Source organism: Pseudophryne corroboree, chromosome 1 (assembly GCF_028390025.1).
Source record: "Pseudophryne corroboree isolate aPseCor3 chromosome 1, aPseCor3.hap2, whole genome shotgun sequence".
In the NCBI taxonomy this organism is placed as follows: domain Eukaryota; kingdom Metazoa; phylum Chordata; class Amphibia; order Anura; family Myobatrachidae; genus Pseudophryne; species Pseudophryne corroboree.
Window position 1 is genome coordinate 178,787,626 of NC_086444.1, and position 72,089 is coordinate 178,859,714.

A 72,089-nucleotide genomic window follows, 5' to 3' on the forward strand; every position below is an offset into this window, starting at 1 on the left:
GTATAGTTTTTCTACAGAGCTACGGGAGCCCAGTAGGTCTGAAACTCTTTCTATGATGATGTGATTTGACCGCCTATGCATGGTCGCACTACTGTTGTGCTGACAATGCTCAGCTGGGACTGTTAGTAACACGCATTGTAGCTAGCAACGTGTCCAGGGCCCTAGAAAGCTGTGCTGAGCTCTGGCACTTTTCAGGGGCATTGCCTAATCACAGGAGGCAGGAGGCATGACCACGCCCCCTTAAGAAAGAAAAATAGAAAACAATATTTGCAGCGCTGTGAGCCTGGGAGCAGGTGGGGGTAAGGGGGGCAGCTGCATACAGCAACATGTGCTAAGTTGGCAAGATAGGGTTGCTGCAGCTACCGACAGGTATGGGGGGAGGGGCAGTGGTGGGTCCAGGCCCCTCCAACAGGCCCAGGTAATTAGCACCCGCCACCCCACCACAGTGGCCTATACTAAACATCACATTTTGTATGTGATACACCCTGCCACTTATCGGGTACATACTGCAATGTCAGTATGTACCTAGAATTGCCATTAGATCTTTCGATAAGAGCTGTCCTTTGCAATACAAGGACTTCCATGTTAATGACCTGAGAGTCCTTCTGCGCATGCGCCTGATGATGCGCTCGCTGCAGTTGACCCTTGAAAGGCTCCAAATGGATCCCTCGCAGGAAGAATGTGATAAGAAGCCCATAAGCTTCTATTAGGCAATGCCATCCACAGTAGGCCTTGCCTACCGGCTCCAAGCTCTGGTAAGTATTGATTTTGAAAGGGTGGTACCTATGGGAAATGCAGCCAAAACTCCTTAAATGGCACTTTAGTACATCACACCCTCAGTGCCTAAAAGTTGTCACATACCGTCTTCCTAGAGCCTCCTAAGTGCCCAAAAGGGGAGATGTATTATTAAGTAGTGTAAAAAGTGGAGAAGTGAGGCATTGGAGAAGTTGCCCATGAAACCAATTGACTTCCATTGAAGTTTTTTTGCAATTTAACTGGTGTTGTGCTGGTCTATATGTGAGAGCAGCATCACGATGTTCAGAGTCCCGACAAGGGAAGGTAAGTATTATACACATCTGCAGGTCGCATGTGATCTGACCATGCCAGTTAAGTTATTATTAAAGACTTTGGCTAGCCACATAGAGGAGGCTGGTGTACGTACAGTATATACATATCTGAATATTTGTTTCATCCATTCATATTATGAGCTAAAAAAGTAACCAGTGGCAGTGAAATAGCAATCTATGGGAGAAATGTATGAAAGCTTGGAGAGAGCTGAAGTGGAGAGATAAAGTACCAATCAATCAGCTTCTGTAATTTTTCAAACACAGCCTGTAAGATAACAGTAAGATAACAGTCAGTAGCTGATTGTTTAGTACTTTATCTTTCTCCACTTTATCGCTCTCCAAGTTTTGATAAATCCCCCCTATGAATCCAATTGTTTTTTATTAACTCTATTGCAGGTCTACATGTAGTAATGTACTCTACTGTCTACTGTATATGTCAATTATTATTCGGTGTTCTAAGAGTCCCAATGCAATTCAGCGTGATGTGCTGGTGAGCATTACACGATCTCCAGCTGTGCACATATTTTCCCATTATGGTAGACTCAACATACATCTATGGAGTGTCAGAATTGCCCTGAAAGTGTCCCTAAATTGTTGGCACTCTCAGCAGCCACCTAGATCAAATAGGAGTAGCGTTGACCCTGCTGTTAGATGAGCTTTGATGAACTACAAGGAAAACACAAAAAATAGTGCACCCTGCACTGTGGGTAGCACAATATCCTGCAGAAGCAGCGCACTGATGAGACCTAGCCTAGGGTAATCCTTTCTCTCCATTCCATTTTGTACATTGTACACAGGGGCATAGCCAGAACTTTGTGGGCCCCATAGCAACATTTTGAAAGGGCCCCCATCCCAATGCTTCTAGAGAGACACTTCTCTGCAGCAGTTAATTTTATGCCCTGTTATAGTGCCCTAGTTCATTTCCTGAACCATACAGTAGTAGAGCCTTATTTAATGTAATGGCCCATAGTAGTGCCCTAGTTTCTTTTATGAATTGTAGTAGTGCTGAAGTTCACCCAATGTCACATTTCAGAGCTGCCAGTACTCATTATGCTGCACAGTACCCCCAATTCACATCATGAATGCTCCCCGTTCATACTGTGCCTCATTACAGTGCCCCAGTTCATATTATATAACATTAAAATTCCCTCCATTTTATTTTATACCACACTACAATGAGCAGGTCCAGGGGAATACCTAGTTATATTGCAGGACCTAGGAAAAAGTTTGAAAGGACCCCTACCATAGTTACATAGTATCTAAAGGTTGAAAAAAGACAATTGTCCATCGAGTTCAACCTATTTGTGGTCTCCTATGAACGATTATTTTGTATAAAATTTTAACTGAAGTTGATGACTGCCGTTACGTTTTACCCCTCTTTTTTATAATAACCATAGTGCGTGACTATGCCCCGTATCCCTGGATATCCTTATCCATTAGGAATTTATCTAACCCATTCTTAAAGGTGTTGACTGAGTCGGCCATTACAACTCCCTCAGGCAGGGAATTCCAAACACGTATAGTCCTTACTGTAAAAAAGCCTTTACGCCATATTGTGCGGAATCTCCTCTCCTCTAACCTGAGCGAGTGTCCACGAGTTCTCTGTGTTGATCTAACCAAAAACAGGTCCTGCGCAAGATCTGTATATTGTCCCCTTATATTTGTAAATGTTGATCATGTCCCCTCTTAATCTCCTCTTTTCCAGTGTAAACATGCCTAGTCTTGCAAGCCTTTCCTCGTATTCCAGCGTCTCCATACCCTTAATTAGTTTGGGCGCCCGCCTCTGAACCTTTCCTAGCTCCAGGATATCCTTTATGTAGTAAGGTGCCCAGAATTGTACACAGTATTCAAGGTGTGGCCAGACAAGTGATTTATATAACGGGAGTATAATACTCTCGTCCCTAGCATCAATTCCCCATTTTATGCATGCTAATATCTTTTTAGCCTTCTTTGCTGCAGTCTTACTTTGGGTACTACTGCTTAGTTTGCTATTTATGAGGACACCTAAGTCCTTTTCCAGTACAGAATCCCCTAATTTTACCCCATTTAGTAGGTAGGTGTTATTTTTGTTCTTGTTACCACAGTGCATTACCTTACACTTGTCTGTATTGAAGCGCATTCTCCATTTCGCTGCCCAAGCTTCTAATTTAACTAAGTCGTTCTGAAGTGACTCAGCATCCCCCTCCGCATTTATAACTTTACACAATTTGGTATCATCTGCAAAAATTGACACCATGCTCTCTAGACCTTCTGTTAGGTCGTTAATGAAAATGTTGAACAATAGCGGTCCTAATACTGAGCCTTGCGGCACACCACTTAGCACTTTAGTCCAATTTGAAAAAGATCCATTAACCACAACGCGCTGCTCCCTATTATCTAACCAGTTTTTGACCCAAGTGCATATTGGCCCTCATTCCGAGTTGTTCGCTCGCTAGCTGCTTTTAGCAGCATTGCACACGCTAAGCCGCCGCCTACTGGGAGTGTATCTTAGCTTAGCAGAATTGCGAACGAAAGATTAGCATAATTGCGAATAGAAATTTCTTTGCAGTTTCTGAGTAGCTCGGGACTTACTCTGCCACTGCGATCAGTTCAGTCAGTTTCGTTCCTGGTTTGACGTCACAAACACACCCAGCGTTCGCACAGACACTCCCCCGTTTCTCTAGCCACTCCCGCGTTTTTCCCAGAAAGGGCAGCGTTTTTCCACACACACCCATAAAACGGCCAGTTTCCGCACAGAAACACCCACTTCCTGTCAATCACACTCCGATCACCAGAACGATGAAAAATCCTTGTTATGCCGTGAGTAAAATACCTAACTTTTGAGTAAAATAACTAAGCGCATGCGCTCTGAGAACCTTGCGCATGCGCAGTAAGCGACTAATCGCAATATAGCGAAACTCGGCAACGAGCGAACAACTCGGAATGAGGGCCATTGTGCTTCCTAGCCCTGTTTCTTGTAGCTTGTAGATAAGTCTCATGTGTGGTACAGTGTCGAATGCTTTGGCAAAATCTAAAAATATTACATCCACCTCTTTACCCTGATCTAGGTTTGCGCTTACTATTTCATAAAAGCCAAGTAAGTTGGTTTGACAGGATCTGTCCTTCATAAACCCATGTTGATTCCTTTTAATGACTTTATTGACTTCAAGGAACTTCTGAATACTATCTCTTAGAATACCTTCCAATACTTTCCCCACTATAGATGTAAGACTACTGGTCTATAATTACCTGGTTCAGCTTTACTTCCCTTTTTGAATATAGGCACTACTTCTGCTATACGCCAGTCTTTGGGAACCATACCTGATATTACTGAATCCTTAAAGATCAAAAATAGCGGTTTTACAAGTTCAGAGTGAAGCTCCATTAGAACCCTTGGGTGAATACCATCGGGACCTGGTGACTTATTAATTTTTAAATGTTTTAATCGGTCACAGACTACTTCCTTGCTTAAATAAGTACCTATCAGTGGGATATTCTCATTATTGAGATTATGTGTTAGTCCCTGAATTGGGTCCTCTCTAGTAAATACTGTTGAAAAAAACTCATTTAGTGTGTCCGCTATGTCATTATCATTTTTGCTTAAGACTCCCAACTTGTCTTTTAAAGGGCCTATACTCTCCTTCTTTAATCTCTTGCTATTAATGTATTTAAAGATTTTTTTTGGATTCGCTTTGCTTTCCTTTGCTACTAGTTTTTCAGTTTCTACTTTAGCCGCTCTTATTTCCTTTTTGCATATTTTGTTACATTCCTTATAGTGCTGAAATGACTCTGCTTCCCCGTCAGATTTGTATTTTTTAAATGCTCGCCTTATCTTGCCCATAAGTTCTTTTATCTTTTTGTTAAGCCACATCAGTTTATGATTTTTATTCCTTTTTTTGCTGCTCGTAGGAATAAATTTGAGTGTATTTTTAGCTAGCAGGAATTTTAGTACCTCCCATTTCTTCGTAGTATTTTTTCCTAAAAACAAACCTTCCCATTCAATATACCTGAAAAATACCCTCATCTTTTCAAAATTCACTTTGCTAAAGTTTAGAGTCCTAGTTGAGCCAGTATAGGGCTGTTTATGAAAACTGATATTGAATGTGACCATATTGTGGTCGCTCTTTCCTATGGGTTCCCCTACTATAATACCTGATACCAAATCCCCATTGTTTGTTAATACCAGGTCTAAGATTGCATTGTACCTAGTTGGTTCCTCAATTAGTTGAACTAAGTAGTTATCATTAAGTGTGTTTAAAAACATATTGCCCCTAGCAGTATCACATGAATCGTTTTTCCAGTTTATCTCTGGATAGTTAAAATCTCCCATCACTACTATGTCTCCTACTCCTGCTGCTCTTTCAATTTGCTTTAGTAACAATTCCTCATCAGATACGTTGATACCAGGCTTCCTATAGCATACACCCAATACTAACTTTTTTATTCCTTTTTCCCTGCATGCAATTTCTACCCATAATGTCTTGACAGTGTCTACAGTCCCCTCCTGAATATCTTCCCGTATATCAGGTTTTAAAAACAGCTTTACGTAAAGACACACCCCTCCACCCTTTTTATTTAGTCTGTCTCTCCTAAACAGTGTATAGCCCTCTAGATTGACTGTCCAATCATGAGATTCATCCCACCAAGTTTCAGTAATGCCTATAATATCATACTATTTGCTTGCTGCAAGTATTTCTAGTTCCCCCTTTTTGCCAGTAATGCTTCTAGCGTTTACATATATACAACTAGGATAAGTATTTTCCCTTGCGTTAGGGACATCTTTCACCTTATGTAGCAGTGATGACCTGTAATCGTCATTGGTTAGTGCTTTGGTAAAATCTCTTTTAGTACCCATGTTAGTAACCTTACCGCCTGCTCTTACCCTCCCCTTAACTTCTCCCCCATTTCGTTTACTACCGCCATCCCCACTATTCTCACTGCATGACCCGTAGTTTCTAGCTAAACCCTCCTCCCAGGCTCCTAGGCGGATTGGCCATAGGGTTTACAGGGAAGATTCCCGGAGGGCCGACTCACCCGTGGGGCCTGTTTTGTTTGAGGACATGTGGTCCTATTTATAGACATAATGAATAAGATGCAAAATAATTTTCATATATGAAAATTTCTTTGACCTGTGATTGCAGATGATCTAGTGTGTGCTCTGTCTGCCTGCTTGGCTGACATATAAGATTGAGTAAATAGTGATTGGGATACGCGGTTGGTGTAATAAGCAAGAAAATATATCTTTCTAAAGAATTACATAGTTTCCTAAATTCTAAAGGCGTATCATATAATGTGCTCATAATAAGTCTTAGGGGGAGGGTGCTGCTGCCATGGCCCATGGCTAGACCTTACACCTCTGGTGCTGCCCTAGTACAAATTTTTCCAGGGCCACTTTTTGTTCCCAATCCACCCCTGACCCCTACAGTATGTACCACCCAATGGCGAAAAACTTATATAACACATGTAACTATGATAGGGAAGGTGGGCCCCATAGCAGCTGCACTCCCTGCACCTGTGGTAGCTACGCACTTGATTGTACATGTTACCATGCAACAATGAAGAGGCAGCAACATATTTCATTTAGTATCTGCACCTCACAGTGATACTTACTAATAATTCATAAGCCACCAGTATTTAACATGACCTCTCCAGTGAGGTCCAGCACCTTTAACCCAGCAGGGATTCAGCAGAGCTTGGAAGGTGTCATGGTTTCTTCAGAAACGGGTAAGCTAAGCCGCTGTTTGCAAAATCTTGAACTGGTGGTGTCATAACCTGTTTTAGCGTTAGGCATGAGTGCTAAAGAGTTAGGATTCATTGCTAAATGGAGCCTTAGTGTGTCAGAAACATAGGACAAGCATGTCTGTGTAATCTAGACTGTTGGCTCATGGGAACCAGCTGTACATTATTTCTGTCATAAAGAGAGTGTTCTCTAAAATCTCATGTTACAGCGTTCAGCATATTAGAATAATATCAGAGAAAACTATTGTGTCTTCCACTAACAGACTTTTTTTCTAAAGCTAAAATAAAATAACTTCTGCAGTTTCCATGTGTTTACAAAGTAATGTCATTTTACCATGTTAAATGGACACTTCAGTACAATCATCCTTTAAGTAATCCATATATTTGTATCTTTATAATACAGGTTGAGTATCCCTTATCCAAAATGCTTGGGACCAGGGGTATTTTGGATATCGGATTTTTCCGTATTTTGGAATAATTGCATACCATAATGATATATCATGGCGATGGGACCTAAATCTAAGCACAGAATGCATTTGTGTTTCATATACACCTTATACACACAGCCTGAAGATAATTTTAGCCAATATTTTTTATAACTTTGTGCATTAAACAAAGTGTATCTACATTCACACAATTCATTTATGTTTCATATACACCTTATACACATAGCCTGAAGGTCATTTAATACAATATTTTTAATAACTGTGTGTATTAAACAAAGTTTGTGTACATTGAGCCATCAAAAAACAAAAGTTTCACTATCTCATTCTCACTCAAAAAGTCCGTATTTCGGAATATTCCGTATTTCAGATATTTGGATATGGGATACTCAACCTGTAGTGTTTTTTTGTATTGTGCAATACATAAGTCACTAATCATGAGTGTCATTTGTTAATATCTGTAGCACTCACCAATGTAATGGTAGGATTGTTACTTGCAAGGGTTAACAATAAGGTTTGCCTTTAAAATACTGCTTTCCACTCAGAGTCAAGTAGTTCAATATGCTTAAAGTTATCACTATCAGTAATTGTCCTCAGCATCAGCAGTTAGAGAGCGAAAAACCAGCGACACTAGTGATGGACCTACCAAGCATGAAATTTATGCTTGACCTTGGATCAGCAGACAGTTTGACTGCTATTGACAATTTACAGGTATATCTGTGACTTTGTGAATGTCACTATAATGCTGCCTTGTATAAAAAGAAAAACTTGTATTTTGCTGACTAAAAAGTTAGATAAAATATACAAAATCTACCTCCAACCTATTGCATTCACATTGTACCCCTTTTCTGTGGTATTCACCGTTAATCACATAGATTGTGGACAAGATAGAGCTGGGCAAGTGAAATAGTAGCGATCATTTAAAGATGGAAAAAAAATGTGTGCCTACTTTTCTTGCCCAGTTTTCACTGGGCAAGAAAATACTGTCAATATCTCCATTTGTCCGGTAAGTGTCTTTTAAGTTTGATCCCCATCTCCTATTACTTTGATCTATACCTAGTAAATAAATTTGTTCTTAACTTTGTGGATACAAACTGAAAATATGTATGTTGAGTAGAGTCATATGTCATCTGGGATAGACATAAGGATATCCTTACAAATAAATAAGGATCAAATAAGGTTAGAGATAAAAATAATATAAAAAAAAAAAAGGGGAAGACTAGATGGGCCAAGTGGTTCTTATCTGCCGACAAATTCTATGTTTCTATCTCAAAGTCCAACCAATGACCTCTGATTCTTGTGGGTATAGCTTCATTCGTCTCTCACCTGTTACGACCCGGATGCTCAGGACTGGAGAGATCTTATACAGTAGTCCAGAGCAGCAGGACGTAATGCTGGGAAAAGGGAAACGGAATGGGAAATGTTACTACCTGGAGGCTCAGGACTGGAGAGATCTTATACAGTAGTCCAGAGCAGCAGGATGTAATGCAGGGAAAAGGGAAACGGAATGGGAATAGCCCCTGGCACCCTACCTCCGTTGTTTTACCCGTGCTGTCAATTCACTCTTGCGAGACTATAGTTTCTTGGGCCCATGGCAGCCGCGTTTGAAGGGCGGATTAAGTCTGCCCAACTCCGATGCCCCCTCAGGTCTTTAGGAGAGACAAAGAGTGAACTGAGACAGGGTAATAACAAGGGGTCCTCTAACTGAAACAACAAGGACAGGGGCTACTGGCTAACCTAAAACAAAAAGTATGCGCGGCTTGCCGCCAAGGAAAAGGACAACCAAAGATACCACTTGTCCGCTCCCCTACACGGCACCGCCGAGCTCCGGGGAGGACAATGGAAGCGGAAACCTCCGCAATGCTCCAGTACAAACAAAACAATACTAAAGCGGCCTAGGCAGCAACACGCGGCAAGGCCGCCACTCACGAAACCCGGGTGAGAACCCCAACCGACAGCCACAGGTAAATGAGGACCAGAAGGATTCCCAGGACCGGCTAACGAACTCCAAGATACAGGAACTCAGGGAGCAGGACGGACCGGATACGACAGACCAAGAACAGACGTTCACCAAACATGAGCAGCATGCAGGAAGCTATCACCGGCGTTAGTGTGAGGCACTGAGGAGGCATATAACAGGGGACCCTCCAATAGAAACACAAAGGCTAATGAACAAATGCCGTGCAGCTGCTTTGCTGCACGAGCAGGGGAAAACAGGTGAATGCTGATTAGTGCAACGGGGAACGCGGTCCGCCTGTGGCGTCCCCGTTGCTAAGGACCCGGCGGCCCTGCACGCACGGCGTCCTAGCGTTGCCAGGGAGCCGCCGGCTTACGCGCGCCTAGCATCCCGGCGTTGCTAGGCGCCGTGCAGAAGAACAAGAAGAAAGTTGCGGTGCCCGTGACCGCTGCTCTGTCAGCGAGTGGGCGCACCGCCGCGCCTAACAGTACCCCCCCATGAGGAGGGGTTACAGAACCCCTAGAGCCGGGTTTCTGAGGAAACTCCTGAAAAAATACCCTCTTAAGTCTTGAAGCATGTAAATCTTTATCCAACACCCAAGACCTTTCTTCAGGGCCATAGCCTTTCCAGTGGACCAAAAAATAAAGTCGGACCCGAGACATCTTAGAATATAGAACCTTCTCCACCAAGTACTCCTGCTGCCCCGCACATTCACCGGAAGTCTACTCCGGGAAGCCCTCCGAAGAAATCTCCTGGAGGAAAAATACTGTTTCAGAAGGGAACAGTGAAACGTATTGCCAATCTTTAGTGATCTCGGTAAACATAATCGAAAAGCAACTGGGTTGACCTTTTTAATGATAAGGAACGGTCCAATAAATTTGGGTCCTAATCTAGCCGAGGGCTGTCGGAGCCTGATGTTGCGGGTTGATAACCACACCTTATCTCCCACCTTAAACGTGCATGGGCGCCGGGACCTGTCCGAAAAAATCTTTTCTCAGAAGGCAGCCTTCTTGAGGGCAAGGTGAACTTTTCTCCAAATAATTCTAAGACGGGAAGTTAAGGTCAACGAAGAGACTGGAACATGAGGGTAAAAAGAATTTGCTCTAGGATAGAAACCCAACACTGAAAAGAACGGAGACTCCTTGGTGGAGTAATGAAAAGAGTTATTATAAGCATACTCAGCCAACGGCAGAAATTCAGACCAATCATTCTGAAGTTTGGCCGAATATAACCATAAGTACTGTTTTAATGACTGATTTACACGTTCAGTTTGTCCGTTAGACTGGGGATGATATCCAGATGTTAAAGAAAGTTTCATATTCAATGAGGCACAAAAACGTTTCCAGAATCGTGCGATGAATTGCGGACCCCGATCAGAGACAATATCCGTGGGTAAACCATGGAGCCTGAACACATGGCGGAGGAACAAAACTGCTAACTCTTGAGCAGAGGGTAACCGGGGGAGAGCAATGAAATGAGCCATTTTACTAAAACGGTCAACCACCACCCAAATGACTCGAAGGCCCGCAGAAAGAGGAAGGTCCACCACGAAATCCATGGATATATGTGACCATGGCCTGAGAGGAATGGCTAGAGGCATAAGTTCTCCGACTGGCAACGCTCGATCAACCTTGAACTGAGCACAAACCTGACAGGAACGGACAAATTCTTTAACATCTTTAGAGAGACTAGGCCACCACACCGAACGAGATACTAGTTCCAAGGTCTTAGTGATACCTGGATGACCAGACACTTTGTTGTCATGGAACTCAGCTAGAACAGAGCCTCTCAGAAATTCAGGGACAAAAAGACGATCAGCAGGAGTAGCTTTGGGAGCCTGCTGTTGAAGCTGGACCAGCTGTGTAAATAAATCCTGTGTGAGGCCTGCCCGGATGATAGATGATGGAACAATGGGGGTGGTGGCAGGATGGTTATTGTGAACTGGAAGAAAACAATGTGACAGGGTGTCAGCTTTCGTATTCTTGGAACCGGGCCTGAAGGTGATAATAAACCTGAAACGAGTGAAAAACAATGCCCAACATGCCTGCCGAGCATTAAGTCGTTTAGCTGACTCAATATATTGCAGGTTATTATGGTCAGTAAACACTGTAATGGTATGCCTAGCACCTTCCAGCCAATGCCTCCATTCCTCGAAAGCCCATTTAACTGCCAACAATTCTCGATTACCAACATCATAGTTGGATTCTGCGGAGGAGAATTTCCTGGACATGAAGGCACAAGGGTGTAACTCCTGAGACTCCGGATCTTCCTGAGAAAGGATAGCCCCCACTCCAACCTCTGAGGCATCTACCTCGACTATAAAGGGGAGCTCCGGGTTAGGATGTCTGAGAATAGGAGCCGAGACAAAGGCCTGCTTCAAGGCCAGAAAGGCAGACTCAGCTTCTGGCGACCAATTGGAAGGGTCTGCTCCTTTTTTAGTCAAGGCTACAATTGGAGCGACCAAATCAGAAAAGGCATGAATGAAACGCCTATAATAATTTGCAAACCCTAAAAAGCGCCGAATTGCTTTTAAATTCGTGGGTTGCGCCCAATTAAGGATGGCCTGGAGTTTTTTCGGTTCCATATAAAACCCCTGGGGAGAAATAATATACCCCAAAAAAGACACTTCCGTGATGTGGAAATCACATTTCTCAAGTTGAGCATATAAATGATTCTCCCGTAGCTTTTGAAGAACCAGACGCACATGGGAAACATGTTGTTCCAAAGACTCGGAGTAGATCAAGATGTCGTCTAAATAAACGACTACAAACTTCCCAAGAAAGTCACGAAGCACATCATTAATAAGGTCTTGAAATACCGCAGGCGCATTAGACAGCCCAAATGGCATCACCAGGTATTCATAATGACCTGACTGAGTGCTGAAAGCCGTCTTCCACTCATCCCCAGATCTTATTCGGATGAGGTTATAAGCTCCTCTAAGATCGATCTTAGAGAAGATGACGGCAGAGTGTAACTGATCAAAGAGCACTGAAATTAATGGCAAGGGATAGGTGTTCTTAACAGAAATTTTATTCAGAGCCCGAAAGTCAATACATGGTCTGAGCGACCCATCTTTTTTCTCAACAAAAAAGAACCCTGCACTCAATGGAGACTTCGAGGGCCTAATGAAACCTTTTTTCAGGCTCTCCTGAATGTAATTATCCATAGCCGTGGTTTCTGGCCCAGACAGGGCATATAATCTCCCCTTAGGTAAAGTGGCATCTGGAATTAAGTCAATAGCACAATCATAGGACCGATGAGGAGGCAGAATGTCCGCGTTACCTTTGGAAAAAATATCGGCAAAATCCTGATATTCCAAAGGAATAGATTCTGGGGTAACAGCCGCAACCCGAACTGGATGGGAAGTACACTCCTTGCAACAAAAAGGACCCCATTGGGAAATCTCCCCAGACCGCCAATCTATGGTGGGATTATGAAAGGCAAGCCAGGGGTGACCCAAAACTACTGGAACTGCCGGACAATGTGTAAGGTAAAATTCTATTTCTTCTGAATGTAGGGCCCCCACTGTCAGCAATACTGGAGGTGTGCGGTGAGTAATAACCCCATTGGAAAGCGGACCCCATCCAAGCCGTGCATGGTGATACGTTTATCTAAGGGCATCTGTGGAACGCCTAAAGTCTTAGCCCAAGCTAAATCCATAAAATTTCCTGCAGCTCCACTGTCGACGAAGGCCGACACCAACGAACTGAGGCTGCCAAAGGAAATCTTTACCGGAACTAACAAAGAATCTTTAGAGGAGATTAACTGCAGACCTAAGTGAACCCCCTCACCATTCACTTGGTCAAAGCGTTTTCTGACTTATTCGGGCAACTACGTGCAATATGTCCCTTGCCACCACAATACAAACAGAGACCAGATTTTAACCTTCTGGTCCTTTCCTCTGGGGACAGCCGGGAGAAACCCATCTGCATGGGCTCCTCGACGTCCTCAGGAAAAGTGTATACACATGGACTAGGCCTAAAAGTTGTTCCTCTCTCAGCCCTCCGCTCTCGGAGACGACGATCAATTTTAATGGCCAGCTCCATGAGTTTGTCTAGAGTCTCAGGAGCGGGGTACTGAAGGAGACTGTCTTTAATAATTTCAGACAAACCGAGGCGAAACTGACTGTGCAGGGCCGGGTCATTCCAGCCACAGTCGTTCGACCAACGGCGAAACTCGGTACAATATGCTTCTGCTGGACCTTTCCCTTGCTTTGAAGCACGCAGATGGCTCTCAGCTGATGCTTCTCTATCAGGGTCATCATACAAAAGGCCTAAGGATTTAAAAAAGGCGTCTACTGATAGCAAGGCAGCATCATCTGATTTTAGCCCAAAAGCCCAGGTCTGTGGATCACCTTGGAGTAAAGATATGACAATCCCGACCCGTTGGGACTCAGTACCGGAAGAACGAGGCTTTAAACGAAAATAAAGCTTACAAGCTTCTTTAAAATTAAAAAAATCCTTCCGACTACCCAAAAAACGATCAGGTAAATGCATTTTCGGTTCAGGAACCACACTCGGGGAGGCTCGCAAAAGATCTTCCTGCGATCTCACCCGAAGAGAAAGATCCTGAACCATCTGAGTTAACTCCTGAATCTGGTTGGCCAAAAGCTGACTGGGATTTGGACCTAACCCTGCTGGATTCATGAGGACGAATTTCTAGGCCCACCAATACAAAAAAATAAAAAAACCCTTTTTTTTTTATATGGGCCGGTGATAATGTTACGACCCGGATGCTCAGGACTGGAGAGATCTTATACAGTAGTCCAGAGCAGCAGGACGTAATGCTGGGAAAAGGGAAACGGAATGGGAAATGTTACTACCTGGAGGCTCAGGACTAGAGAGATCTTATACAGTAGTCCAGAGCAGCAGGATGTAATGCAGGGAAAAGGGAAACGGAATGGGAATAGCCCCTGGCACCCTACCTCCGTTGTTTTACCCGTGCTGTCAATTCACTCTTGCGAGACTATGGTTTCTTGGGCCCATGGCAGCCGCGTTTGAAGGGCGGATTAAGTCTGCCCAACTCCGATGCCCCCTCAGGTCTTAAGAAGAGACAAAGAGTGAACTGAGACAGGGTAATAACAAGGGGCCCTCTAACTGAAACAACAAGGCCAGGGGCTACTGGCTAACCTAAAACAAAAAGTATGCGCGGCTAGCCGCCAAGGAAAAGGACAACCAAAGATACCACTTGTCCGCTCCCCTACACGGCACCGCCGAGCTCCGGGGAGGACAATGGAAGCGGAAACCTCCGCAATTCTCCAGTACAAACAAAACAATACTAAAGCGGCCTAGGCCGCAACACGCGGCAAGGCCGCCACTCACGAAACCCGGGTGAGAACCCCAACCGACAGCCACAGGTAAATGAGGACCAGAAGAATTCCCAGGACCGGCTAACGAACTCCAAGATACAGGAACTCAGTGAGCAGGATGGACCGGATACGACAGACCAAGAACAGACGTTCACCAAACATGAGCAGCATGCAGGAAGCTATCACCGGCGTTAGTGTGAGGCACTGAGGAGGCATATAACAGGGGACCCTCCAATAGAAACACAAAGGCTAATGAACAAATGCCGTGCAGCTGCTTTGCTGCACGAGCAGGGGAAAACAGGTGAATGCTGATTAGTGCAACGGGGAACGCGGTCCGCCTGTGGCGTCCCCGTTGCTAAGGACCCGGCGGCCCTGCACGCACGGCGTCCTAGCGTTGCCAGGGAGCAGGCGGCTTACGCGCGCCTAGCGTCCCGGCGTTGCTAGGCGCCGTGCAGAAGAAACAAGAAGAAAGGCGCTGCGCCCGTGACCGCTGCTCTGTCAGCGAGCGGGCGCACCGCCGCGCCTAACATCACCTTCATCCTGATATTGAAGGGATATCACAAATATCTTTATTACATGTGTCTGTATTATAGGATAGTGAATGTCCGATACATTCTCTTTTCCTACCCTTTTAAAGCTTTTAATTAGTCATGTTCCAAAGGGTAGATTTATCAAACCTTCTAAAAAAGACAAGTTTAGGCGGAGAGAAGACGAGAAGGAGAATGTGCAGGAGCCATCATAATTACGGTGAGAAAGTCACTAGATCTAATGCGCCAATTAGTTTAAAGGCAAAACTAACCTAAAAGCATTGTCTCCAGATTCTATGATAGGCTGGAATGGTATCAATTGACTAGATGAATAATCCACTAATTTTACATACCATATACATCTTATTAAAGCATTTCTAACTGGGGGAGCTTATTTTTTTCAGCATATTGTAATTTTTTATTTAGCAGCATTAGATATGCTTTACATATGTACATAGATTATCATAGGTTTTAATTGTTTATTTGATAATATCACTAAAGGATCACATGGCATCCAGCTATCAGTAATTTTTTCAATTAGATGAAGAGTGGTGGACCAAAACTGGGAAGTCATAGCACAGTTGCACCAGACATAGAGAAAAGCTCCTTCCAATTTTTCCAACAAAGATTGGATTTTTGTTTTATAATGTACCATTGTTCAAGATTAATAGCCACCGTATTATTCTATGTTTTGTCAGGAGGCAGGAGGCTCTTATAAACCCAGGCCAGGCAATCCGCTCTTCCCATGTCATGCCATTTCTCATAAGGCCATACTTTTCCCTTCAAGATTTGTTACTCTATTTGCAGAACATTAGTAGTATAATACTTAGAGCGGGGGAAGGGGGAGGGAGGGTTAATTTTTTCGCCTGATGGTTATTTTCGGGCTATACAATTAAAGCCATTTTTTCTGCATGAAAAATTACCTGTTTTTGTACGAAAACACGTAGGATCTGCGGAATCCCAGAAAAAAATGCTTATTTATCAGAGATTTGGTTTCCAAAATCCCTGAGAACTGCTAGCACTGGGGCTTATAGGATAGCCCCGGGCAAATCAATTAGCCACATTAAATTACTGCAGCTAAATGAATACCGCCCATTGATTATAATAAAATATCCAGGTATGCTAAAGCACTGGACAAAACCTAAACCCCTAGAATGAAAGCAGTCTTTAGACTAGTCTTAATAGTGAAACAGTCTTTTACTGCTGCTGTGCTGTCAGTCCCTTCATTAGTCGCCTGTATTTTACAGAATCCAATATAAAAAACTTATATAATAATAAAAACGAGTTTTATGGTAAGAACTTACCTTTGTTAAAACTCTTTCTGCGAGGTACACTGGGCTCCACAAGGAATGGACAATGGGGTGTAGAGTAGGATCTTGATCCAAGGCACCAACAGGCTCAAAGCTTTGACTGTTCCCAGAATGCATAGCGCCGCCTCCTATATCACCCCGCCTCCCTGCACAGGATCTCAGTTTTTAGTTAACCAGTCCAATGCAGTAGCAGGAAAAGAGACGAAAACGGTTAGTAGCCACAACACCGCATTCTCACGACAGGAGACGTGTCAGCGGCTAATGCCATACCAACCCAAAGAAGCTAAGTGCGTCAGGGTGGGTGCCTTGTGGAGCCCAGTGTACCTCGCAGAAAGAGTTTTAACAAAGGTAAGTTCTTACCATAAAACTTGTTTTCTGCTGCGGGGTACACTGGGCTCCACAAGGAATGGACAATGGGGATGTCCTAAAGCAGTTCCTTATGGGAGGGGACGCACTGTAGCGGGCACAAGAACCCGGCGTCCAAAGGAAGCATCCTGGGAAGCGGCAGTATCGAAGGCATAGAACCTTATGAACGTGTTCACAGAGGACCACGTAGCCGCCTTGCACAATTGTTCAAGGGTCGCACCACGTTGGGCCGCCCAAGAAGGTCCAACAGACCGAGTAGAATGGGCCTTAATGTGATCAGGAGCAGAGAGACCAGCCTTCAAATAAGCATGTGCAATCATTATTCTAATCCATCTGGCCAGAGTTTGCTTGTGAGCAGGCCAGCCCCGTTTGTGAAACCCAAACACAACAAAAAGAGATTCAGATTTCCTAATAGGAGCAGTTCTCTTCACATAGATACGGAGAGCCCGTACCACATCCAAAGACCGCTTTTTGGGAGACAGATCAGGAGAAATAAGTGCCGGAACTACAATCTCCTGATTAAGGTGGAACGAAGAAACCACCTTAGGTAGATAGCCGGGACGAGTCCTAAGAACCGCCCGGTCACGGTGAAATATAAGATATGGGGAACTACAGGACAAGGCACCCAAATCCGACACTCTTCTAGCTGAAGCAATAGCCATCGGAACCTTGTGATTGTGTCGAGACGCCATCAGATCTACGTCTGGAAGGCCCCACCTTTCCACTAGGAGTTGAAACACTTCTGGATGGAGGCCCCACTCGCCGGCATGCACGTCCTGACGACTGAGAAAGTCTGCTTCCCAATTCCGGACTCCCGGAATGAATATTGCCGATATGGCCGGTAGATGGCGTTCTGCCCACTGTAGAATCCGTGAGACTTCCTTCATTGCTAGGCGGCTTCGAGTGCCGCCTTGATGATTTATGTAAGCCACTGTGGTGGCGTTGTCTGACTGTACTTGAACAGGAACAGGACGGTTCTGAATTAAATGCTGGGCTAGGTTCAAGGCATTGAAGACCGCCCGCAACTCCAGAATATTGATCAAGAGGAGGGACTCCTCCTTGGTCCACCGCCCCTGAAGGGAGTGTTGCTCCAGCACCGCGCCCCAACCTCTGAGACTGGCATCCGTCCCATTTGGCTGGAATCAGCCTCTGGAGAGGGCGAGAGTGAAATTGAGCGTACTCCACCATGTCGAATGCTGACACCATGAGGCCCAGCACCTGCGTCGCCAAATGTATCGACACTTGCGGACGAGATAGGAAGCAACGAATCCTGTCCTGAAGTTTCAGGACTTTCTCCTGAGACAGGAACAACCGCTGGTTGTGAGTGTCCAATAGTGCTCCCAGATGCACCATGCTCTGAGCAGGGATCAGGGATGACTTCTTCCAGTCGATGAGACACCCGTGGGCTTGCAGAAACCGGACCGTCACATCTAGATGACGCAGGAGAAGTTCTGGGGAATTTACCAGGATTAACAAGTCGTCCAAATACGGCAGTATCCTGACCCCTTTATGGCGGAGTACCACCGTCATCACCGCCATGACTTATGTAAAGACTCGCAGAGCCGTTGTTAAGCCAAAAGGTAACGCCCGAAACTGGTAATGGCAGTTGCCAATCGCAAATCTCAGGTATTGCTGATGAGACACTGCTATAGGAATATGCAGGTAAGCATCCTGTATATCCAGGGAGACCATGAAGTCCCCAGGCTCCAAGGCCAGAACTATAGAGCGAAGGGTTTCCATCCGGAACTTGGAAACCTTCACAAACCTGTTCAATGCCTTGAGGTTGAGAATGGGCCGGGAGGACCCATTCGGTTTCGGGACTAGAAACAGCGGAGAATATTACCCCCGGCCCCTCTGCGCAAGAGGCACCTGTACTACGACTCCTGTATCCAGGAGGGTCTGTACCACCGAATGTAGAGTGTTTGCCTTTGTCTTGTCCAACGGGACATCTGTTTGGCAAAATTGATGAGGGGGTCGGTTTTTGAAGGCTATGGCGTAACCTCGAGTGACGACTTCCCGTACCCAGGCATCTGAAGTGGTCTTCAACCATTCCTGGGTATACCCTAGAAGCCGGCCCCCCACCCTGGAATCCCCCAGAGGGAGGCCTGCCCCGTCATGCGGCAGGCTTATCTGTCTTGGAAGCTGGCTGACAGGCCGCCCAGGCTCTTTTGGGCTTAGGCTTACCAGGTTTGGAAGTGCAGGCCTGCTTACGAAAGGGGTGAAAGGAAGTACCTGTAGCCTTCGACACAGAAGGAGCAGTACTTGGCAGACAGGCAGTTTTGGCAGTAGCCAAGTCAGCCACAATCTTATTTAAATCCTCCCCAAACAGAATATCTCCCTTAAAAGGGAGTACCTCCAGGAATTTTCTAGAGTCCAGATCCACAGACCAGGATCTCAGCCACAATATCCGTCGAGCCAGGACTGACGTAGTAGAGGCCTTGGCTGCCAGGGTACCGGCATCAGAAGCCACCTCTTTAATATAACGAGAAGCTGTGACAATATAAGACAAGCATTGTCTAGCATGGTCAGAGGAGATTTCAGCATCTAACTCTAAGGCCCATGCTTCAATGGCCTCTGCAGCCCAAGTAGCTGCAATAGTGGGCCTTTGTGCAGCACCCATGAGGGTGTAAATCGCTTTCAGACAACCCTCCACACATTTATCCGTAGGCTCTTTTAGAGACGTGACAGTGGTGACCGGTAGAGCTGAGGAAACCACCATCCTAGCCACATGTGAATACACTGGAGGAGGCGTTTCCCAATTCTTAGACAGCTCCGGCGCAAGGGGATAGCGAGCCAGAATCTTCCTTTGAGGCACAAACTTCATACCCGGGCTTTCCCAGGGTTCCAGACGTATATCAATTAGGTGGTCAGAGTGAGGTAAAACTTGTTTAATCACCTTCTGACGCTTGTACCTATCTGGTTTCTTAGGAGGAACGGATGGCTCGGGATCATCCGTAATCTGTAAAATTAACTTAATAGCCTCCAAAAGATCAGGAACATCCACATGTGAACCACCCTCCCCATCAGCCGTATCTGAGTCAGAACCTGTGGGGTCAGTGTAAGTGCCGTCTTCATCCAACGAGGTGTCAGTGACAGCAGTGGATTGTGAGGAGACAAGCGCTCACTTAGAGGACCCCTTGGACGTAGGCGAGCGACGGTCAGACTTTTTAGTAGTCAGGGACTGGTTCAACTTCTTTATTTGAGCAGATAAATCGTCCGCCCATGGCGGTTTAGCTGCAGGGACCACAAACGGTTGCACCGGCATTGGGGGTCTTATAGGGGGTGTTAGTTTATAAACTAGCGTATGCAGAAGCGTGGAAAAAGCGGCCCACGGCGGGTCATTATTTGCCCCCGTTGCCACCATCCCACTGGGGGGCAAGGAGCCCACAGAACCAGAGCCCAAAGCTGCTATATTCTCCTTATAGGTATCTGCGGCTTCAGCAACACCGGCAGTGTGTTCAGCCCCAGAACCGTTACCCTCAGAAGCAGACATGATATAACTTGCAGTATCAGGTAACATAGTACAATTTGTCAGCAGCACAATACCTCTAGCCCAAACCCCTGAGCAGTGTAGTCAGCACCAGCAGAGATAAAGGAGAGATATGGTGACTAAATCACAGAGAAAAATACGTAATACAGTATATCTTTGTGAAAATCCTATATTAGATAAAACCTGACGCACCAAGCCCCCGCAGGTTATAGAATATAGGGATAGCAGGTTGAGTGAAAGACACGAAATGGACACCACTCAGCTATCAAATGCACACACAAATAGTCACAGTCTGTTCAATGCAGAGGTTATTACTAACAATAATACTGCACTGGACTAGCTTACACAGCTATATAACAATAGATATAACAGTACACAGTAAGAACTGGATGTATATCACAGGGTAATTGTACTAGGAAACCCAGACTAAGTGCACTCTTTCTTAACTAACACTGACTAAAAAAGGCAGGTAGAATACTTAAAGTGTCTTGTAAAGTCACAGCACTGACAACCAGGCGGCTTTACATAGGAGGATTTGCCCAAGCATTCCCAGGAACAGTGAGCTGAGGGATAATGGCGCCGCAGACACTGCCAGGGAGTGAGGGAGAGACAGATATGCAGCTCCAGGGCGGGAACATTTGCAGAAAATGGCGCCCTGGGGCTGGGGAGGGGCTTCAGGTCCAAGCTCTGTCCCCCTGCTGGCAAAACCACCGGGTACTGCGGTCTCTAATAAAACGGTTTATAGAGAAAACCTGACCTGTCCCATGCCCTAGTGATCTAGTGGGATCGCCTGTACTGCCACAGTGTCCACCACCAGCGCGCGCGACCCGCCTCCCACTGACAGCGCCGGATCACAATAAAGACCGGGTCCCGCAAACGGGACCCACTTACCACCTCCCGAAGCGCGGCCACGCGATCCCGGAGAGCTCCCGTCATGTGTGCCTGACAAGAAGAAAACCGGAGCCTCCTGCTGTAGTTACCCGGCAACCAGGGCTCGGGAGTGTACAGCGCCGCTGGGGAGAGCCAGAGCTGCAGCCCTGAATGTCCACTGACATGTAACACTGCTGCTGCCCTTGAAGTCTTCACTTTTTTCCTCAGAAAAAAAGCTCTTCTTAGGGCTGCCTGGAGCAGCCCCTCTGTTAAGTGCCTGCTACTGCAGCACCAACTACAAAAACTGAGATCCTGTGCAGTGAGGTGGGGTGATATAGGAGGCGGCGCTATGCATTCTGGGAACAGTCAAAGCTTTGAGCCTGTTGGTGCCTCGGATCAAGATCCTACTCTACACCCCATTGTCCATTCCTTGTGGAGCCCAGTGTACCCAACACCAGAAACACTGCTAACATGCAACGCCATACATCAGAACTAACTTTTGAAAATGATTGGCCTGTTCTCCTCAATGGACTTTAACAGAAAAGTAGAAAGCATAGACAAAGAAAGTAGCAGCAGCTCAAATACTGGGCATGATCAAGCACCCACAACACTCATAGACCTGGCTCCTATGACCCCCATATACAAAACTGGACTAACATACATCAGAAACTCCCGTCTCAAGGTCTGTGTCTCCCATCTACATTAACTTCTACCATTACTTTTACAGGCTTTTTTTTGGGACTGAATCCACTCTGTGGAATCTCCTCAGTATAACAGGACTTTCCTCTAATCTCAAATCATTGAAACGCTCCATGAAACCTATTCTCAAACTACCTTCATACCCACCATAGGCTATTCTAGTTGGTTTCCGACCTTCTATATAATTGATAAAAAAGTCTGACACCAAAACATATATATATATATATATATATATATCTGGATCACAAAACCCAAACATTTTTGCCATTCCTATTAGAGATGAGCGGGTTCGGTTTCTCTGAATCCGAACCCGCCCGAACTTCATGTTTTTTTTCACGGGTCCGAGCGACTCGGATCTTCCCGCCTTGCTCGGTTAACCCGAGCGCGCCCGAACGTCATCATGACGCTGTCGGATTCTCGCGAGGCTCGGATTCTATCGCGAGACTCGGATTCTATATAAGGAGCCGCGCGTCGCCGCCATTTTCACACGTGCATTGAGATTGATAGGGAGAGGACGTGGCTGGCGTCCTCTCCATTTAGATTATAAGAGAGAGAGATTTACTGGAGCTTAGGACTAGGAGGAGTACTGTAGAAGTGTAGAGAGTGCAGAGAGTTTACTAGTGAGTGACCACCAGACAGTGCAGTTTATTTAATATATCCGTTCTCTGCCTGAAAAAAGCGATACACACAGTGACTCAGTCACATACCATATCTGTGTGCACTGCTCAGGCTCAGCCCAGTGTGCTGCATCATCTATATATATTATATATCTGTCTGACTGCTCAGCTCACACAGCTTATAATTGTGGGGGAGACTGGGGAGCACTGCAGTGCCAGTTATAGGTTATAGCAGGAGCCAGGAGTACATAATATTATATAGTGAGTGACCACCAGACAGTGCAGTTTATTTAATATATCCGTTCTCTGCCTGAAAAAAGCGATACACACAGTGACTCAGTCACATACCATATCTGTGTGCACTGCTCAGGCTCAGCCCAGTGTGCTGCATCATCTATATATATTATATATCTGTCTGACTGCTCAGCTCACACAGCTTATAATTGTGGGGGAGACTGGGGAGCACTGCAGTGCCAGTTATAGGTTATAGCAGGAGCCAGGAGTACATAATATTATATTAAAATTAAACAGTGCACACTTTTGCTGCAGGAGTGCCACTGCCAGTGTGACTGACCAGTGACCTGACCACACTGACCACCAGTATAGTTAGTAGTATACTTATATTGTGATTGCCTGAAAAAGTTAAACACTCGTCGTGTGACTTCACTTGTGTGTTGTTGTTTTTTTTATTCTATAAAAATAAAACTCATTCTGCTGACAGACAGTGTCCAGCAGGTCCGTCATTATATAATATATAATATATACCTGTCCGGCTGCAGTAGTGATATATATATATTTTTTATATCATTTATCATCCAGTCGCAGCAGACACAGTACGGTAGTTCACGGCTGTGGCTACCTCTGTGTCTGCACTCGGCAGGCAGTCCGTCCATAATTGTATACCACCTAACCGTGGTTTTTTTTTCTTCTTTATACATACATACTACTACGACATCTCTTTATCAACCAGTCTATATTAGCAGCAGACACAGTACAGTACGGTAGTTCACGGCTGTGGCTACCTCTGTGTCTGCACTCGGCAGGCAGTCCGTCCATAATTGTATACCACCTAACCGTGGTTTTTTTTTCTTTCTTCTTTATACATACATAGTTACATAGACATCTCTTTATCAACCAGTCTATATTAGCAGCAGACACAGTACAGTACGGTAGTTCACGGCTGTGGCTACCTCTGTGTCTGCACTCGGCAGGCAGTCCGTCCATAATTGTATACCACCTAACCGTGGTTTTTTCTTCTTTATACATACATAGTTACATAGACATCTCTTTATCAACCAGTCTATATTAGCAGCAGACACAGTACAGTACGGTAGTTCACGGCTGTGGCTACCTCTGTGTCTGCACTCGGCAGGCAGTCCGTCCATAATTGTATACCACCTAACCGTGTTTTTTTTTTCTTTCTTCTTTATACATACATAGTTACATAGACATCTCTTTATCAACCAGTCTATATTAGCAGCAGACACAGTACAGTACGGTAGTTCACGGCTGTGGCTACCTCTGTGTCTGCACTCGGCAGGCAGTCCGTCCATAATTGTATACCACCTAACCGTGGTTTTTTTTTCTTTCTTCTTTATACATACATAGTTACATAGACATCTCTTTATCAACCAGTCTATATTAGCAGCAGACACAGTACAGTACGGTAGTTCACGGCTGTGGCTACCTCTGTGTCTGCACTCGGCAGGCAGTCCGTCCATAATTGTATACCACCTAACCGTGGTTTTTTCTTCTTTATACATACATAGTTACATAGACATCTCTTTATCAACCAGTCTATATTAGCAGCAGACACAGTACAGTACGGTAGTTCACGGCTGTGGCTACCTCTGTGTCTGCACTCGGCAGGCAGTCCGTCCATAATTGTATACCACCTAACCGTGGTTTTTTTTTCTTTCTTCTTTATACATACATACTACTACGACATCTCTTTATCAACCAGTCTATATTATTAGCAGCAGACACAGTACAGTACGGTAGTTCACGGCTGTGGCTACCTCTGTGTCTGCACTCGGCAGGCAGTCCGTCCATAATTGTATACCACCTAACCGTGGTTTTTTTTTCTTTCTTCTTTATACATACATAGTTACATAGACATCTCTTTATCAACCAGTCTATATTAGCAGCAGACACAGTACAGTACGGTAGTTCACGGCTGTGGCTACCTCTGTGTCTGCACTCGGCAGGCAGTCCATAATTGTATACTAGTATCCATCTCCATTGTTTACCTGAGGTGCCTTTTAGTTGTGCCTATTAAAATATGGAGAACAAAAATGTTGAGGTTCCAAAATTAGGGAAAGATCAAGATCCACTTCCACCTCGTGCTGAAGCTGCTGCCACTAGTCATGGCCGAGACGATGAAATGCCAGCAACGTCGTCTGCCAAGGCCGATGCCCAATGTCATAGTACAGAGCATGTCAAATCCAAAACACCAAATATCAGTAAAAAAAGGACTCCAAAACCTAAAATAAAATTGTCGGAGGAGAAGCGTAAACTTGCCAATATGCCATTTACCACACGGAGTGGCAAGGAACGGCTGAGGCCCTGGCCTATGTTCATGGCTAGTGGTTCAGCTTCACATGAGGATGGAAGCACTCAGCCTCTCGCTAGAAAAATGAAAAGACTCAAGCTGGCAAAAGCAGCACAGCAAAGAACTGTGCATTCTTCGAAATCCCAAATCCACAAGGAGAGTCCAATTGTGTCGGTTGCGATGCCTGACCTTCCCAACACTGGACGTGAAGAGCATGCGCCTTCCACCATTTGCACGCCCCCTGCAAGTGCTGGAAGGAGCACCCGCAGTCCAGTTCCTGATAGTCAGATTGAAGATGTCAGTGTTGAAGTACACCAGGATGAGGAGGATATGGGTGTTGCTGGCGCTGGGGAGGAAATTGACCAGGAGGATTCTGATGGTGAGGTGGTTTGTTTAAGTCAGGCACCCGGGGAGACACCTGTTGTCCGTGGGAGGAATATGGCCGTTGACATGCCAGGTGAAAATACCAAAAAAATCAGCTCTTCGGTGTGGAGGTATTTCACCAGAAATGCGGACAACAGGTGTCAAGCCGTGTGTTCCCTTTGTCAAGCTGTAATAAGTAGGGGTAAGGACGTTAACCACCTCGGAACATCCTCCCTTATACGTCACCTGCAGCGCATTCATAATAAGTCAGTGACAAGTTCAAAAACTTTGGGTGACAGCGGAAGCAGTCCACTGACCAGTAAATCCCTTCCTCTTGTAACCAAGCTCACGCAAACCACCCCACCAACTCCCTCAGTGTCAATTTCCTCCTTCCCCAGGAATGCCAATAGTCCTGCAGGCCATGTCACTGGCAATTCTGACGATTCCTCTCCTGCCTGGGATTCCTCCGATGCATCCTTGCGTGTAACGCCTACTGCTGCTGGCGCTGCTGTTGTTGCTGCTGGGAGTCGATGGTCATCCCAGAGGGGAAGTCGTAAGACCACTTTTACTACTTCCACCAAGCAATTGACTGTCCAACAGTCCTTTGCGAGGAAGATGAAATATCACAGCAGTCATCCTACTGCAAAGCGGATAACTGAGGCCTTGGCATCCTGGGTGGTGAGAAACGTGGTTCCGGTATCCATCATTACTGCAGAGCCAACTAGAGACTTGTTGGAGGTACTGTGTCCCCGGTACCAAATACCATCTAGGTTCCATTTCTCTAGGCAGGCGATACCGAAAATGTACACAGACCTCAGAAAAAGAGTCACCAGTGTCCTAAAAAATGCAGCTGTACCCAATGTCCACTTAACCACGGACATGTGGACAAGTGGAGCAGGGCATGGTCAGGACTATATGACTGTGACAGCCCACTGGGTAGATGTATGGACTCCCGCCGCAAGAACAGCAGCGGCGGCACCAGTAGCAGCATCTCGCAAACGCCAACTCTTTCCTAGGCAGGCTACGCTTTGTATCACCGCTTTCCAGAATACGCACACAGCTGAAAACCTCTTACGGCAACTGAGGAAGATCATCGCGGAATGGCTTACCCCAATTGGACTCTCCTGTGGATTTGTGGCATCGGACAACGCCAGCAATATTGTGTGTGCATTAAATATGGGCAAATTCCAGCACGTCCCATGTTTTGCACATACCTTGAATTTGGTGGTGCAGAATTTTTTTAAAAACGACAGGGGCGTGCAAGAGATGCTGTCGGTGGCCAGAAGAATTGCGGGACACTTTCGGCGTACAGGCACCACGTACAGAAGACTGGAGCACCACCAAAAACTACTGAACCTGCCCTGCCATCATCTGAAGCAAGAAGTGGTAACGAGGTGGAATTCAACCCTCTATATGCTTCAGAGGTTGGAGGAGCAGCAAAAGGCCATTCAAGCCTATGCAATTGAGCACGATATAGTAGGTGGAATGCACCTGTCTCAAGCGCAGTGGAGAATGATTTCAACGTTGTGCAAGGTTCTGATGCCCTTTGAACTTGCCACACGTGAAGTCAGTTCAGACACTGCCAGCCTGAGTCAGGTCATTCCCCTCATCAGGCTTTTGCAGAAGAAGCTGGAGACATTGAAGGAGGAGCTAACACGGAGCGATTCCGCTAGGCATGTGGGACTTGTGGATGGAGCCCTTAATTCGCTTAACAAGGATTCACGGGTGGTCAATCTGTTGAAATCAGAGCACTACATTTTGGCCACCGTGCTCGATCCTAGATTTAAAGCCTACCTTGGATCTCTCTTTCCGGCAGACACAAGTCTGCTGGGGTTGAAAGACCTGCTGGTGACAAAATTGTCAAGTCAAGCGGAACGCGACCTGTCAACATCTCCTCCTTCACATTCTCCCGCAACTGGGGGTGCGAGGAAAAGGCTCAGAATTCCGAGCCCACCCGCTGGCGGTGATGCAGGGCAGTCTGGAGCGACTGCTGATGCTGACATCTGGTCCGGACTGAAGGACCTGACAACGATTACGGACATGTCGTCTACTGTCACTGCATATGATTCTCTCAACATTGATAGAATGGTGGAGGATTATATGAGTGACCGCATCCAAGTAGGCACGTCACACAGTCCGTACTTATACTGGCAGGAAAAAGAGGCAATTTGGAGGCCCTTGCACAAACTGGCTTTATTCTACCTAAGTTGCCCTCCCACAAGTGTGTACTCTGAAAGAGTGTTTAGTGCCGCCGCTCACCTTGTCAGCAATCGGCGTACGAGGTTACATCCAGAAAATGTGGAGAAGATGATGTTCATTAAAATGAATTATAATCAATTCCTCCGCGGAGACATTGACCAGCAGCAATTGCCTCCACAAAGTACACAGGGAGCTGAGATGGTGGATTCCAGTGGGGACGAATTGATAATCTGTGAGGAGGGGGATGTACACGGTGATATATCGGAGGGTGATGATGAGGTGGACATCTTGCCTCTGTAGAGCCAGTTTGTGCAAGGAGAGATTAATTGCTTCTTTTTGGGGGGGGGTCCAAACCAACCCGTCATATCAGTCACAGTCGTGTGGCAGACCCTGTCACTGAAATGATGGGTTGGTTAAAGTGTGCATGTCCTGTTTTGTTTATACAACATAAGGGTGGGTGGGAGGGCCCAAGGACAATTCCATCTTGCACCTCTTTTTTCTTTTCTTTTTCTTTGCATCATGTGCTGATTGGGGAGGGTTTTTTGGAAGGGACATCCTGCGTGACACTGCAGTGCCACTCCTAAATGGGCCCGGTGTTTGTGTCGGCCACTAGGGTCGCTAATCTTACTCACACAGTCAGCTACCTCATTGCGCCTCTTTTTTTCTTTGCGTCATGTGCTGTTTGGGGAGGGTTTTTTGGAAGGGACATCCTGCGTGACACTGCAGTGCCACTCCTAGATGGGCCCGGTGTTTGTGTTGGCCACTAGGGTCGCTAATCTTACTCACACAGCTACCTCATTGCGCCTCTTTTTTTCTTTGCGTCATGTGCTGTTTGGGGAGGGTTTTTTGGAAGGGCCATCCTGCGTGACACTGCAGTGCCACTCCTAGATGGGCCCGGTGTTTGTGTCGGCCACTAGGGTCGCTAATCTTACTCACACAGCTACCTCATTGCGCCTCTTTTTTTCTTTGCGTCATGTGCTGTTTGGGGAGGGTTTTTTGGAAGGGACATCCTGCGTGACACTGCAGTGCCACTCCTAGATGGGCCCGGTGTTTGTGTCGGACACTAGGGTCGCTTATCTTACTCACACAGCGACCTCGGTGCAAATTTTAGGACTAAAAATAATATTGTGAGGTGTGAGGTATTCAGAATAGACTGAAAATGAGTGTAAATTATGGTTTTTGAGGTTAATAATACTTTGGGATCAAAATGACCCCCAAATTCTATGATTTAAGCTGTTTTTTAGTGTTTTTTGGAAAAAAACACCCGAATCCAAAACACACCCGAATCCGACAAAAAAAATTCGGTGAGGTTTTGCCAAAACGCGTTCGAACCCAAAACACGGCCGCGGAACCGAACCCAAAACCAAAACACAAAACCCGAAAAATTTCAGGCGCTCATCTCTAATTCCTATATTGCTGTGTGAGTGGATCAGATGACCCTGCAGAGCATTTACTACCCTTGTGATCTGGCTACACCAATACAGTATATGGCTAACTATATAGAACTCGCTTAAACCAAGACATAACACTCTGTGTTCTCTGTCAAATTAATATCCCATTTTTATATAGGCTGAGCATAAAACAAAAAATAAATGAAGAGAACGCCAGTGGTAATATATTTGGAATACATAAGTTAGTATATAACTCAAAGTGTTAGGATTTAATTTTGTCTGTATTATTATTATTACTACTACCAGTTATTTATATAACGCACACACATTCCACAGCGCTTTACAGAAACATATTTGGCTATTCACATCAGTCCCTGCACCAGTGGAGCTTACAATCTATATTCCCTACCACATGTACACACTCACACTAGGGTTAATTTTGTTGGGAGCCAATTAACCTACCAGTATATATTTTTGGATTGTGGGAGAATATACAAACTCCACACAGTTAGGGCTATGGTGGGAATCGAACCCATGACCTCAGTGCTGTGAGGCAGTAATGCTACCCATTACACCATCCGTACTGTCTATAACAAAACAGTCAAAAAAACCTTTGATCTAAAAGGAAAAATGAAGCTAGAAACCCAGTGGACTTTCCAATAAGCATTCTGAAAAATAAAATGTCCAGTTGGTTTTATTGTTGCCGGAAAGGCCGTCCACTTACTGCACACACTATACTGACATTCCACCCAAGCAACAGCACTGTATCACTTACAGCAGCTGTCATCACGCCTGTCAGCGGGATTTAGACCTCATTGCGCCTCTTTTTTTCTTTGCGTCATGTGCTGTTTGGGGAGGGTTTTTTGGAAGGGACATCCTGCGTGACACTGCAGTGCCACTCCTAGATGGGCCCGGTGTTTGTGTCGGACACTAGGGTCGCTTATCTTACTCACACAGCGACCTCGGTGCAAATTTTAGGACTAAAAATAATATTGTGAGGTGTGAGGTATTCAGAATAGACTGAAAATGAGTGTAAATTATGGTTTTTGAGGTTAATAATACTTTGGGATCAAAATGACCCCCAAATTCTATGATTTAAGCTGTTTTTTAGTGTTTTTTGGAAAAAAACACCCGAATCCAAAACACACCCGAATCCGACAAAAAAAATTCGGTGAGGTTTTGCCAAAACGCGTTCGAACCCAAAACACGGCCGCGGAACCGAACCCAAAACCAAAACACAAAACCCGAAAAATTTCAGGCGCTCATCTCTAATTCCTATATTGCTGTGTGAGTGGATCAGATGACCCTGCAGAGCATTTACTACCCTTGTGATCTGGCTACACCAATACAGTATATGGCTAACTATATAGAACTCGCTTAAACCAAGACATAACACTCTGTGTTCTCTGTCAAATTAATATCCCATTTTTATATAGGCTGAGCATAAAACAAAAAATAAATGAAGAGAACGCCAGTGGTAATATATTTGGAATACATAAGTTAGTATATAACTCAAAGTGTTAGGATTTAATTTTGTCTGTATTATTATTATTACTACTACCAGTTATTTATATAACGCACACACATTCCACAGCGCTTTACAGAAACATATTTGGCTATTCACATCAGTCCCTGCACCAGTGGAGCTTACAATCTATATTCCCTACCACATGTACACACTCACACTAGGGTTAATTTTGTTGGGAGCCAATTAACCTACCAGTATATATTTTTGGATTGTGGGAGAATATACAAACTCCACACAGTTAGGGCTATGGTGGGAATCGAACCCATGACCTCAGTGCTGTGAGGCAGTAATGCTACCCATTACACCATCCGTACTGTCTATAACAAAACAGTCAAAAAAACCTTTGATCTAAAAGGAAAAATGAAGCTAGAAACCCAGTGGACTTTCCAATAAGCATTCTGAAAAATAAAATGTCCAGTTGGTTTTATTGTTGCCGGAAAGGCCGTCCACTTACTGCACACACTATACTGACATTCCACCCAAGCAACAGCACTGTATCACTTACAGCAGCTGTCATCACGCCTGTCAGCGGGATTTAGGCCTCTGATGAAGTGAATCTCTCGCCAAGTCCTTCAGGAGGTGGGAAAACAAGTAGTTATTTTCCCTTTTAGCAACCCACACTCCCTCAGCTTGGATGACAAGAAGATGTGACGGTTTGTTTTCTTGGAAGGAAAAGGGTCAACAGATGTCAAGACCTTGTGTATCATGACCCTGTAGCATAGAGGAGTGTAAGTAATAGCACATGTGAATGATGTGGCTGGATTATTTTCTGTAACAAGCAAGAGATGATTTATTATGCAGTGGCACAAAATGAATGGGTGGGCTGGCATATATGCCATAGCGTGACAGGTGCCATATATCATGTTTTTGCTTTTATGAAACCACATAATTTACTTTCATGTACTATAGAATCCTTAGGTCCTCATCTCCATGACATTCCCAGAATGCACTTTACTCATATCTCTCTTGTCTTCATTTTGCTGTATGTTATCTCGCAGCCTGATACTAATATATATTTTTTTCTTTTTGGTAATTTTAAGTTAAATACAGTTTAACAGCTTCTGATTTAGGGCCTAATTCAGGTTAATCGCAGCGTGCGATACAACCACAAACATTGAGAAAAAGATGCGGGCGCATCGCCTGTCCTACGCATGTGCCCGCACTTTCTGCGGGAAGGCGCAGAAAATGCAATCGCGTCTGCCTGTCAATGAGACAGAGGCGGGCGGGGGCAGCAACGCTCCGTTTCCAGGGCGAAGATGGAGCGTTGCGGTACGAACGGGGTCGGAGGCAGCCAAACAGGGGCGTGATCACTGTGGCTGCGAGAACAATGCGGAGGGACTCCTGCGCTGGCAGGAGCCATCTTTATTGTCTGCTAACAAGCAGAAATTGCGATGCGCTCGCAATTTCTGCTTGTTGAACGGGGGGAGGCGACGGTAAGCATGCTGGGCGGCCCCCAGCATGCGATCCAAAGGATTGCCAATTCTGCTAATTAGCAGAATTGGCAATCCTTACTGAATTAGACCCTTCATTCACAAAAGGTTGTTTTCAGCCTTTGCAATAGTCTTTAAGGGGTCAATTTATTATATAGTGGGGGTAGCAATGTACAGTCAGTGGAGGAAGTCGTAATGTACACACAGATGCACACATTGGGGGTCATTCAGACCTGATCGCATGCTGCCATTTTTCGCAGCGGTGCAATCAGGTCTGAAGTGCGCCTGCGTGTGGGTCGCAATGCGTAGGCGCGTCACTCCCTGGCGACGGCCATCGCCAGGGAGCGAAGGATCTAACGAAGAAAGCGATCGCACCGGAGATCACTAGAAGATTGACAGGACGAGGCCATTCGTGGGCGTCAACTGACCGTTTTCAGGGCGTGTCCATACGAACACAGGCATGCCCGGCCGTTTCCAGGGAGGGATCCTGACGTCAGCTCCGTCCCGGTTCATCGCAGCATTTAACGTTTTGGAATCTTCTTCCAAAATGCTACTTAATCGAGTCTCATTTATGTCTTAAATTATTTATTAGTGTTAGTGGACAAAGGACCTGTCTTTATTATATCTGCCACTACTAAAGGGGGTATCCAATTAGAGGTGAAGGAATATCGGGCGTGTTCACGGTTTTTCCCAATCTTTCACCCATTTTTTTTTGCAGGCTATCCAATTCCGACCCGTTGGCACACTGTAATTTCTCGCTCCCGTACGAACGGGTCTGACCTGCACATGCGCACGGGCGGCAATGCGCAGGTGCGTCGGTCGCTGGCGACAGCCGTCACCATGGAGTGACGGACCTAACAAAGAAGCCGTTTGCAAGAAGATTTACAGGCAGAAGGCGGCCCTGGGCGGCAACTCACCGCTTTCGAGGAGTGTCCGGAAAAACGCAGGCGTGCCCAGCCGTTGAAGAGGAGGGTTTCTGACGTCAGCTCCAAGCCGGATCATCACAGCGGGTGAGTAAATCCTGAGCTGTGCAGAGACTGCACAAACTTTTTGTTTGTGCAGCTCTGTGCACAAGAGATTGCAGCCCTGCACAGCCCTAGTCCCCTCCCCTGTAGGCGGCGATTACAAAGAACGGCCTGCGTGCGACCAGGTCTGAATGACCCCCTTGGTTGCCTGTAAAAAAAAAATCATTCTCTTCTGAAAACACAAATCCACAGAAACGGGGCTGTTTCCGGGGATTTTGTTTCGCCTGCCTGAAGCAAGGGAAACAAAATCCCTGATAAATCGCGGCTCACACCGGCTTATCGGGGCTAGTAGGATTAACCCCGATGGGACAATTAGCCACCGTAATTTACGGTGGCTAAGTGGATACCCCCTAAACATTTGATTAAAAAAAATAAAATAAAGAAAAGTCAACAGGGAGATGACATATAACATAAACAGTAAAAATAAAATATTAAAATATGGAGTGATGTACAGCCTGTTGACAACATACAGTAATAGTCATAATACATAAATGTACATGGGAGATTGCTTAATACATACAACTATCTGTGTATTGAATGTAATTAATGACCGCCAAACAAAAAACTCCTCTCAAAGGAGTCCAGCGGTTGATAGAAAAACAGACCTTTTCTTGATGGCAATAGGGAGGAAGAGCTGCAGTTCGGTTACAGTATATATTGTAGTATACCTTTCAATACATCCCACTTCCCTTTGCATGCATACTAGTGATGTGCACCGGAAATTTTTCAGGTTTTGTGTTTTGGTTTTGGATTCGGTTCCGCGGCCGTGTTTTGGATTCGGACGCGTTTTGGCAAAACCTCCCTGAAAATTTTTTGTCGGATTCGGGTGTGTTTTGGATTCGTTTTAAAAAAAAAAAAAAAAAAACTCAAAAACAGCTTAAATCATAGAATTTGGGTGTCATTTTGATCCCATAGTATTATTAACCTCAATAACCATAATTTCCACTCATTTCCAGTATATTCTGAACACCTCACACCTCACAATATTATTTTTAGTTCTAAAATTTGCACCGAGGTCGCTGGATGACTAAGCTAAGCGACCCAAGTGGCTGACACAAACAGCTGGCCCATCTACCTCTTGACGACACAGAGGTAGGTAGAGCAGTAGCCTTCCTGCTATATATACTGGTGGTCACTGGTCAGCAAAACTCTGCACTGTACTCCTCCTATATAATATACTGGTGGTCCGCAGTCCCCACAATAAAGCAGTGTGAGCACAGATATATGCAGCACACTGAGCACAGATATGGAGTTTTTTAAGGCAGACAACGTATACTGGTGGTCACTGGTCAGTAAAACTCTGCACTGTACTCCTCCTATTTATATACTGGTGGTCCCCAGTCCCCACAATAAAGCAGTGTGAGCACAGATATATGCAGCACACTGAGCACAGATATGGAGTGTTTTTCAGGCAGACAACGTGTACTGGTGGTCACTGGTCAGCAAAACTCTGCACTGTACTCCTCCTATATAATACAGCTGCTCCCCAGTCCCCACAAATAAGCAGTGTGAGCACAGATATATGCAGCACACTGAGCACAGATATGGAGTGTTTTTCAGGCAGACAACGTATACTGATGGTCACTGGTCAGCAAAACTCTGCACTGTACTCCTCCTATATAATACAGCTGCTCCCCAGTCCCCACAATTAAGCAGTGTGAGCACAGATATATGCAGCACACTGAGCACAGATATGGAGTGTTTTTCAGGCAGACAACGTATACTGGTGGTCACTGGTCAGCAAAACTCTGCACTGTACTCCTCCTATATAATACAGCTGCTCCCCAGTCCCCACAATTAAGCAATAAGCAGCACAAATATTATTAATAAACGGAGAGGATGCCAGCCACGTCCTCTCCCTAACATTTCCAATGCACGAGTGAAAATGGCGGCGACGCGCGGCTGCTTATATAGAATCCGAATCTCGCGAGAATCCGACAGCGGGATGATGACGTTCGGGCGCGCTTGGATTAACCGAGCCATACGGGAGAATCCGAGTATGCCTCGGACCCGTGTAAAATGGGTGAAGTTCGGGGGGGTTCGGTTTCCGAGGAACCGAACCCGCTCATCACTAATGCATACCAGAGTTTTTTTGTGTCACAGGGCCGATACATGAAGGTCGGTGAAGACCAAATCATAGTGGTGATGAAGGCCTCCTGGAAAAAAAAGGAAATGTGGAATTATGACAAATGCCAACAATATTGTCATGGATAGGGAAAAATATTGTAAAGGCCACAAAGGCTCAAATAATGACTGAGGCCACAACGAGCTCCAAATAGGAGGCCCCAAGCCATGGGGAGAGGCTTAGTAATTAAACATAATAAATATTAACGAGAAGAACCTTTATAAAAGTTTCCCAAAAATGTTAACATAGCAGGGGTGTACATAGACAAGAGGTGACTGCAATTTCTAGACGGGGGAGGATAGTAAGGAAGCACTCTATGGAGCACAATTCAACTTTTGTAGTAGTGGTAAATAAGGGTTCCAAAAGGCCAGAGCATCAGGAATATATAACATTACAATAAAAGCATTAGTAGAACAATAACAAAAAAAAAATATCAGTTGAGACTAGCAAAACAATCCCAAGAACCTGGAGATCCTCCACAAGTCCCCTGGAGAACCTGTGATGAAAACAAAGAATACAGAAGGAGGGTATAAAAGGAGCCAAAATGACAGGGGAGAGTTGTTGATAGTAGCAATCAAAAAGCTAAAAGTACAGCTTGTAGATGATCAATTGTCCTAAAGAACCTGTAATACAATGAACAAAAGTTCAACTTGTTGTAATAGAGCTATATGACATATGGGTTGACAGATTCAGTGGTGTCATTGTGAAATTCAGGGTTCAGTCTACTCTGTAGATGGGGGGGAGGGGATCTTGTCTTAGGAGACACCTGGGTGGTGAGGTGGGAAAGGATCTCAGAAGTTTGATGGAGAAGAATTCATGGAGATATCCTTGTTCAGGAGATTTAATATGTTATAAAAGAGAAGAGTAATCCCCGCTGATATTTTGAAGTTCTGATTGTGTAGGGCTTTTATCACTGCAAGAACATATCTCTAGTGTAATTTTTTTTAATTGTGGATGACACGGATTGGTGCTTCCCTGTGATTAGTTGCTGGAAAATTTTGACAAGGCATCAGAATTTGGGATTGAGATGGAAATAATAATATTGAAGTGCAATGAACATTGTCTAGGACAGTGGTTCCCAAACTGATCGCTGTGGCATCACCAAGTGCCGCAAGCCCATTGCAGGGATGCCACGGGTTAGTGGTCCAGGATCAAGCCAAATTTCTGGTCAATATGATTGGCAGCCACCAGCCCTGGTTTTGCGTATAATAAATTATGTGGACGAACAGAAGCAGTCTTCTGTCAACCACTACATAACTGGTTGACTGCTTAGACCAATATATTTAATTTAATAATCTTTGCTGAATTTCTCAATAAGAAACTTTGGTCTAAGGGTGCCATGAAAAAAATGCTGATATTCTAGGGTCCTGTGATTCAACACAGTTTGGGAACCACTGGTCTAGGAGCATATGCTCTGTGAATGCATCAGACGAACCCTAAAAGGCATTACATGTTATTATCAATTCAGAAACGTTCCTAATTTTCAGGTTGTTGTGCCTTCATCGGTTCTCATGAATCTCAAACTGATCTTACAACAAATTAAAGTAATTTCAATGTTCAGTGAACTCTTGGCATCTGTTTTCTTTTTTTTAGTACGTTAGTGTAGGTGCTTTTAGAGGCAATCTAAGTTTTCAGCTCCTGAAAAGCAGCCCTTTTCTTTGTGAAGTCATTTTTTGAGAAGCACATTGAACTGGTCAAACTCAGAAGTACTTCTGAAGAGATCTATTGAGGTATTAACTTCAGGAACAGTATCAGGGTGTGTCCTTGCCAATATACAGTAAAAGTTTTACTTTTGTTAGGATAGAAAAAGGAGGAAGCATCTCCAGTGGAGGGTTTGCAATGACATTAAGTAATGGCAGAACTTGCCAGTGGTGGACCCAGGTGTTGGCGAATGATGGGACCCCCACCCCTCCACCCCATCACAAACATTGCAAACATCTCTTAGACAGTAAGGCTTACCATGAGTATCTCATGAGACCTTTAGCACCTCGACACTAGTTGCACAGGAACACTAACCAGACTTGACAAATCAGGTGAGGAACTGTCAGGAATCTTGAGGTTGCTGGCAGATTCTGGTCTGGGCTTCAGTGGAGAGCCCCTCAGTCCATAGAGTCAGTGCCGTTTCTTGCGGCGGGCGAGCCATGCAACCGCACGGGGCGCCCCGCTGTGGCACTTCTTGAACACTTTAAAATCCCCCTCCTCCCGAGTACCCAGCTCGGGGGGCAGAGTTTTGCGTAATGACGCGGTGCGTCGTGACATCATGACGCAATCGCGTCATTCTGCGAAACTCCGCCCCCCTGATCTGGGTACTCAGGAGGAGGGAGGAGGGGGAGGCAAGCCGGCGGCGCCACGAAGAGGAGGGAGAGGTGGCGAAGAGCGGGAAGAACCGCTTCAACTGTAAGTCAGCCTCTCCCTCTCTCCCCCCCCCCCGCCACCTGCCATCATGTATAAGAAGGGGACACTTGCCTGCCGTAATGTGTTAAATGGGGACACCTGCCTGCCATAATGTGTAAAATGGGGACACCTGCCTGTCGTACTGTGTAAAATGGGGACACCTGCCTGCCGTACTGTGTAAAATGGGGACACCTGCCTGCCGTACTGTGTAAACTGGGGACACCTGACTGCCGTACTGTGTAAAATGGGGACACCTGCCTGCCGTACTGTGTAAAATGGGGACACCTGCCTGCCGTACTGTGTAAAATGGGGACACCTGACTGCCGTACTGTGTAAAATGGGGACACTTGCTTGCCGCACTGTGTAAAATGGGGACTCTTGTCTGCCGCACTGTGTAAAATGGGGACACCTACCTGCCATACTGTGTAAAATGGGGACACCTGCCTGCCATAATGTGTAAAATGGAGACACTCGCCTGCCATAATGTGTAAAATGGGGACACTTGCTTGCCGCACTGTGTGAAATGGGGACACGTGCCTGCCGTACTGTGTAAAATGGGGACTCTTGCCTGCCGCGCTGTGTAAAATGGGGACACTTGCCTGCCGCACTGTGTATAATGGGGACACGTGCCTGCCGTACTGTGTAAAATGGGGATGCTTGCCTGCCGTACTGTGTAAAATGGGGACACGTGCCTGCCGTATTGTGTAAAATGGGGACTCTAGCCTGCCGTACTGTGTAAAATGCGGACAAGTGCCTGCCGTATTGTGTAAAATGGGGACACGTGCCTGCTGTATTGTGTAAAATGGGGGCTCTTGCCTGCCGTATTGTGTAAAATGGGGGCTCTTGCCTGCCGTAATGTGGAAAATGGGGACACTTGCCTGCCATATTGTGGAAAATGGGGACTCTTGCCTGCCGTAATGTGGAAAATGGGGACTCTTGCCTGCCGTAACGTGTAAAATGGGGATTTAATGTATCAAAGGCATTGCGGTGTATGGCATAATATATATTTTTATTTTTTTCCTGTGCTCACCGTGATCTGTCGGTGCAAGGCAAAAACTGGGGTGTAAGGTAGTCGATTCAGACGAGGCCACACCCATTTTACAGAGACCACACCCATTTTACCGAGGCCACACCTCCTTTCCCGGTGCGCTGCGCGCGCATATCTTTTACTTTTTATATCTATGGGGGAGGGGGCACATTTTTTGTTATGCCAATGGGGGGGGGGGCGCATTTTTAAATCTCGCACTGGGAGCCAAATTGGCTAGAAACAGCCCTGCATAGAGTAACCAGTCCCCAGAGTGTTGACTATCCAGTCCCCAGAGTCTTGCATTCGTTCCACCGCTGGCATTGCGGCAATTGAGTAGCTTCAGGAACGTCACTAAAAAAGTTAAGGATTTTAACCTTAACCTTCCTCTAGTGAGAAAATGCAATTACATGGTTTCTTATCATCTCTCTGGATCACACACAAATTCCAAAAGCTCAGTTATGAGAATGCTTAAATCCTTTCTGTTTTTTTCTTGATTATATAAGCCTTCAACATTCTGCAAGAAGAAATTGAGGTACTGTATAGTTGCGGTCCCTCTACACAGTTAGTTATAAGGCTGGAGGGCTGTCTCTGCCAGACATAATAATAGGTAGAGTAGACTTGATTTTGAGTTGCACTTAATGCAATCTCAATTCCGGATGCTGACTACAGTCAGAAGTCCTATGCAAACATTTGCCAGTATGCAGTATCAGATGCATCTATGCTACCACACTTGTGGCAGCCCTCCGCTTGTGAAAGCAGCTGTCAACACTAGTATCAGCGTTTGCATCAGCCCTAATCAGGATGCAGAATATCTGACTGAATCTGAGTGATCTCTGTATACAGTACACTCACCTCAGAATTGAATGCCTATTCTGTGCACATGCCTATGACATGACCTGTTCTGTTTGCAAATGCCCAGTAACATCCATCCAGCAGCAAGAGAGATGTAACAGAGATGGGTACAACTCAGAATCACTCACAAGTATTGTAAGATATACAGCCCATGACTCCTACATAGTTTGCTAACAATCGCTTGATGCATCCGCATTCGTAATTGCGTGCAACTCAGTATCAGGCTCAGTGGAGGTAAAGGCCACAGATGGCGTTCTCTAAGAGGCACATACATAGCTTCTGACAGGAGGGACCAACTTTGGTTCTATGTTCTAGTCGGGTGTTATACTAAGGGGCAGGTCTACTAAGCGGCGGAGAGAGATAAACTACAACCAATCAGCTCCTAAATGTCATTTTTCAAATATAGCCTGAAACATGTCAGTTAGGAGCTTATTGGCTGGTATTTATTTTATATCTCTCTCCTTTTTATCAGTCTCCAAGGCATACTTACCTACCTGACCCTCTCCATGAGGGAGAAAATGCTCTGTTCCTGGACTTTCCTGGTAATGTATGATTGCCATCACCTGTGGTGAAACACCTTTCTTATCAATTAACTAGCTCACCACAGGTGATGGCAATCATACATTACCAGGAAAGTCCAGGAACAGAGCATTTTCTCCCTCATGGAGAGGGTCAGGTAGGCAAGTATGCTCCAAGGCTTGGTACAGCTGTCAGTTGTCACTGTTATCTTGTGAGATGCTGAGCACTGCAGGAGGTTGCAACAGGAGCCAGCCATAGTAGCAAGCAGGGAGAAAGTGCTGGACGTGAGGTCACCTGAAGAGGGAAAGCTTCATGGTAGTGAGGTGAGCCACCTGTGGAAGTCAGGAAGGGCCTGAAAAGCCAATTTAAAGCAGCACAGTGCAAGGTACACAAGGGCGGAGATTCAAATGTTTGAAAAGTCAGTTAGGAGTCTGTTTTTTCCTATCTAATAGACAGGAAAAAACAGACACCCAACCAACTTCTCAAACAATTGAATTTCACCCAAGGACTCCAAGATGCTGGAGCAGATGACAGGGGTCCCCCTCTTATAGTATGAAAGTGCCAATAGATATTGCAGCTCTGTAGGAAGTAAATGAGCACTCACTGAAAAAAACAAAACACTACTATACAGATTTCTGTAGCTCAGAATATATGTAGTAGATCACTGCTGTCAATTAACTCCTGTGGCCTGGGGTACAATTCAACAATGAACACAGTCCATACTTGCCTACCTGACCCTCTCCATGAGGGAGAAAATGCTCTGTTCCTGGACTTTCCTGGTAATGTAGGATTGCCATCACCTGTGGTGAAACACCTTTCTTATCAATTAACTAGCTCACCACAGGTGATGGCAATCATACATTTCCAGGAGAGTACAGCAGGGCCGAAACTAGGGGGGGGCTAGGGGGGCAGGCGACCTGGGCGCCGGATTAGAGGGGGCGCCGAGACCCCCTAACACCCTCTGCCTATTCTTTGTACTTTGAAACCCCCTTCTCCCTCCTCCCGAGTGCCCAGCTCGGGGGGCGGGGTTTCGCGGAATGACGCGATTGCGTCGTGACGTCACGACGCAAACGCGTCATTCCACGAAACCCCGCCCCCCCCGAGCTGGGCACTCGGGAGGAGGGAGAAGGGGGAGCCGCGCAGACGAGGAGGGAGAGGCGGCTGAAGAGCGGCGAGAACCGCTTCAAATGTAAGTCAGCCCCTCTCCCTCCCTCTCTCTCTCTCTCTCTCTCTCCCTCTCCCCACCACCTGCCGGAATGTGTAAAATGGGGACCTGTCTGCCGCAATGTGTAAGATGGGGACACTTTTTCCTGCCGCAATGTGTAAAATGGGGACACTTTTTCCTGCCGCAATGTGTAAAATGGGGACACTTTTTCCTGCCGCAATGTGTACAATGGGGACACTTTTTCCTGCCGCAATGTGTAAAATGGGGACACTTGCCTGTCGTACTGTGTAAAATGGGGACACGTGCCTGCCGCAATGTGTAAAATGGGGACACTTTTTCCTGCCGCAATGTGTAAAATGTGGACACCTGTCTGCCGCAATGTGTAAAATGGGGTCACCTGTCTGCCGCAATGTGTAAAATGGGGACACTTGCCTGTCGTACTGTGTAAAATGGGGACACGTGTCTGCCGCAATGTGTAAAATGGGGACACTTGCCAGCGTACTGTGTAAAATGGGGACACGTGCCTGCCGCAATGTGTAAAATGGGGACACTTTTTCCTGCCGCAATGTGTAAAATGGGGACACCTGTCTGCCGCAATGTGTAAAATGGGGTCACCTGTCTGCCGCAATGTGTAAAATGGGGACACTTGCCTGTCGTACTGTGTAAAATGGGGACACTTTTTCCTGGATATGAAATTTATGTTAGAAAAGGCAATTTTTCAGGTAAAGTTCTGAAAGAGATATATATATATATATATATATATATAATATTTTTATTCATTTATTTATTTCTTTTAACATGTTTAGTTTTTTTATTTTTTTATTTATTTTTTTATTTTTTTTGGGGGGGGAGGGGGGGTGTCAAATGACTACCTTGCCCCGGGTGACAAAAATCCTAGTTTCGGCCCTGAGTACAGGAACAGAGCATTTTCTCCCTCATGGAGAGGGTCAGGTAGGCAAGTATGACACAGTCTTGTCTAGAAACTGGTTCTGACAATTCTGAACTACAGTCATTGCTTACACCAGTGGCGTCAAAGTGGTTGATTGCAGTATCCCAATGGATAGTGGCTGATACATTGCAACTTCCGTGCGTGGATGTAGTCTCACTGGCCATTTGCTTTGTGTGTACTAGACTTATAGGCATGTATGATTAATGCGGCACTCACTCACTATACCGCCACATCTTCACTTCCATTTCAGAGTCATTCATGCAGATATATGGTGAACAACCCCAGAAAATAATATAAAAAGATGTGCAAGGACTGGAGTATTGTGTGATACATAAGGGTGTGTGTATGGATGTGCTGCTGGTCTCTATACAACAAAATTGATGGAAGTAGTTGAATATTCTGTGAAAATAAGGTGCCCAGTTTGCTTTACATTGTGGTGGTGCTATAGCTGGCTATAGTCAGCTTTTGAGTGAATAAGAGGACTAAGGGAATAAAGGGGGTCATTCCGACCTGTTCGCACGCTGTCGTTTTCCGCAGCGCAGCGATCAGGTCACTATTGCGCATGCATATGCACCGCAATGCGCAGGTGCGTCGTACGGGTACAAAGCGGATTGTTGCTGAATGATGGATTTAACGAAGAATTAATTTGCACAGCCAATTGCAAGGAGATTGACAGGAAGACGGCGTTTGTGGGTGGCAACTGACCGTTTTCTGGGAGCGTTTTGGGAAAACGCAGGCGTGTCCAAGCGTTTGCAGGGCTGGTGTCTGATGTCAATTTCGGGACCAGACAGGCTGAAGTGATCGCAAGGGCTTAGTTAGTTCAGACCTACTCAGAAAATGCACAAAATGTTTTTGCAGAGCTCGGCTGCACATGTGATCGCACACTTGCAAAGCAAAAATACACTCCCCTATAGGCGACGACTATCTGATCACAGCACTGCAAAAAGTACCTAGCGAGCGATCAACTCGGAATGACCACCAAAGTCAACGGAGATAAAGGGGCATATTCATCATAAAAAAAAATTGTGCAATGAGAATTTTTAGTTTTCAATTCTAATTGTATTTTCACACAGTTTTTACATTAATCATTATGCCCCCATGAGAAAATTGTCACTTCCGAAAAACTGGGCTTTTTGAGAGGACAGTTTATCAGAAAGTGATAATTTTCTCCTAGGCAGCACACTTTTCTCCTCTCTGTCCTTCATGCTGCTCATGCGCAGCACCTGAACAAGGGAAATATTATATATTATGTGTATGTATAGAAGAGAGTATCCGCACTAAACTGCCCATCAGAGTCCACATGAGATGGTGCTCCACTCCACGGAACAATTAATTCCAATAGACAGTCATTTGTAAAGGAGGGCACTCACCAATTTTTGTAAAATAGTAGTTGTAGTTTTAATTATCAGATCATCAAGTCGATGTTTCGATCACATCAGAGTGATCTTTGTCAAGACACCAAACAGTATTCAAGGCAACAGGACACCACAAGCAGCGGAAAGTGATAATTTTCTCCTAGGCAGCACACTTTTCTCCTCTCTGTTCTTCATGCTGCTCATGCGCAGCACCTGAACAAGGGAAATATTATATATTATGTGTATGTATATATAATATCTCAGCGGTGGCCACCCTGCACCCCCTCCACCCGCGACATATACTATACTGGCTGGCTGACTCAGCGGCAGCCGCCCCGCACCCCTCTATAACCCGCAGCATACTGTACTGGCTGGCCGGGGCTGGCCGTCACAGCGGCAGTCGCCCCGCACCCCCCTCTCACCCGCAGCATATACTGTACTAGCTGGCTGCCCGGGACTGGCCAGCTTGTCAGTGCAGCGGCCGCCTCAGACCCCCCTCTCACCCGCAGCATATACTGTACTGGCTGGTTGCCCAGGGCTGGCCAGCTTGTCAGTGCAGCGGCCGCCTCAGACCCCCCTCTCACCCGCAGCATATACTGTACTGGCTGGTTGCCCGGGGCTGGCCAGCTTGTCAGTGCAGCGGCCGCCTCAGACCCCTCTCTCACCCGCAGCATATACTGTACTGGCTGGTTGCCCGGGGCTAGCCAGCTTGTCAGTGCAGCAGCCGCCCCGCACCCCCCTCTCACCTGCGGCATATACTGTACTGGCTGGTTGCTTGTCAGTGCAGCGGCCGCCCCGCACCCCCCTCCCACCCACGGCATATACTGTACTGGCTCGCTGCCCGGGACTGGCCAGCTTGTCAGTGCAGTGGCCGCCTCACACCCCCCTCTCACCCGCGGCATATACTGTACTGGCTGGTTGCCCAGGGCTGGCCAGCTTGTCAGTGCGGCGGCCGCCCCGCACCTGCCCCCTCACCCACGGCATATACTGTACTGGCTGGTTGCCCGGGGCTGGCCAGCTTGTCAGTGCAGCGGCCGCCCCGCACCCCACTCCCACCCACAGCATATACTGTACTGGCTGGCTGCCCGGGACTGGCCAGCTTGTCAGTGCAGCGGCCGCCTCACCCCCCCCCCCCTCTCATCAGCGGCATATACTGTACTGGCTAGTTGCCCGGGGTTGACCAGCTTGTCAGTGCAGCGGCCGCCCCACACCCCCCTCTCACCCACGGCATATACTGTACTGGCTGGCTGCCCCGGGCTGGCCAGCTTGTCAGTGCAGCGGCCGCCCCGCACCCCCCTCCTCTGCTTCACAAGCTGCCGTGTAAACGGCAGCTTGTGAAGAGATTCGGGGACTGTTCGCCATCTCAGGATGGCAAACAGATTCTCAATCAAAAATGCTTTTTCGGAGTTTGATGAATGTCACAATTTCTACATCTCCTGCGGAGTGTAGAAATTGTGACATGTAAAGCATAATAAATATGCCCCAAAGTCCCAACCAACCAGCTCCTAACTGTCATTTTTCAAACACAAACTGTATCTCCAGACACTTTATCTTCATTCAAAGCTTAGTAAATAGACCCCTTTGTGAGTAGAAAATGGCAGAAGACATACTGTAGAGTAGATTGTGCAAGAAGCCTGAGAGCTTATTATGTGAAAGGTTTGGGTTCCTTGTGTTGCTGAAAAAGACAAACTACTGGGCTAGGCTGGAACAAGTAATGGGAATTGAGGTGGGAAACTACATGTTCAGCAACAGCTCAGTGACTTGTCGTATGAAATGTATACTGCCTCTGTTTGCCTACTATTTTACTACCAAGATGACAGAGATATAACTGAGATTCACTGGCGTTTCTATAATGGGTGCACACAGGCCCCTGAGTCCAGAGGAGGCCCCCACCGCACACGCTGCACCCATTTTCTCAATACTCACCCCTCCGGAGTCCTGCGGCGACGTCCACAGTGTTGAAGTCGGAAAATATTACAGTACATACAACACGTACAAACTCCACACAGATGGCCTCCATGCGCATACTTGTTCTGCCGTGCGTGCGCATATTCGCAAGTTGCGTATGACTGCTCACGCGGTCCTGCGTATTAGCGCGTGGTATGAGTAATTACGGTAGCATTTGTATTTGCATGGAAAAGCCACAAAGACATATCTCATATTAAATCCACATAGTGCACAATGTACACTTAGCCCACACGCCCCACGCCAGCAAGTTATACTTGTTTAAAAGGTACAACAACAAAGGGATTCACCTTTACAGGATATGAGGGGACAGTATTAGGTTATGAGCTGATGTTTGGTATCCAACTGTAGGGTATTTTAAGGGCAACATTCCGGTATTAGTTTACAGAAGATAGCACGCTCCTGCGCATAATTATGCGCAGGAACAGGATATTAATATTATACTGTGTTTACTGTACTCTGATATTCGGCGGGAACCCAGTGGAGACCAACTGCAAGCACACCTGGACCAGACATCGCACACCTATTCAAACCAACCTATGACCCCTCCTGTACTGTAAATGACCAGCCCTTTGTCCTATAGATGAAGAGGTTACAGTTTCTATTGTATTGTGTTTTGACCAACTGTATAAAAGCCAAGCTGCTTAGCCGGTCATTCATCTCTCTCTGAAGGTCATCTTGCTAGATTGACTGAACACCGGACCGTGTGGCACTGGCGAAACCAAACGTATGTACAATTGTATTGTAGCCTCTTTTCTGTTAGTGAGATTGTATATCTGTTGTAACCCCCTTTCAGCAATTATATGTTGGTGGGTCGGATCCCAACATCTTAAATACAATTGGTGTTGTGTCTCTTTTCCTGCTAAGGTATTAAGTGTAATTCAGACACACGTGAAGCTGCATTGTGCTCTCAGCATGTTGGTGTGTGTATGCACTGCGTGTACTTTGTACGTCCGTCGCGGCGTGTGTACGCAAAGTGCGTACACGTTACGGGCCTTTGTACGCTAACTAAGTAAAAAGTACGTAGGTTAAGGGGTGAATACAGCGGCCGCAGCAGCTCGAATTTAAAGTGTATTAAGGTACTGCTTTCAGTCCTGTAAGTAAATCAGCATTTACAACGGCGGTGTTAAAACTCCGTGAAAATGGCCCAGCGGCCATTTTCACAGAGTTCTGCACATGCGCAGTAGAGAAATCTCAGGGAAAATGGCCGCCGCGCCATTTTCCCGGAGATCTGCGCATGCGCAGTAGAGTCTGAGCGCTCTAGTGCTCAGACTCTCCCCGCTGCTGGCAGAGAGGAGGGGGCCCGAACGGAGGAGGCTGCACCCGGGCCTCCTTCTCTCTTAAAACGCCCCTGCTGAGATTAATGGGTCTGTGCTTAAATTATCTCTGTTTGTGACAAAGACAGTGCTTCACCCTATCATGGGCTCTCGCTCTGCTATCGCCAGCAGTAACCCCACCTTTGGAAACATTCGCCAGGCTATTCCTGCTTTATTTATGTAAATAAGAATTTTTTCCCCAAATGGAATTAGTTGAATCAATATATGCATGTTCAGTATTTATGCAGGGTTTCCAATTCCACCACACATACAAATCATATAACTCAGTTAATCATGTAATGAAATTTTGGCAACAGGAGGAAAATAGGCCCATGTGTAAGTGTCACAGACGTGGATATTATTGTATGGCAGTTTAGCAAGTAACTTTTGCATCTTTTGCATCATTTCTACTACCATACTTGCCTACGCTCCCTCATTCTGCAGGAGACTCCCTGAAATAGAAGCAATCTCCCTGACTCCATGCAGGGCCGTCTTTTCGTATGGGCTCAATGGACTCTTGCCCAAGGGCCCCAGGAGTATAAGCACCCCAGGCTGATAGCTGAGGGTCTCCTCTTTCCAGTAGTACCAGATTTTTGAAAATCGGTCCTAGGGAACCGGAGATATACAACTTGAAAGCAGTGGTCTCAATCCCAGCCTCTTAATTGCTCTTCCCAGCCAGATATCTCAGGTTCTGTCTGACTTTTTTTTTTTTTGAGGGCATACTCCAAAAGCTGGGACTCTCCCCCCTTGTGGTGGATACTCTCAGCTTGTCTCTACTATGCCCAGAACCAGAGATATCAGCCTTCAAGCAGCTGGTCCCTGATCTAGATCCACATGCCTGGTATGCAGTTTTATATTTTTGTTGGTGGATTCCTCTGGCTCCTGAACTCTGATCCCCAAATCCCCAGTACCGCCTGAAAAGTGTGACTCTTTAGTTTCTTATCCCATTCAACGCTAAGAAATCTACTTTCAGGAACTTGAGGTATCTGCAGTCAAGCAAGCTGTCCTCCCACCAGAAAATTAAGCCCACTCCACTATCCACTCTTACTCTAAGTATTAAGCACCCCCTACCACCTGTGGCACATCAAAACTGCCGCTGATAGCACCCCCCACCCCTACCGCTGGAGGATGGGTAGGGGGCCCAGTGCTTTGCTGTGCCCAAGGGCCTACAGTGCTCTTAAAACGGCCCTGACTCCATGAATAGTCCAACAATCTCCCTGATTGCACCTTAACCCCATTATGCAGCTGTTACATTCTTGGGGGGGGAATAAATTACAGATACATACATTCAAATGGGAACATCAGTGCCATTTCCCTGCATTGCTTATAAGACACAATGATCCCTATGGCTACAAGCATTTTAAATAAAGTTTCTTGTAGAGATGAGCGGGTTCGGTTTCTCTGAATCCGAACCCGCACGAACTTCATGTTTTTTTTCACGGGTCCGAGCGACTCGGATCTTCCCGCCTTGCTCGGTTAACCCGAGCGCGCCCGAACGTCATCATGACGCTGTCGGATTCTCGCGAGACTCGGATTCTATATAAGGAGCCGCGCGTCGCCGCCATTTTCACACGTGCATTGAGATTGATAGGGAGAGGACGTGGCTGGCGTCCTCTCCATTTAGATTAGGAGAGAGAGAGAGAGATTGACCTGAGGCTGATACTGTAGAAGAGAGTGCAGAGTTTAGTGACTGACCACAGTGACCACCAGCAGTGCAGTTGTTTTATTTAATATATCCGTTCTCTGCCTGAAAAAAACGGTACACACAGTGACTCAGTCACATACCATATCTGTGTGCACTTCTCAGCCCAGTGTGCTGCATGCCTGCATCATCTATGTATATATTATATATCTGACTGTGCTCAGCTCACACAGCTTATAATTGTGGGGGAGACTGGGGAGCACTGCAGTGCCAGTTATAGGTTATAGCAGGAGCCAGGAGTACAAGACAGTCACATACCATATCTGTGTGCACTGCTCAGCCCAGTGTGCTGCATCATCTATGTATATATTATATATCTGACTGTGCTCAGCTCACACAGCTTATAATTGTGGGGGAGACTGGGGAGCACTGCAGTGCCAGTTATAGGTTATAGCAGGAGCCAGGAGTACATATTATATTAAAATTAAACAGTGCACACTTTTGCTGCAGGAGTGCCACTGCCAGTGTGACTGACCAGTGACCTGACCACACTGACCACCAGTATAGTTAGTAGTATACTATATTGTGATTGCCTGAAAAAGTTAAACACTCGTCGTGTGACTTCACTTGTGTGGTGTTTTTTTTTTTTATTCTATAAAAAACTCATTCTGCTGACAGACAGTGTCCAGCAGGTCCGTCATTATATAATATATATACCTGTCCGGCTGCAGTAGTGATATATATATATTTTTTATATCATTATTTATCATCCAGTCGCAGCAGACACAGTACGGTAGTTCACGGCTGTAGCTACCTCTGTGTCGGCACTCGGCAGTCCATCCATAATTGTATACCACCTACCCTTGGTTTTTTTTTCTTTCTTCTTTATACATACATACTACTACATCTCTTTATCAACCAGTCTATATTAGCAGCAGACACAGTACAGTACGGTAGTTCACGGCTGTGGCTACCTCTGTGTCGGCACTCGGCAGTCCGTCCATAATTGTATACCACCTACCCGTGGTTTTTTTTTCTTTCTTCTTCATACATACATACTACTACATCTCTTTATCAACCAGTCTATATTAGCAGCAGACACAGTACAGTACGGTAGTTCACGGCTGTGGCTACCTCTGTGTCGGCACTCGGCAGTCCGTCCATAATTGTATACCACCTACCCGTGGTTTTTTTTTCTTTCTTCTTCATACATACATACTACGACATCTCTTTATCAACCAGTCTATATTAGCAGCAGACACAGTACAGTACGGTAGTTCACGGCTGTGGCTACCTCTGTGTCGGCACTCGGCAGTCCGTCCATAATTGTATACCACCTAACCGTGGTTTTTTTTTCTTTCTTCTTCATACATACATACTACGACATCTCTTTATCAACCAGTCTATATTAGCAGCAGACACAGTACGGTAGTTCACGGCTGTAGCTACCTCTGTGTCGGCACTCGGCAGTCCGTCCATAATTGTATACTAGTATCCATCCATCTCCATTGTTTACCTGAGGTGCCTTTTAGTTGTGCCTATTAAAATATGGAGAACAAAAATGTTGAGGTTCCAAAATTAGGGAAAGATCAAGATCCACTTCCACCTCGTGCTGAAGCTGCTGCCACTAGTCATGGCCGAGACGATGAAATGCCAGCAACGTCGTCTGCCAAGGCCGATGCCCAATGTCATAGTACAGAGCATGTCAAATCCAAAACACCAAATATCAGTAAAAAAAGGACTCCAAAACCTAAAATAAAATTGTCGGAGGAGAAGCGTAAACTTGCCAATATGCCATTTACCACACGGAGTGGCAAGGAACGGCTGAGGCCCTGGCCTATGTTCATGGCTAGTGGTTCAGCTTCACATGAGGATGGAGGCACTCAGCCTCTTGCTAGAAAAATGAAAAGACTCAAGCTGGCAAAAGCAGTAGCCCCGCAAAGAACTGTGCGTTCTTCGAAATCCCAAATCCACAAGGAGAGTCCAATTGTGTCGGTTGCGATGCCTGACCTTCCCAACACTGGACGTGAAGAGCATGCGCCTTCCACCATTTGCACGCCCCCTGCAAGTGCTGGAAGGAGCACCCGCAGTCCAGTTCCTGATAGTCAGATTGAAGATGTCAGTGTTGAAGTACACCAGGATGAGGAGGACATGGGTGTTGCTGGCGCTGGGGAGGAAATTGACCAGGAGGATTCTGATGGTGAGGTGGTTTGTTTAAGTCAGGCACCCGGGGAGACACCTGTTGTCCGTGGGAGGAATATGGCCGTTGACATGCCTGGTGAAAATACCAAAAAAATCAGCTCTTCGGTGTGGAACTATTTCAACAGAAATGCGGACAACAGGTGTCAAGCCGTGTGTTCCCTTTGTCAAGCTGTAATAAGTAGGGGTAAGGACGTTAACCACCTCGGAACATCCTCCCTTATACGTCACCTGCAGCGCATTCATAATAAGTCAGTGACAAGTTCAAAAACTTTGGGTGACAGCGGAAGCAGTCCACTGACCAGTAAATCCCTTCCTCTTGTAACCAAGCTCACGCAAACCACCCCACCAACTCCCTCAGTGTCAATTTCCTCCTTCCCCAGGAATGCCAATAGTCCTGCTGGCAATGTCACTGGCAATTCTGACGAGTCCTCTCCTGCCTGGGATTCCTCCGATGCATCCTTGCGTGTAACGCCTACTGCTGCTGGCGCTGCTGTTGTTGCTGCTGGGAGTCGATGGTCATCCCAGAGGGGAAGTCGTAAGCCCACTTGTACTACTTCCAGTAAGCAATTGACTGTTCAACAGTCCTTTGCGAGGAAGATGAAATATCACAGCAGTCATCCTGCTGCAAAGCGGATAACTGAGGCCTTGACAACTATGTTGGTGTTAGACGTGCGTACGGTATCCGCCGTTAGTTCACAGGGAACTAGACAATTTATTGAGGCAGTGTGCCCCCGTTACCAAATACCATCTAGGTTCCACTTCTCTAGGCAGGCGATACCGAGAATGTACACGGACCTCAGAAAAAGACTCACCAGTGTCCTAAAAAATGCAGTTGTACCCAATGTCCACTTAACCACGGACATGTGGACAAGTGGAGCAGGGCAGGGTCAGGACTATATGACTGTGACAGCCCACTGGGTAGATGTATGGACTCCCGCCGCAAGAACAGCAGCGGCGGCACCAGTAGCAGCATCTCGCAAACGCCAACTCTTTCCTAGGCAGGCTACGCTTTGTATCACCGGTTTCCAGAATACGCACACAGCTGAAAACCTCTTACGGCAACTGAGGAAGATCATCGCGGAATGGCTTACCCCAATTGGACTCTCCTGTGGATTTGTTGCATCGGACAACGCCAGCAATATTGTGTGTGCATTAAATATGGGCAAATTCCAGCACGTCCCATGTTTTGCACATACCTTGAATTTGGTGGTGCAGAATTATTTAAAAAACGACAGGGGCGTGCAAGAGATGCTGTCGGTGGCCAGAAAAATTGCGGGACACTTTCGGCGTACAGGCACCACGTACAGAAGACTGGAGCACCACCAAAAACTACTGAACCTGCCCTGCCATCATCTGAAGCAAGAAGTGGTAACGAGGTGGAATTCAACCCTCTATATGCTTCAGAGGTTGGAGGAGCAGCAAAAGGCCATTCAAGCCTATACAATTGAGCACGATATAGGAGGTGGAATGCACCTGTCTCAAGCGCAGTGGAGAATGATTTCAACGTTGTGCAAGGTTCTGATGCCCTTTGAACTTGCCACACGTGAAGTCAGTTCAGACACTGCCAGCCTGAGTCAGGTCATTCCCCTCATCAGGCTTTTGCAGAAGAAGCTGGAGACATTGAAGGAGGAGCTAACACGGAGCGATTCCGCTAGGCATGTGGGACTTGTGGATGGAGCCCTTAATTCGCTTAACAAGGATTCACGGGTGGTCAATCTGTTGAAATCAGAGCACTACATTTTGGCCACCGTGCTCGATCCTAGATTTAAAGCCTACCTTGGATCTCTCTTTCCGGCAGACACAAGTCTGCTGGGGTTGAAAGACCTGCTGGTGAGAAAATTGTCAAGTCAAGCGGAACGCGACCTGTCAACATCTCCTCCTTCACATTCTCCCGCAACTGGGGGTGCGAGGAAAAGGCTCAGAATTCCGAGCCCACCCGCTGGCGGTGATGCAGGGCAGTCTGGAGCGACTGCTGATGCTGACATCTGGTCCGGACTGAAGGACCTGACAACGATTACGGACATGTCGTCTACTGTCACTGCATATGATTCTCTCACCATTGAAAGAATGGTGGAGGATTATATGAGTGACCGCATCCAAGTAGGCACGTCACACAGTCCATACTTATACTGGCAGGAAAAAGAGGCAATTTGGAGGCCATTGCACAAACTGGCTTTATTCTACCTAAGTTGCCCTCCCACAAGTGTGTACTCCGAAAGAGTGTTTAGTGCCGCCGCTCACCTTGTCAGCAATCGGCGTACGAGGTTACATCCAGAAAATGTGGAGAAGATGATGTTCATTAAAATGAATTATAATCAATTCCTCCGCGGAGACATTGACCAGCAGCAATTGCCTCCACAAAGTACACAGGGAGCTGAGATGGTGGATTCCAGTGGGGACGAATTGATAATCTGTGAGGAGGGGGATGTACACGGTGATATATCGGAGGGTGATGATGAGGTGGACATCTTGCCTCTGTAGAGCCAGTTTGTGCAAGGAGAGATTAATTGCTTCTTTTTTGGGGGGGGTCCAAACCAACCCGTCATATCAGTCACAGTCGTGTGGCAGACCCTGTCACTGAAATGATGGGTTGGTTAAAGTGTGCATGTCCTGTTTTGTTTATACAACATAAGGGTGGGTGGGAGGGCCCAAGGACAATTCCATCTTGCACCTCTTTTTTCTTTTCTTTTTCTTTGCGTCATGTGCTGTTTGGGGAGGGTTTTTTGGAAGGGACATCCTGCGTGACACTGCAGTGCCACTCCTAAATGGGCCCGGTGTTTGTGTCGGCCACTAGGGTCGCTAATCTTACTCACACAGTCAGCTACCTCATTGCGCCTCTTTTTTTCTTTGCTTCATGTGCTGATTGGGGAGGGTTTTTTGGAAGGGACATCCTGCGTGACACTGCAGTGCCACTCCTAAATGGGCCCGGTGTTTGTGTCGGCCACTAGGGTCGCTAATCTTACTCACACAGTCAGCTACCTCATTGCGCCTCTTTTTTTCTTTGCGTCATGTGCTGATTGGGGAGGGTTTTTTGGAAGGGACATCCTGCGTGACACTGCAGTGCCACTCCTAAATGGGCCCGGTGTTTGTGTCGGCCACTAGGGTCGCTAATCTTACTCACACAGTCAGCTACCTCATTGCGCCTCTTTTTTTCTTTGCGTCATGTGCTGATTGGGGAGGGTTTTTTGGAAGGGACATCCTGCGTGACACTGCAGTGCCACTCCTAAATGGGCCCGGTGTTTGTGTCGGCCACTAGGGTCGCTAATCTTACTCACACAGTCAGCTACCTCATTGCGCCTCTTTTTTTCTTTGCGTCATGTGCTGATTGGGGAGGGTTTTTTGGAAGGGACATCCTGCGTGACACTGCAGTGCCACTCCTAAATGGGCCCGGTGTTTGTGTCGGCCACTAGGGTCGCTAATCTTACTCACACAGTCAGCTACCTCATTGCGCCTCTTTTTTTCTTTGCGTCATGTGCTGATTGGGGAGGGTTTTTTGGAAGGGACATCCTGCGTGACACTGCAGTGCCACTCCTAAATGGGCCCGGTGTTTGTGTCGGCCACTAGGGTCGCTAATCTTACTCACACAGTCAGCTACCTCATTGCGCCTCTTTTTTTCTTTGCGTCATGTGCTGATTGGGGAGGGTTTTTTGGAAGGGACATCCTGCGTGACACTGCAGTGCCACTCCTAAATGGGCCCGGTGTTTGTGTCGGCCACTAGGGTCGCTTATCTTACTCACACAGTCAGCTACCTCATTGCGCCTCTTTTTTTCTTTGCGTGATGTGCTGATTGGGGAGGGTTTTTTGGAAGGGACATCCTGCGTGACACTGCAGTGCCACTCCTAGATGGGCCAGGTGTTTGTGTCGGCCACTAGTGTCGCTTAGCTTAGTCATCCAGCGACCTTGGTGCAAATTTTAGGACTAAAAATAATATTGTGAGGTGTGAGGTATTCAGAATAGACTGAAAATGAGTGGAAATTATGGTTTTTGAGGTTAATAATAATATGGGATCAAAATGACCCCCAAATTCTATGATTTAAGCTGTTTTTTTAAAAAAACACCCGAATCCAAAACACACCCGAATCCGACAAAAAAAATTCGGTGAGGTTTTGCCAAAACGCGGTCGAACCCAAAACACGGCCGCGGAACCGAACCCAAAACCAAAACACAAAACCCGAAAAATTTCAGGCGCTCATCTCTAGTTTCTTGTGGCCACTTACAGTATATGGAACTTCTTGTAAAGCACAATTCACAAACAAATTCTGCAAAATATACGAGTCTTTTCTTCAACAAGTAGATCTTACTAACTTTGGGTCTCATTTACATTTGGATGTAAGTCATTTTTATGACACGCCTCTCAGATGTAGCAGTACACGTCCGCAATGATAGTTGTTACTTTCACATCTCCCTGAAATGCTTTTTCAAAAGTAGGCAAGTATGCTTTAAGTCGGGTTTTGTTGTATAACCTGGGCAGAGTCAAGGTCTGCAGAAGCATGACCGGAACACCAACTGTCAGTGCAGTGCTATACGCTGGAAGTCCAACTGCATTAAGTGAGCTTAATAATTCCACTCATACTGTATAGTCATTTTGGACGGGTTGGTATTGGCTGACCGGTGGTTGGAAGACCGGCAGTCACCATACCAATGCCGGGATCCTGTCTGTCAGATGGCCAGCGGGGGAGGTGGGTGTCGGCCAGTGCAACTAAGCCCCTTGCGGGTTCACTGCACTTGCCACAGCTTCTATTCCCACTCTGTGGTAATAGTCCCTGTTGCTCGGCATACCAACCGGTGGGCTAGTCAGTGTTCGAGATGCCGGCGCTGGTATTGTGACCGCCGGTCACATAACTGCATCCCTTTTGGACTTGAGGAGCCTGCACACTGCAAGTTTCTGGCTTTTCATTTATTGTTCCTCTCCCTGATGTTAGATCGAGATCATACATGCCTCAGTCCTTTTCTAGGTCACTAAGCTATACAATAGTGATAATGTGATATAAACTCATACAGTAGTTTTTGTGTGATGTCAGAACGTACAGACAGACCAAATTTCACTTTTTATTTTTTTTGTCTCCATGGTCCATAAACAGTCCCTAGAAGTATAATTCTCAATAAACAAATGTCTATGTACAGACACAACCCTTACAGGTTTATTATATGTATAGATTTTTATTGTAGGGTGACCCTAGTTATCTTTGGCTATGTAAGGCTTTGTGTGAACCCAATTTCCAGTGTTGTTATGTTGTTTATTACTGTTCCAGTGTTTCACTGATAACCTCATTTAAGGACAAAACAATGAAAAAATTGGAGTAAATCTATGAAAAGCACAAACATTATCCGATTGGTCTGATTCTGCATATGCTACAGCAGTGTTTTTCAACCACTGTGCCGTGGCACACTAGTGTGCCCTGAGCAGTCTCCAGGTGTGCCGCCATAGAAGCACAGCCAGGCCCGTCAGTGTTTTACCGCTACTCAGTGGCGGAACTAGCGAGCGGTGCGCCCAGGTGCGACAAAATGCTTTGCCCCCCCCCCCCACCCCTCATCCCATCCAAGTCCACCCCCTCACCCCTGGAGAGGATCTGATGAGGGGGACCTGCTCAGGGCCAGGGAAATGGATACCTAGCAACAGTGCCGTAACCGACTAGGCATCGGGACCCCACCCCTGCATGCAAAACAGGGGCAGTGCGCGGCGTAGGCTTGCGCAAAAATACATTGGGGCGTGGCTTTGTGGGGAAGGGGTGTGGCCACAAAATAATATCAAGTCATAAAACGGTGCACAGTAGTCTCCATTATTCAAATTACGCCGCACAGTAGCACCACTACACCAGGTAGAGACCCTTTTACACCTTATGGCGGACAGATTCCCCTTTTTACACATTACGGTAGACAGCGTTCCCTTTTTACACATGGCGGCAGACAGCGTCCTCTTTTTACACATTACGGCAGACAGCGTGCCCTTTTTACACATTACGGCAGACAGTGTGCCCTTGTTACACATTACGGCAGACAGCGTGCCCTTGTTACACATTACGGCAGACAGCGTGCCCTTTTTACACATTACGGCAGACAGCGCCCCCTTTTTACACATTACGTCAGGCAGATTCCCCCTTTTTACACATTAAGGCAGGCAGATTCCCCCTTTTTACACATTACGGCAGACAGTCACGAAAGAAAGAAAGAAAGAAAGAAAGAAAGAAAGAAAGAAAGAAAGAAAGAAAGAAAGAAAGAAAGAAAGAAAGAATTATACTTACCGTCTCCGCTGGCTCGGGCTCCTCGGTGCAGCTTCTGGCAGAGATCACGATTCCCGGGCAGGAGAGAAGGAGGAGGAGGGAGGTGGAGGAGGGAGCCGCAGCAGCGCTGTGTTATAGGTTGAGGCACTGCTACTGCTGTCCCAGTCCCTCACCATAGGCTGTCCTCCGCCGCTGTGAATGCTGGGATGCGCTTCACAGCGGCGGAAGACAGCCTATAGTGAAGCAGAGGGACAGCAGCAGCAGCAGTGCCTCAACCAAATCAGTGCTGCTGCGGCTCCCTCCTCCACCTCCCTCCTCCTCCTTCCCCCCCGTGCCCGCTGCGCTCCTCTCCTATCCGGGTGGCTGTGTGCTGCAGGCAGCGGTTGCCCGCAGCACACAGCGGCATGTAATGAGTCAGTTTGACTCATTACATGCTTTGGGCCCCTGGACAGTGGCGGGCCCCAGTGCAACGCACTGGTTGCACTGGCGGTAGTTCCGCCTCTGCTGCTACTGAGACCCTGGAATGATCAATACTGGTGGGTTTAGAGGTTGCAGAGCCAGTTCTTATTTTGGACCCGGGCAGTGTTGGGCTCTTCTGGCTTTCTCAGATATGGCTCAGGCGTTACCTATGGAGAAGCTGCAACATGATATCCTAGGACACACAACTGCACCATGCATCACCATTATATTTGAATGTGCCTTGGCAATATTTAAATCTTGTTCAGTGTGCCGCGAGTTGTAAAAGGTTGAAAATCTCTGTGCTACAGTGTCGTCACCATGTTGTTATAAAAACACCAAAAGACGAGCATTAGTGGAGAGGCTGCTGGAAGGGCCCGAGAGGGGCCCCAGTTTGCTACCCCTCCCCAGTATGCCAGTGCTGTAGCTAGTGGCAGTGGCGCCATCTTCCCGGTGATCTCTTCAGGAAGATGGAGCTGCACATAGAAAGCAAAGACTCTGGCACTGCTCCTGAATGGCTGCTGGACCGTGAGCTCTGATTGGCTCATGAACCGGCGTCTGATTTAAGATACCCGCACCGCCGCCGGAGACCGGACTGAGGAATAGGAGAGGCACGCACTGCGCTCTCCAGCCCACGCTGCAAGCAAGGTGTTTGGGTCGCAAAAGGACCCCTGCCCGAACCCTGCCCGTGGGCGCAAAGGATGCGGTAGGTGCCGCGAGTTTGACACTCCTGCCCTAGAGTATCAGAATATGTTTCACGGCACCGCAAGACCATAGTTTCTCAGTGAGAAATTCACAAAAAATATAAAATGAAGTAAATTGTGTTTATAATATTCCATCCTTAGGTTCAGTTATGTGGTGAAGGACTGGTTCTGACAATGAAATTCAGTATAAGTAATTTGAATTGGTCGTGGACCACCAAACTACGGCACCACTGCAAGGCCCCTCTTACCCCCCCATCTCTTTCCCGAGGCACCACAGGGTGTCTCGGCACCCAGTTTGGAAACTACTGCCATAAAATAAACTTCTTTTTTTATTTTTATTTACTACATGTAATACACCTTAGATCTCAGTTCCTATTAGGTTTTAAATCCTTGTATACAGTAAACTACATATTTGAAAACCCTACACAAACACAAGTCAGTGGTTCTCAAACTCGGTCCTCAGGACCCCACACGGTTCACGTTTTCCATGTCACCCAGCAGCTGCACTGTGTATCACCAACTGTCACATTTAAAAAATCTACAGGTGACCTGCAAAACATGAACCGTGTGGGGTCCTGAGGACCGAGTTTGAGAACCTGTGACACAAGTAATCATTCAGATGCGCTGGGTATGGTTGACCGGCGGCCTGGATCCTAACGGTCAGCATACCATCGTCGGGATCCTGGCCACCAGAATGCCGGCAGGGGGGCAAGCGAAACCAAGCCCCTTGCTGCAGGCTCCACTGATGTGGGCTCGGTGGCTTGCTGCGCTCACCACGGGTTCTTTTCTCACTCTATGGGTGTCATGAACACCAACTGGAGGGAATAGTCCTCGGCCCCCTGCCGGCATTCTGGTAGCCGGGATCCTGGCAGCGGTATGCTGACCGCAAGGATGGTGACTACATCCCATTTAGATGACTATGTGGGAGTTTTATCATTATTATCCTATTTGTAAGTAAAAAGTATTGAAAAGGGAGAGCGCTACTGCGCAGATTCCATACTGTTCCTTCAGGGAGGCTTCACTCCCTGTACCAAGATGGCTGCTGATCTAAATACTGCACATAAGTGCAGCGCCATCTTGTCAATGTCTTAGAGCATCACAGTGGGAGACAGTAGTTTTTCACTTAACTCCTCAGAGACCTGAGATTATCAGAGATCCACAACACTTCCAGAAATCCTGCACTGCTACCTGTTGCACACATCATCAGCTTGGGAGCCGAATGACACCCCTCTCATCTCAACCTCCGCTCAGTGAGAACCAGTGTGTAACAGTGATTAAGTGGGATTCATATAAATATTTTATGCAATTCACAATATGAGCTTACCATCTTCGGAGTGTTGGAGACTTATTCTACATTTTATTTATTTTTTAGTCAGATTTTTTTTTTTTTAATTATTTCAAAATGTAACTGGATCCTCTATTGTTATTTTACCCTCAGCTCACTTTAAAATAGTTATAAAGGGAAAAATTATCTAAAAGCAAATATAGAGTAAGACCATTTTCCTTACTGTGTAAGCTGCAAACTAGGGGGTATATTTACTAAAATTCGTATTTTCCCGTCTGAGGTCAAAGTTCAATCACGAATGACATCGAAAGTGTGAAGTTGCAACTTTTTGAATTTATTACGACTAATTTACTAAGCTGTCGTATTCTGCATTTTCGGATTTACCGATGTCGATGTCATTCGTTTTTTTTTGGCAGTGTTTTACGTGAGTGACTTGTAAAACACTGCCGACTTTAATACAATGAATCTCGGCCGGATCTGAGAGATCCGTGCTGGGCTTCATTGTGCACCTTTTTAAAAAATTAAATCAGTGTTAAAATAAAATAAAAAATTGCGTGGGGTCCCCCCTCCTAAGCTAAACCAGCCTCGGGCTCTTTGAGCCGGTTCTGGTTGAAAAAATATGGGGGAAAAAATGTCAGGGGTTCCCCCATATTTAAACAACCAGCACCGGGCTCTGCGCCTGGTCCTGGTTCCAAAAATACGGGGGACAAAAAGCGTAGGGGTTCCCCGTATTTCTGAAACCAGCACCGGGCTCCACTAGCCAGATACATAATGCCACAGCCGGGGGACACTTTTATCTAGGTCCCTGCGGCCCTGGCATTACATAACCAACTAGTCACCCCTGGCCGGGGTACCCTGGAGGAGTGGGGACCCCTTCAATCAAGGGGTCCCCCCCCCCTCCAGCCACCCAAGGACCAGGGGTGAAGCCCGAGGCTGTCCCCCCCCCATCCAAGGGCTGCGGATGGGAGGCTGATAGCCTTTTTGTCAAAAAAATAATATATTTTTTTAGTAGCAGTACTACAAGTCCCAGCAAGCCTCCCCCGCAAGCTGGTACTTGGAGAACCACAAGTACCAGCATGCGGTGGAAAACCGGGCCCGCTGGTACCTGTAGTACTACTACTAAAAAAATACCCCAATAAAAACATAAGACACACACCTTGAAAGTAAAACTTTAATACATACATCCACACCTCCATATCATATACACATACTTACCTATGTTCACACGAGGGTCGGTCCTCTTCTCCATGTAGAATCCATGGGGTACCTGTTGAAAAAATTATACTCACAAAATCCAGTGTAGATGGCTCCTCTTTTAATCCATTTGTAATCCAGGTACTTTGCAAAATAAAAAAACGGACACTCGACCTCGCACTGAAAGGGGCCCCATGTTTTCACATGGGACCCCTTTCCCCGAATGCCAGAAACCCCCTCTGACTTATGTCTAAGAGGGTTCCATCAGCCAATCAGGGAGCGCCACGTTGTGGCATCCTCCTGATTGGCTGTGTGCTCCTGTACTGTATGACAGGCAGCACACGGCAGTGTTACAATGTAGCGCCTATGCGCTCCATTGTAACCAATGGTGGGAACTTTGTGGTCAGCGGTTGACCGAAAGTAACCTCACCGCTGACCACAAAGTTCCCACCATTGGTTACAATGGAGCGCATAGGCGCTACATTGTAACACTGCCGTGTGCTGCCTGTCATACACTACAGGAGCACACAGCCAATCAGGAGGGTGCCACAACGTGGCGCTCCCTGATTGGCTGATGGAACCCTCTTAGACATAAGTCAGAGGGGGTTTCTGGCATTCGGGGAAAGGGGTCCCATGTGAAAACATGGGGCCCCTTTCAGTGCGAGGTCGGGTGTCCGTTTTTTTATTTTGCAAAGTACCTGGATTACAAATGGATTAAAAGAGGAGCCATCTACACTGGATTTTGTGAGTATAATTTTTTCAACAGGTACCCCATGGATTCTACATGGAGAAGAGGACCGACCCTGGTGTGAACATAGGTAAGTATGTGTATATGGAGGTGTGGATGTATGTATTAAAGTTATACTTTCAAGGTGTGTGTCTTATGTTTTTATTGGGGTATTTTTTTAGTAGTAGTACTACAGGTACCAGCGGGCCCGGTTTTCCACTGCATGCTGGTACTTGTGGTTCTCCAAGTACCACCTTGCGGGGGAGGCTTGCTGGGACTTATAGTACTGCTACTAAAAACAATATTCATTTTTTGACAAAAAGGCTATCAGCCTCCCATCCGCAGCCCTTGGATGGGGGGGACAGCCTCGGGCTTCACCCCTGGTCCTTGGGTGGCTGGAGGGGGGGACCCCTTGATTGAAGGGGCCCCCACTCCTCCAGGGTACCCCGGCCAGGGGTGACTAGTTGGTTATGTAATGCCAGGGCCGCAGGGACCTAGATAAAAGTGTCCCCCGGCTGTGGCATTATGTATCTGGCTAGTGGAGCCCGGTGCTGGTTTCAGAAATACGGGGGACCCCTACGCTTTTTGTCCCCCGTATTTTTGGAACCAGGACCAGGCGCAGAGCCCGGTGCTGTTTGTTTAAATATAGGGGAACCCCTATCATTTTTTTCTCCATATTTTTTCAACCAGGGCCGGCTCAAAGAGCCCGAGGCTGGTTTGGCTTAGTAGGGGGGACCCCACGCATTTAAAAAAAAAAAAAAACACTTTCCCACCCCTTCCCACTGAAAAACATGCACGGATCTCATAGATCCGTGCATGCCTATCCAAACACGGGGAAAAAAAGCAGGTCTGTATTTTTTTAGCACTTTTGCACGAATTGTATTTCAGCACGGCAGTGTTTGGCTATTGTCGGCAGTGTTTGTGATTTGCACTTTTTAGTAAATGACCGATTTCTACCAAATTGCAGGCGTATTTGACCGATGGTGTATTGATTCGTAATTTTTTCCTAGGACTTCCAAAATATTACGAATGCCCTCATCACTGCCGAGATTTTTGCTTAGTAAATTCCCGAGATGACACTTTGAAGAAAAAACGTAATCTCGGTCAAAATCGGGACCTTAGTAAATATACCCCTAGGTGTCCTGTTAGTTGCTTTTCATTTTACCTTTGTATGCCTTACTGCCATGTTTTACTTATTGCACAGTGTTATCTATGTAGTGCACCCAACATGGCTGCCTCGCCTGGTTCTCTCTTGTGTAGAATAAACAATGCATGGTTCTGAACTCTCCTAATATATTTGTCTCCCAAATATGTGTCATTTCTTCACCTTTTGAGTAGAGATGAGCGGGTTCGGTTTCTCTGAATCCGAACCCGCACGAACTTCATGTTTTTTTTCACGGGTCCGAGCGACTCGGATCTTCCCGCCTTGCTCGGTTAACCCGAGCGCGCCCAAACGTCATCATGACGCTGTCGGATTCTCGCGAGGCTCGGATTCTATCGCGAGACTCGGATTCTATATAAGGAGCCGCGCGTCGCCGCCATTTTCACACGTGCATTGAGATTGATAGGGAGAGGACGTGGCTGGCGTCCTCTCCGTTTAGAATAGATTAGAGAGACACTTGATTTACTAATTTTGGGGAGCATTAGGAGTACTCAGTACAGTGCAGAGTTTTGCTGATAGTGACCACCAGTTTTATTTATAATCCGTTCTCTGCCTGAAAAAAGCGATACACAGCACACAGTGACTCAGTCACATACCATATCTGTGTGCACTGCTCAGGCTCAGGCCAGTGTGCTGCATCATCTATTATCTATCTGATTATCTGTCTGACTGCTCAGCTCACACAGCTTATAATTGTGGGGGAGACTGGGGAGCACTACTGCAGTGCCAGTTATAGGTTATAGCAGGAGCCAGGAGTACATAATATATTATATAGTGAGTGACCACCAGACACACAGTGCAGTTTATTTAATATATCCGTTCTCTGCCTGAAAAAAGCGATACACACAGTGACTCAGTCAGTCACATACCATATCTGTGTGCACTGCTCAGGCTCAGGCCAGTGTGCTGCATCATCTATATATATTATATATCTGTCTGACTGCTCAGCTCACACAGCTTATAATTGTGGGGGAGACTGGGGAGCACTACTGCAGTGCCAGTTATAGGTTATAGCAGGAGCCAGGAGTACATAATATTATAGTAAAACAGTGCACACTTTTGCTGCAGGAGTGCCACTGCCAGTGTGACTAGTGACCAGTGACCTGACCACCAGTATATATAATATTAGTAGTATACTATCTCTTTATCAACCAGTCTATATTAGCAGCAGACACAGTACAGTGCGGTAGTTCACGGCTGTGGCTACCTCTGTGTCGGCACTCGGCAGCCCGTCCATAATTGTGTATACCACCTAACCGTGGTTTTTTTTTCTTTCTTTATACATACATACTAGTTACGAGTATACTATCTCTTTATCAACCAGTCTATATATTAGCAGCAGACACAGTACAGTGCGGTAGTTCACGGCTGTGGCTACCTCTGTGTCGGCACTCGGCAGCCCGTCCATAATTGTATATACCACCTAACCGTGGTTTTTTTTTCTTTCTTTATACATACATACTAGTTACGAGTATACTATCTCTTTATCAACCAGTCTATATATTAGCAGCAGACACAGTACAGTGCGGTAGTTCACGGCTGTGGCTACCTCTGTGTCGGCACTCGGCAGCCCGTCCATAATTGTATATACCACCTAACCGTGGTTTTTTTTTCTTTCTTTATACATACATACTAGTTACGAGTATACTATCTCTTTATCAACCAGTCTATATATTAGCAGCAGACACAGTACAGTGCGGTAGTTCACGGCTGTGGCTACCTCTGTGTCGGCACTCGGCAGCCCGTCCATAATTGTATACTAGTATCCAATCCATCCATCTCCATTGTTTACCTGAGGTGCCTTTTAGTTGTGCCTATTAAAATATGGAGAACAAAAATGTTGAGGTTCCAAAATTAGGGAAAGATCAAGATCCACTTCCACCTCGTGCTGAAGCTGCTGCCACTAGTCATGGCCGAGACGATGAAATGCCAGCAACGTCGTCTGCCAAGGCCGATGCCCAATGGCATAGTACAGAGCATGTCAAAACCAAAACACCAAATATCAGTAAAAAAAGGACTCCAAAACCTAAAATAAAATTGTCGGAGGAGAAGCGTAAACTTGCCAATATGCCATTTACCACACGGAGTGGCAAGGAACGGCTGAGGCCCTGGCCTATGTTCATGGCTAGTGGTTCAGCTTCACATGAGGATGGAAGTACTCAGCCTCTCGCTAGAAAACTGAAAAGACTCAAGCTGGCAAAAGCACCGCAAAGAACTGTGCGTTCTTTGAAATCCCAAATCCACAAGGAGAGTCCAATTGTGTCGGTTGCGATGCCTGACCTTCCCAACACTGGACGTGAAGAGCATGCGCCTTCCACCATTTGCACGCCCCCTGCAAGTGCTGGAAGGAGCACCCGCAGTCCAGTTCCTGATAGTCAGATTGAAGATGTCAGTGTTGAAGTACACCAGGATGAGGAGGATATGGGTGTTGCTGGCGCTGGGGAGGAAATTGACCAGGAGGATTCTGATGGTGAGGTGGTTTGTTTAAGTCAGGCACCCGGGGAGACACCTGTTGTCCGTGGGAGGAATATGGCCGTTGACATGCCAGGTGAAAATACCAAAAAAATCAGCTCTTCGGTGTGGAGGTATTTCACCAGAAATGCGGACAACAGGTGTCAAGCCGTGTGTTCCCTTTGTCAAGCTGTAATAAGTAGGGGTAAGGACGTTAACCACCTCGGAACATCCTCCCTTATACGTCACCTGCAGCGCATTCATAATAAGTCAGTGACAAGTTCAAAAACTTTGGGTGACAGCGGAAGCAGTCCACTGACCAGTAAATCCCTTCCTCTTGTAACCAAGCTCACGCAAACCACCCCACCAACTCCCTCAGTGTCAATTTCCTCCTTCCCCAGGAATGCCAATAGTCCTGCAGGCCATGTCACTGGCAATTCTGACGAGTCCTCTCCTGCCTGGGATTCTTCCGATGCATCCTTGCGTGTAACGCCTACTGCTGCTGGCGCTGCTGTTGTTGCCGCTGGGAGTCGATGGTCATCCCAGAGGGGAAGTCGTAAGCCCACTTGTACTACTTCCAGTAAGCAATTGACTGTTCAACAGTCCTTTGCGAGGAAGATGAAATATCACAGCAGTCATCCTACTGCAAAGCGGATAACTGAGTCCTTGACAACTATGTTGGTGTTAGACGTGCGTCCGGTATCCGCCGTTAGTTCACAGGGAACTAGACAATTTATTGAGGCAGTGTGCCCCCGTTACCAAATACCATCTAGGTTCCACTTCTCTAGGCAGGCGATACCGAGAATGTACACGGACGTCAGAAAAAGACTCACCAGTGTCCTAAAAAATGCAGTTGTACCCAATGTCCACTTAACCACGGACATGTGGACAAGTGGAGCAGGGCAGGGTCAGGACTATATGACTGTGACAGCCCACTGGGTAGATGTATGGACTCCCGCCGCAAGAACAGCAGCGGCGGCACCAGTAGCAGCATCTCGCAAACGCCAACTCTTTCCTAGGCAGGCTACGCTTTGTATCACCGCTTTCCAGAATACGCACACAGCTGAAAACCTCTTACGGCAACTGAGGAAGATCATCGCGGAATGGCTTACCCCAATTGGACTCTCCTGTGGATTTGTGGCATCGGACAACGCCAGCAATATTGTGTGTGCATTAAATATGGGCAAATTCCAGCACGTCCCATGTTTTGCACATACCTTGAATTTGGTGGTGCAGAATTTTTTAAAAAACGACAGGGGCGTGCAAGAGATGCTGTCGGTGGCCAGAAAAATTGCGGGACACTTTCGGCGTACAGGCACCACGTACAGAAGACTGGAGCACCACCAAAAACTACTGAACCTGCCCTGCCATCATCTGAAGCAAGAAGTGGTAACGAGGTGGAATTCAACCCTCTATATGCTTCAGAGGTTGGAGGAGCAGCAAAAGGCCATTCAAGCCTATACAATTGAGCACGATATAGTAGGTGGAATGCACCTGTCTCAAGTGCAGTGGAGAATGATTTCAACGTTGTGCAAGGTTCTGATGCCCTTTGAACTTGCCACACGTGAAGTCAGTTCAGACACTGCCAGCCTGAGTCAGGTCATTCCCCTCATCAGGCTTTTGCAGAAGAAGCTGGAGGCATTGAAGAAGGAGCTAAAAGGGAGCGATTCCGCTAGGCATGTGGGACTTGTGGATGCAGCCCTTAATTCGCTTAACAAGGATTCACGGGTGGTCAATCTGTTGAAATCAGAGCACTACATTTTGGCCACCGTGCTCGATCCTAGATTTAAAGCCTACCTTGGATCTCTCTTTCCGGCAGACACAGGTCTGCTGGGGTTGAAAGACCTGCTGGTGACAAAATTGTCAAGTCAAGCGGAACGCGACCTGTCAACATCTCCTCCTTCACATTCTCCCGCAACTGGGGGTGCGAGGAAAAGGCTCAGAATTCCGAGCCCACCCGCTGGCGGTGATGCAGGGCAGTCTGGAGCGACTGCTGATGCTGACATCTGGTCCGGACTGAAGGACCTGACAACGATTACGGACATGTCGTCTACTGTCACTGCATATGATTCTCTCAACATTGATAGAATGGTGGAGGATTATATGAGTGACCGCATCCAAGTAGGCACGTCACACAGTCCGTACTTATACTGGCAGGAAAAAGAGGCAATTTGGAGGCCCTTGCACAAACTGGCTTTATTCTACCTAAGTTGCCCTCCCACAAGTGTGTACTCCGAAAGAGTGTTTAGTGCCGCCGCTCACCTTGTCAGCAATCGGCGTACGAGGTTACATCCAGAAAATGTGGAGAAGATGATGTTCATTAAAATGAATTATAATCAATTCCTCCGCGGAGACATTGACCAGCAGCAATTGCCTCCACAAAGTACACAGGGAGCTGAGATGGTGGATTCCAGTGGGGACGAATTGATAATCTGTGAGGAGGGTGATGTACACGGTGATATATCGGAGGGTGAAGATGAGGTGGACATCTTGCCTCTGTAGAGCCAGTTTGTGCAAGGAGAGATTAATTGCTTCTTTTTTGGGGGGGGTCCAAACCAACCCGTCATATCAGTCACAGTCGTGTGGCAGACCCTGTCACTGAAATGATGGGTTGGTTAAAGTGTGCATGTCCTGTTTTGTTTATACAACATAAGGGTGGGTGGGAGGGCCCAAGGACAATTCCATCTTGCACCTCTTTTTTCTTTTCTTTTTCTTTGCATCATGTGCTGATTGGGGAGGGTTTTTTGGAAGGGACATCCTGCGTGACACTGCAGTGCCACTCCTAGATGGGCCCGGTGTTTGTGTCGGCCACTAGGGTCGCTAATCTTACTCACACAGTCAGCTACCTCATTGCGCCTCTTTTTTTCTTTGCGTCATGTGCTGTTTGGGGAGGGTTTTTTGGAAGGGACATCCTGCGTGACACTGCAGTGCCACTCCTAGATGGGCCCGGTGTTTGTGTCGGCCACTAGGGTCGCTAATCTTACTCACACAGCTACCTCATTGCGCCTCTTTTTTTCTTTGCGACATGTGCTGTTTGGGGAGGGTTTTTTGGAAGGGACATCCTGCGTGACACTGCAGTGCCACTCCTAGATGGGCCCGGTGTTTGTGTCGGCCACTAGGGTCGCTAATCTTACTCACACAGCTACCTCATTGCGCCTCTTTTTTTCTTTGCGTCATGTGCTGTTTGGGGAGGGTTTTTTGGAAGGGCCATCCTGCGTGACACTGCAGTGCCACTCCTAGATGGGCCCGGTGTTTGTGTCGGCCACTAGGGTCGCTAATCTTACTCACACAGCTACCTCATTGCGCCTCTTTTTTTCTTTGCGTCATGTGCTGTTTGGGGAGGGTTTTTTGGAAGGGACATCCTGCGTGACACTGCAGTGCCACTCCTAGATGGGCCCGGTGTTTGTGTCGGCCACTAGGGTCGCTTATCTTACTCACACAGCGACCTCGGTGCAAATTTTAGGACTAAAAATAATATTGTGAGGTGTGAGGTATTCAGAATAGACTGAAAATGAGTGTAAATTATGGTTTTTGAGGTTAATAATACTTTGGGATCAAAATGACCCCCAAATTCTATGATTTAAGCTGTTTTTTAGTGTTTTTTGAAAAAAACACCCGAATCCAAAACACACCCGAATCCGACAAAAAAAATTCGGTGAGGTTTTGCCAAAACGCGTTCGAACCCAAAACACGGCCGCGGAACCGAACCCAAAACCAAAACACAAAACCCGAAAAATTTCAGGCGCTCATCTCTACTTTTGAGAGAATTTATTTATAAAGACAACTTCAAGCAAAATATATTTAAAAAATAAATGTCTGTTTTTATTTTAAGTAAAATTTAGCCTGTTTTTGTTCTACTTCTTCTTATTCTTCTTCTTCGTCTTCTTCTTTGTCTTCTTCTTATGATGATGATGATGATGATGATTATTATTATTATTATTATTATTATTATTATTATTATTATTATTTTGTAATTATTAATATTATTATTTACTCTGCATTCTAAAATAGGGAATTTCAGATTGGTCTAGTAATCTTACAATCTCGTCCTATAAGAGGAACAAGATGGTGGGAGCCTCATGACTCATGAAGAGTCATCCTTCAGCACTCAGGAGAGGAAAAACCCCCTTGTGGAGGAAACCTCTGGGGACCCATGGCTGAAGGACTGCCCGTCCCTCTAGGCATTAAGAGACTATGCAGAGTTTGCCCAGACCACCCGCCCACCAACTAACCTTGCCTAACCCAGTCATCCCTTCTGTCGCCTCAAATCTGCTATTTTGACCTATTTACCCGGCCGGAGAGAAACGCACCTATACGTCAATGGTGAGAGAGTGAAAAAAGAGAGCAAGAGATGAGTGGGAGTGAGGGGGGGGGGGGAGGGGGAGAGTCATAACCACCATAGCATTAATTTCTGACGCTAACAGGGATTACAACTGTACAAATGTAACCATTCTCGTCGTGGCTACATTTTATGGCGATTGCGCCTTGTTAGCTGCACCGCATATGTCTGGACGTCTGAGACGTGTGTGTGCCCCATTCACATGGATGGGAGCGGCAAATGCCGCAGCTCGGCACAGCTAGGCACAGGCGCGCATAGCTGCGTCGAGGGTGCACGTTTCCCTCAGATGTAGCCATGATCAGCATGGCTACATCTGTATATAGTATTAGATAAAAACAAAAGTAATAATTAAAGCACAATATAATCCTCTTACATCTCTGCACATTAATAAAAATGAATCAGCCTGCAACACTGGCACACTGGGATTTAGGCAGGTAGAGCTTGAGAGAGTAAAGGATTTAATTTGCTAAATTATATGCTCACCAAACAACTCCAAGGAGATGTCATAGGTGCAGCTGCACATAAAGGATATCATTAGGAACATTATAGGCCCATCTAGATAGCGCTCTTCAAATATCTCCAATGGCCCATTTGCAGCCGCTTGTGGATGTTAACTAACGGCACTGTCCCAGTAGGTGTGAGATTTTGTTTTTATCCAATACTATGCTATCCCCAAGGTCATAAGTCATATATTATAGTCATGCTAAAAGTCTGCCGACGATTCGAACTAAGCTGCTCTTATCTTTGTCCAGTCACTAACCTTCTACTAGTGTGCTATGCCGTGCCAGGCCTCTGAAAGCATATGCAAGAGACAGCAACAGCACAGTCCTGATATAGGCAGTTGCCATTATGACATCACAGCATGACCTCACACAACCCACCAGACCGGATAAGACTTGTTATTTCTGGTTTGAGGCCCTTGTCTTTTACATGACTAACCTAAGGGAAATATGATTTCACTTAATATTTAAAACTGTTACATGAGAAAAATGTTATTACTACCATTTGCCGGCAGTTTTGCTCACTTAGTGGCATCTAATATTGTGATGTATATTTTATATTGTGCACATAGGGCCTGATTCAGGTTGGATCTTAATCGCAATAAGCAATCCAACGGCAAAAATTGCTAAGAGGATGCGGGCTCATGTGCAGGCGGAGACGGGTTAATGCAGGGACGGGGCTTCAAAGCGGTGCCGGCAACAAGGAAACAGGGCGTAGTCGAGGCGACTGCGTGACATCACACGCAGCCGATGTGATCATAAAAATGGCTGCGGACTAGCCCTGTGCTAGTTGTCCCCTAGCATGTCAGAGAATCTGATCGTAGATGTGCTAAATTTAGCACATCTACGATCATGTCTGAATCACCCCCATGGAAGAAAAAAATGCCCAAATTATGTGATTTTAGTTTTGTTTGTCAATTTTTGAAAACAAAAAAACAAAACCAGTCACGGTGGTTTGGCAAAAACCAAATACAAAGCCGTGTGACGAATCAGGGCCAAATCCAAATCCAGCAAAAATGGTCCTGTGCACGCTCTAGTAATATCACATTGAGTAATATAGTAATATCACATTGAGTTTGCAAGAAAGGTGTATGCCTAGGGATGTGCTGATATGAGACATTCCCTTTAACTCCTGTTTGGGGTATTCAGAGTTTAATAAATTATTCCTGTAGTTTAGCTGGTCATTCAAAACTTCGGATCAGTGCTACCATATGGTCCCTTCTGGTCTGCACATGTGCACTGATGTTGCTTGCTAACTGGTAGCTGCATTAGAAGTAGAGATGAGCGGGTTCAGTTCTCAGAGAACCGAACCCCCCGAACTTTGCCTTCCGAGTCCGGATCCAAGCCAGGCTCGGATTTTCCCTCTTGACTCGGAAACCCGAACTCGGCAAAATGTCATCATCCCGCTGTTGAAATTCTCACGGGATTTGGATTCTATATAAGGGCCATTTTCACTCCAGTCTCGGAGAGTGAGAGGATGTGTATTCAGTGTGCTCAGTGTCTGTTTATTGGGACGGGAAAGTTGGGTGACAAGTGTTGTACTGCTCCGTCCAGTTCATATATCCATTGTAGCTGTATAAGTGGTGCTGTGTTGTGCAGACCATTCCAGTGTAGTCACTCAGTGTATTGTGCTGCATCAGTCCAGGCAGTCACAGTGTTGGTGTTCTCTGCTGCCATATATCCAGTGTAGCTGTAAAGTGAGGCTGTGTTGTGCAGACCACTCCAGTGTAGTCACTCAGTGTATTGTTCTTCATCAGTCTAGGCAGTCACAGTGTTGGTGTTCTCTGCTGCCATATATCCAGTGTAGCTGTATAAAGTGGGGCTGTGTTGTGCAGCCCAGTCCAGATTAGTCAGTGTATTGTGCTGTATGAGTCCAGCCATTCACAGTGTTGGTGTTCTCTTCTGCCATATATCCAGTGTCCTGTGTCATCAGTAATTCCAGTGACGATATACGCTACTGCTATATATATCCACTGCTGCAGTATAACAAATTACAATTATATTATTATTATTAACAACCTGTTGGGCTGCATCAGACCACTGGTAGTGTCCTGTGTCATCATTATTTCCAGTGACGATATATGCTGCTGCTGTATATATCCCCTGCTGCAGTATAACAAATTACAATTATATTATTATTATTAACAACCTGTTGGGCTACATCAGACCAGTGGTAGTGTGTGTCCTGTGTCATCAGTAATTCCAGTGATGATATACGCTGCTGCTATATATATATATCCACTGCTGCAGTATAAAAAATTACTATTATATTATTATTAACAACCTGTTGGGCTGCATCAGACCAGTGGTAGTGTGTGTCCTGTGTCATCAGTAATTCCAGTGACGATATACGCTGCTGCTATATATATATATATATATCCACTGCTGCAGTATAACAAATTACAATTATATTATTATTAACAACCTGTTGGACTGCATCAGACCAGTGGCAGTGTGTGTCCTGTGTCATCAGTAATTCCAGTCATTCCTGTGACGCATATTGTCTCGTATAACGCCCAAAAATAATGGAGAACAAAAATGTTGAGGATAAAATAGAGAAAGATCAAGAAAAACCACTTCCTCCTAGTGCTGAAGCTGCTGCCACTAGCCATGACATAGACGATAAAATACCATCAACGTCGTCTGCCAAGGCCGATGCCCAATATGATAATAGAGGGCG